Source organism: Sciurus carolinensis, chromosome 13, assembly GCF_902686445.1.
Source record: "Sciurus carolinensis chromosome 13, mSciCar1.2, whole genome shotgun sequence".
In the NCBI taxonomy this organism is placed as follows: domain Eukaryota; kingdom Metazoa; phylum Chordata; class Mammalia; order Rodentia; family Sciuridae; genus Sciurus; species Sciurus carolinensis.
The window spans coordinates 15,226,559-15,298,647 of NC_062225.1; the positions used below are offsets into that span (position 1 = coordinate 15,226,559).

The window sequence follows — 72,089 nt, forward strand, 5'->3', positions numbered from 1 at the left end:
ATTCAAATAATCCAATACAAGAATTGCATGGTTGCCAGAGGGTCAGGAGGATACCAAAAATCAGGTGCCAGGGGAGGGAACAGGGGTCGTAAGAGAGTTGAGATGAATGTAAGAAGACTATGCAAAGATAATGAATAAGTATAAATAAATCCCAACTTGTTCTAGAGCAGAGGGAGTAAGAATAAGATTATTTCCCATAAACTTCTATTGTGGACTATTTTAGAGGTGGTGAATCTTATTTTTTATTTTTACAGACTGCATTTTGATTCATTGTACACAAATGGGGTACATCTTTTCATTTCTATGGTTGTGCATGAAGTAGATTCACACCATTCATGTAATCAGACATGTACATAAGGTAATGATGTCTGTCTCATTCCACCATTTTTCATACCACCCCCTCCTCCCTCTCATTTCCCTCTATGTAATCTAAAGTTCCTCCATTCTTCTCTCACCCCTACCTCCCACTCCCATTATATGTCATCATCCACTTATCAGGGAAAACATTCAACCTTTGGTGTTTTGGGATTGGCTTATTTCACTTAGCATGATATTCTCCAATTCCATCCATTTATCTGCAAATACCATAATATCATTCTTATTTATGGCGGAATAATATTCCATTGTGTATGTATACCACAATTGGACACACCTTTTGATCCAGTTATCTCACTCCTCAGTTTATAACCAAAGGACTTAAAATTAGCATACAACAGTGATGTAGCCACATCAATGTTTATAGCTGCTCAATTCACAATAGCTAGATTGTGGAACCAACCTAGGTGCCCTTCAACAGATGAATGGATAAAGAAACTGTGGTATATATACACAATGGAATAAAATTCAGCCATAAAGAATAAAAAATAGCATTTGCATGTAAATGAATGGAGATATTTAATGGGGATGGGGGTGAGAGTCTAGAGAAGAATGAAGGCACTTTAGATTACATAGAGGGAAATAAGAGGGAGGAGGGGTGGGGTTTTGAAAGATGGTGGAATGAGACAGACATCATTACCCTATATGCATGTATGATTGCATAAATAGTATGAATCTACATCATGCTCAACCATGGAAAGGAAAAGATGTACCCCATTTGTGTACAATGAATCAAAATGCAGTCTGTAAAAATAAAAAAAATTTTAAAAAGGTTATGTAAAAAAAGACAATGAAAAGATATTGAATAAGTATCAATAAATCACAACATGTTCTAGAGCAGAGGGAGTAAGAATGGGGTTATTTCCCATAAGCTTCTATTGTGGGCTATTTTAGAGGCAGTGAATCTTCAGAAGATTCTTTAAAGATGTACCTTGCTCACCATAGAGAATGTGAGGAGAGTGTTCCAGAGGCAAGACCAGGGGTGAGGCAGGGGAATGTTGCTGACTGATTACTTACTGCAAGGAACTCTTCAAAGTTAGGGAACCATATCTTATTCTTTAGCCAATGCCTGACACATGGTAAGTGCCCAATATGAAATTTTCAGTAGAAACAAACCGCATAATCTGAAGTGTCATCCTCACCAAGCAGATGAAATTATGCTTAAAAATACATTCCTTTAGGCCAAGACGTTGGGGACTTCAAGACTCCCTTCTAAAATGAAGGCAGGTCATCCTTTTGATCCCTACCAGCTATTCATGTTTGGTTAGGAATTAATCTGATTGCATATGGGAGTGCAGAGGAGAAAAGGAATGGACTTGCAGTCTGATAATTTGTTATACTCTTACTCTCACAAAAATCTTGCAATCCAGGCACTTATATCTCTATGAGTCAGGAATCAGTAACTCAGAAATATTAAACAAGATCCTCTGACCATGGGCTTACAAATGATAAACTCGGGAAGTGAACAGAGATCTATTTTCATAGTTCCTATTCTTTATTATGCTCCTTGCTGTCTTGCACAGAACTGCCTGAAGAGACATCTGGGCATATGAAAATCTTGGCCACCTGCAGAATATATATGTTGGTTAAGAATAGTGCAGAAAATAGTGGAAAGTCATCTTATGCAGCTTCCACCATGTTAGGAAGCTCTCAATATCCACATTTTTACTGGATTAGCAGCCGTTGACACAGAAATAATTAACAAGGGAAGGTTGAAAGGCATGGTCAGCTTCCTCTTCATTTGTTTCAGATTGAAATTACTTGATCCTCAAATTGCACATGGATAAAAAACAAATTTCACCAGGAAAAACTATCACATAGACTCCTTAGATCCCATTATGCTTCAGATGAGGTGTTGGCTTCACACTTACCACCTGTTTTATGTTGCACAGTAAACTTCAATTCTAAACCTTTTCTTTCCCCTCATGTATCAAATGGATTATAAAACATCAAAGAGTCTAGTAAGAATCTATTATGATAATGTATGTTGCATAGCTTTGTAAAAGAACTGTTCCAGAAAGGCAGGGTGACAGTAATTATAACAAGAAATTTATCTGGACAAAATGACATCAAACCCGTGAAGCATGTTACTATATCGGTGGTTTACTCCCAAAGGGATGGCCCAGCTTTGATTGTCCTCTAGATGGCCAAATCATTTTGAAAATGAATAAGGGTTTTTATGCAGAAAATGTCTTTTATCTTGGGGAGCCCGACAATACATATTGATTTGATATGTGTGTGACTGATAATACATGCACATGCTCTTACGGTATATGTAGGATATTTCATAGATCCAACAACCAGACCATGAGAACATTTCTGGCTTGAAACTAAACTGTTAGGGTTTGGATGAAAAGTGTTCCCCTAAAAGCTCATGTGTGAGACAATGCAAGAAGGTTCAGAGTAGAAATGATTGGGTTGTAAGAATCTTAATCCAAGCAGTGATTTAATCCCCTGATAGGGGTTAACTGAGTGGTAACTCAAGTGCTAGGGTGTAGCTGGAGGAGATTGGAATTGGGGCATGCCTTTGGGTATGTTTTTGTATCTGGTGAGTGGAATCTCTCTCTGTGCTTTCTGATCACCATGTGAGCTGCTTCCCTCCACCACATTCTTCTGCCAAGATATTCTACCTCACCTGGAGCCCTAAAGAATGGAGCCGGCCTTCTATGGACTAAGACCTCTGAATCCATGAGGCCTCAAATAAACTCTTCCTCCTCTACAGTTGGGCTGGTTGGGTCATTTAGTCACAGCAGTGAAAACTGACTAAAACACTAACATTTCACCAGGGTGTAAGGATTTCATTACCTTTGTTTTGGTTTGCCTTTTCTATCCATACCTCACACATGCCTGGTGTCTAAGGACTCAGGCGTGTCCTGTAGTGGTCAATGACCACCTCCTGAGCCTTCATTTAGTAACTTGCATTTTAACTGAGAATTCATGGTCCTTATAGTCCTTAGCAATCTTCTGGCAAGTGGATGCAAAGTGCATTCAGATTGCTGTTCTGCTGTTGGTTAGCCATTCATACGAGATGCAGTCATTGTGTTTATTTCTTCACGCAAGGAAAACCATTGATGGCAGAATCCAGTCGTTCAGGAAGAGTACTATGCAAAGTCCAAGGTGATTTTTTTCCCCCAAGTGGCTGTTTTCTACTCAGGTTTTGTGCACACAGAGGACAATGGAGCTGCATTATTGATCCTCTCTACTGCAGGAATTAGAATAGGCAAGTTACAATTTCAATTTATCAGTATGCCTATCAATATTAAGATTTTCCTGGACCAGATTCTTCCAATAAAATCATCCATTCGTTTTTTTCTCTGAAAGGAAGGCCTTAAATTATTTATCACACTATTAACTCCTTTTCAGGGTAATAGAAGATACTATTTGTTGGCAAAATGCAACTCAATATCAGAACTTGGTAGAACAAGTTAAAGGGGAAAATTTAATCTATATTAGGTAGGAGATTCAGTTTCTTATGTAGCTTTACCAAAGACAGTTTCTCACATTCTGGTTGGCAAGTGAGGCTAAAAATGACTATAGATAAAAATGATAGCTTTCCTTTTTGCACAGTGAGATTTTTATCTCATCTGCCCAAATATGCTCTTGAGGACAAGAAGATTTGATGTTTCACTACCCAAGGTGGATTATAGTGGGAACCATGCCATAACATAATAAAATCTTCGATTTATTGAGGTACTTATTTTACACTGCATATTGGCTCACATATTGTGGGAAGTACACAAAGATTCTCATAGCTTCATGGTATTTTATAGTGCTTAACTTGTTGATTAAATTATACATGCAGTCAACAAGTATTTATTGAGAGATTATTTTAAGCAACTATTTACAAGGGCAGATACGATGTGAAGAAGGCATTCCTTGTCTTCATATCTAGTTGGGAAATCATAATCTAGTTGGGTGATTGGCATGTATACCCATAACCACAATTTTGTGTTACAGTGATTGGATAAATTATGACCCTGGTGGTAATGAATCATCACTTCCTTAAAAGCAAAGTGAGCATTCCTTTTGTCCTATATATGGTAAACCGGACAAAATTCCTTCTTATCAGCCATTTGTCTGACCTAAGTTGTCAGGGCCCTTGCCATACATTGTTAAATATGTTAATGCCTGTGGTAATGTGATAGAGTTTCTCATGGGAAGAGATGCGTTTTTCAGTAGCTATGCACTGAGCACCTATTATTTAGAGTTATGGGGCAGTTGAGCCAGTTATGGGGCAGGTTTTAGAACCTAGTCACACACAACTAAAAAACAATCAAGTTCTTGCCTCCATGGATTCTAAATTGTATTGGGAGAGAAGAGACAACATTGAAAATGCTTGACATAGTGTTGACAGCGGTAAGTGCTTAAAGAAAGATGAAGCAGGAGAGGGCATAGAGAGTGACAGGGGAGTAATTTTAGGTGGGCTGGTAGGACAGGCCTCTGAAAGGGTGACCAAGGAACCGAAATCTAAATGTATCGAGGAAGCAGGCTCCTGTTATGTTATTCACTATACTCATACTATGATCAGTAAATACATGTTGTACCAGGGATCAAAGATAAATAAAACCCATCTCTGAGCTTCAGAAGGCTCATTGAGCAATTATGAAGGCAGGATTCCATAAATAATACACAAACAAACCTAAAGGTAAACATAACAAAACCCACAAGCTAAGAATAGTCACCCTTGGTTTCCAGGCAGTTCACTCCCGGAATATGGATAACCAAATCTGCAGATGCTCAAGTCCCTTACAGAAATGGTGTAGTGTTTGCACATGATCCGTGCACATTCTGCTATATGCATTGTCATTTCTAGGTAATTTGTAATACCTAAGGTTATGTAAATATAAAACAGTATAAATTGTTATACTGCATTGTCTGGGAAGAAATAACAAAGAAAGATGTTTGTGCAAGATGCAGCCATTCTGATTTCAATTCACAGTGGGACAACCCAGAGTTGCAGTCACTGTGGACACGGAACACAGACGATACTATAGCAAACGTGCACAGTGGGCTGCAGATGCAAGAATGGGGAAGCCCTCAGTTCTAGAAAGTGGCCTCCTGCTCCAGGAACTTTGTAGTCCAGGACAAGAACCTTGGATTTAATTCCAGGGGTTAAAGAAAACCATGTGAATTTTATCTTTTTTTTAGATTGTAGTGAATTTATTCTCCTTTATACTTTTTTTTTGATTAACATGTATTAACTGTACATATTTGTGGGATTTAGTGTGATTTTTCTTTTTTTAATTTTTTTTTTTTTTACAGACTGCATTTTGATTCATTGTACACAAAGGGGGTACACATTTTCATTTATAGGGTTGTGCATGATATAGATTCATACCATTTGTGTATTCATATATGTACACAGGGTAATTGTCGGGGTCTTAAGCCCCCCTGCTCTTCTTGACCAGCGACAAGGGAAGGGGACACTCCCCAACAAGGTCAGACCGGGATAGGTAGGACCTACTGACCGCCCGCTCCCAGCCCTCCCGGCGGAGGACAATCAGACTCGTCAGACCAGTCACAGCAGGAACTGTTTATTGAGGAAATCACACAGCTTTTATGTAGGGTGGGGGCTAGGCGGGAACCAATCAGCTTAAAGGTCAGCAAGGCATGGGGTGTTCACTCAGGCAAGAGTCCCATAGGACTATATGGCAAGCACGAGCTGATCACGTTCGCGGAACTGTTGTTAACCAATCCCTGGCGGTGGTCCGATTTATCATCATTAACTATTGAAACCGCCTTTGAGCCCTTGATCTTGCTCACTCGCCAGGGAGTAAGGAGTCAGCCTGAGTTAGTTAACATGTCATTAGTCCCAATAGGTAATAATGTCTGTTTCATTCCACCATCTTTTATACCCCTGCCCCCTCCTCCCTCTCATTTCCCTTTACATAACCTAAAGTTCCTCCATTCTTCTCTCACCCCCATTATATATCATCACCCACTTAGCAGGGAAAACATTTGACCTTTGGTGTTTGGGGATTGACTTATTTCACCATGGGAATTTTATGAGCAAAGATGGAATATGTTTTGTGTTTCTTAAAAATCTTTGTCTTCTTAAGAATACCCTGGTGAAGGTAAAGATAGAATCAGAGCTACCAGTTTGAAAGCAGTGATCTCAACAAAAGGGGCTGGTGACTTAGACCAACGACAGAAGCAACAGTACACTGGATGTGCCTGGCAGGTGGAGGCAACAGGGTTAGTCCAAACACTGGAGGTGATAAAGGGTGATTCAGGTGTGTGGGTTCAGGTTTTGAGCAACCAAGCTAGTGGACATCTACCTTTATCTAACTTTTCACATCATTAATTTTATATTTATTCCAATGTCTAGAAGGTTAGTTAACATACTGGAGAAACTGGGGAAAGGGGTTTCTCTAAATTGGAGCAATTTTACAACACTTACCCCATAGATGAAGGCATTATTCCCTTTTTATGACTGAGTGATCTACAGCCTCACAAATGTCTGCTTTGATATGAAAATGGAGAATATTCACTTGAGGAGTTACTTATTTTTTAGGAATATTTTATAGAAGGCAGTGAAGGAAGTCACTTTAGCCCTTTCAGGCCATTAACATATTCACCACTTTTGTTTCCAAAAGGAATTGCAAATATACATCATAAAAATTTATATCATGACCCAGATAAGTTGATCAGAACCCAGCAACTCCTCTTCAGTGAGTAATTTTTCTTCCCAGCCTGTCCCTCTGTCTTTCTCTTCATAATTCAATGAGCTATTCAAGGATATGTGTAAAAACTGTGGCCCATTTTCCCATTTGCCAATTCTTATTTTCCAATACATAAACTACTAATTATTTTACAGATTTTATGGAGTATATTTTTTCTCTCAAGTTCTTTTTTTATACCTAATGCTTATATTCCCTGCTTCAATTACATATTATCCCTTATTCTTTTTGATTGGCAATGAAAAATTTGGACTTGTCATGTATAGTGTCTGTGTTAGCTTTCTGTCACTATGATAAAATACCTAAGATGGTCAACTTATAAGGGAGAAAAGTTGATTTGGACTCAGGGCTTCAGAGGTTCTAGTCCATGGTTAGTGGTACCATAACCTCTAGGCCTATGGAGAGACAGAATGTCATGGTGGCAACAGGTGATACAGCAAGGTTGCTCACCTCATCGTGGCTGGGAAGCAAAGAGAGAGGAAGTAAGAAAGTGAGGTCAAAATATCTCTTTCCAGGGCATGCACAACCTAACTCCCTTCTGCTAAGCCTTACCTCTTTAAGTACCACCATCTCCCAGTAATGCTGAGCTGAGGACTAACCCTGCAACAAATGGGCCTTTAGGGGAAATTTCATATCAAAACTACAGCAATATCCTTTCTAAAGTGCAGGAGAAAAAACTATTGTTCTGTGTCTGTTCAAAGACTTTCATTAAAACAGACCCTCAGTCACCTTAGGTATTCTGTATAATTCCTCCTTCTCAGTGTTGTCTTTTGACTGCACATCAAGGTCTCCATCTAGTTCATAAATTCTAAAATAAGGAAAAGATAGCTTTTGAACAATCAATTCCATTCCAAGAGAACAATGTACATGATCTCAATTGATTGTGCTCATTTTGCTTATGGGAAAACTTAGAATAAATTACTTGTCTAAAGCCACACAGCTAAAAGTTTTAGGGCCAGATCAGGGATCAAAGCTTACTTTTTAGACTTTGGAGACAAGTTCTTAATTAGTACCTAAGTAAATATCTCATGGAGCCTATTTGACTTATGGGCTGGTTGGTTGGTTTCTTTTATCCTTCTCTAGTATCTCTCTGATCATATACCCCAGTGGCCATGTCTAACTACCAGAACTCTCCTTCAATCCACCCTTGACTATACCACCTTCATTTCATAAAATGAATTTCTTTCTGATGTTACAGGGAAAATGTGAACTTCTGTAGCTTGCCAGTTTTTAGAGTTGGGCTCTACGACCTACTTATTCTTAACCACCCTTTCATCTTGGCTGGAACTTCTTGTAAAAGATTAATGCAATACATTCCTTCCAGGGCCCCACCATGTCAGTACCTCTCTCTCTCTCTCTGCTTTCCCTTTCTACTGACTTCTTTGGCAAGTCTTAAAAATATATTCAAATGATCCCAGATCAAATTTCTCCTGTAAAATCTTATCACTTAAAGAATCACCTTTATTCATCTTTCTTTCATCAACAAATTCTTGAATATGCATCAGTCAGCTTTTCATTGCTTTGATTCAAATATTTGAGAAGCACAACTTAGAGGAGGAAAGGTGATTTTGGACTCATGGTTTCAGAGGTTCTGCCCATGACCAACGGATTACATTTCTCTGGGCCCAAGATAAAGCTGAATATCATGGTGAAAGGGTGTGGTGGAGGGAAGATTCTCATCTTATATCAAACATGAAGCAAAGAGAAAATGAGAGGAGCCAGGGACTAGATATATAATCCCCAAGGGCCCATTCCCGGTGACCTGCTTACCCCCGTCATACTCCACCTGCCTACAGTTACCACCCAGTAATCCATTCAGATTATTAGTCTGTCAAATGGAGTAATCCACTGATTATCTTAGAGTTCTTATTAATTTAGTCATTTTATTTCTGAACATTTCTGTCCTGTCCAGCATGAGTTTTGGGGCAAGATCTCATATTCCACAGCAGTAGATTCAACCCACTACAGATGGAACATATTTTAAAATTTTCATCTGTCCTGAGCACGTGCAGAGATTTTTGCCAATATTCCTTGAAGAATATGGTATGGCAACTATTTATGTAGCATTTACATAGGTTAAATGCAAGTACTGTGCCATTTTTTAATAAGGGAGAGAAGCACTTCAGGCTGTTGAATCTGATATCCTTTCCTGCTTATCTAGTGCAAGTGATTTTTCTAGAGTGGTTTTTGACTAGCTGCAAATCAGTTGTTCATCCAACCCCTCAACTCTCTCCTCTTTGACTATTCCTGTAACTATTCCTTTCAGTGTCTTCCTATGATCTGTGCTTTTCCAGCATTCTCTTACCCTATGTTTACATATTTGCCTTGTTTGATTTCAGATTTTCCTGTGACCATCATTTGTGTGTTGCAGACCCTTGAATCAACATCGTCACTTTCCTCTTTCTCCCGAACCCCAGACTCACATACCTAGATAGCATTGCTTGAAGTTCTTGTGGGATTTCACTTTATCATACCCCAAATGTAGCAGAGAACCCTCTTTCCCTTATTCCAAATCTTGGCTATAAATGTCATATTTCACTCTTGTTTTTAAGAATACTCCCTGGGCCTAATTTTTCACTGTGTCCATTCTGACTGGAAAATAACTTATTGCTCCCCATTATTCACTTTCATGCTTTTACATTTGAAAACTCCTCTTTGACCTGGACCATTCAAATCTTCTCTTCTCTACTACTTCCCAGACTTTGCAGAGCAATCAGTGGTTCTGACTTCAGTTTCTCAGAACTCCAAGAAGCAATTTGCCAAGTCCTACTGTTATAATCATTTACATGTCTAGCTTTTTCCCACCAGGCTGTGGATTTCTTAAAGGAAACACTCTTGTTAAGCTCATTTTTTATCCTCTACATCTAGCAGACAGGAGCTGTTCAATATTCATAAAATAACTACTCAACTTCTATTGGTGTTTCACATTACGGGGCTCTATGGGCCCAAACACTTATTACTCCATCTCTTTTCCTTGGCCATCACTTCCCTATTAAATCAGAACTTACCAGATTCAGTGTTTCAGAATCCTTTAGTGACTCTCTTTTGCATTCAAAACAAGATACAAATCCTTCAACATGGTTACTAATAATCTTCCCTGGATTATGCCTAATTCATAGTCACATCTTATACTCCTTCCTAGTAATAACCACTGCCTGACATGGGCATGCCATTTTGTCTGAATGATGCCCAACTTGGTCCGTGCATCTACTGACTATTTCCTCTACCTGTACACCCCTCTCTTACAACCAAGCTGAATATCATATTCCAAAAGCAAGCCTTTTCTCATGACCATAATAGAACACATGGCTTCATCCTCCTTGCCTCAGAAGCACAGGTTTTGTAATTTGGTCTTGTGTTTCCACTGTTGCTTGTTTATATGCTGCTGATGAAATTCTTCTTCATTGCTGGTCAATGAGTCCTCTGAAGTAAGGAGCTAGGTCTCACTTGTCTTTGAAGTTGATATATGTATTTACTAAAAAAAAAAAAAAAAAAGCATTTACTTTACTTTAAACATTCCCACCATTAAATTGATTAGCAAGTATTTGTAGTTTTAGATATGATATTAAAGCTGCAAATTAATATTTGCCTTATGAAATAAATCACTCTTCTTTGTTAGGTTCTCAGCTTTATTAAAAAAAAAAAGACATCAGAAATATTCTGGCAGGTTCTTTCCTCTGTGATTGAAAAGCACTTTTCCAATTTCCCTAGATGGAAGGAAAATAAAAATGAAAGCTGAGTGGTTGCAGCACACCTGTGTTGGCAAGCTGTCAAATCCTCTGTCCCTGACATTAATTGGATCATGCACTGAATGGGGGAACGGATGGAGGAAGCAAGGAGCAGAGACGACTGGGGAAGAATAACTGCCATCCTGCCTCTCGATAGTGATGAAAGTGACACCTGAAGAGTTATCTTTTATCCCATCCAAACAGATGGCTTCAAACCACACATGCCTCATAGAGCCAGATTTCTTATGCTCACCTCTGAGCACTAAGGCCAGCTTGAGAAATCAAAAATTAAAATCTCAACAACAAAGAGTACTTCCTGGGGGGTGAGCCATGAAGCCAAAAGCAATTATAAACTGATTTTAGGTCTTTGCCTGCTGTTTTTCTAGATGTCCTGCTACATGAGAGGAGCCCAACATTAGAAAGAAGCATTCCTGACTTTTGCTTTCACTATTTACAAAGAAAAGATAAATAAAATAAAGAGAAAGTCACATTCATTGATTATATCCACCTCCTTACTGCAAAAGAAATTAAATGGTCAAAGAAAATTCTATTCATAGTTATGCGGTTTAATTAGAAAAAATAACGAAAAGTTTGCACACAATTGTTCATATGAAATGATGTAGATAAAGAAAAAGGAAGAGTTGGCTTAATGATTAAAAAAAGATGCTGTTCAAGTCTCACAAAGCAATCCAAGTTGACACATGTTTATGTGTTTTATCTTTGTTCTATTCAGAACCTTAGCTAATTCCATTAAAAAATTATATTTAGCCAAACACCCATGGTAATTTACAATGCTTAAGGAATTTATGAGTTGGACAAGTTGTTTACGTGTGAGTTCTTCTCACTCTCGTAAAGGAAAGTTGTTGCTGGATTGGTTTGCAGATTGCATGTCATTTAGAAACAGAATCAGGAGGAGATAAGAGGGAGGGTGGGCAAGGTGGGAGGAAGAAGGATGGATGGAAGGTATTAAAAAGGTGAAGCTTCATTCCATGAAGTCCTGAAGAGAGGAGGCAGGTGTACAGAGGAAATTTAAACATCTTGATGGTTAGAAATGGGTTGAATACATGGAAGACTGGGTGTGTATATACAAGAAAGAGAAACATGGGATTTGACAAAGGTGACTTTACTTTGAATTAAATTCCTTTCATTTTTCTTTGAGATATACAGCTAGAGATGAGTACAATTGCCATTTTGTTATTACGTTTCTCTTCTGTGATCCTTTCTAGCCAATGCTTTGAGTTGACTGAGTCAGACAAAGTATCAGAATTTACTAGTGTTATAATAAAAGAGACACAGTATATTTTTCTAGTTCTTTGACTGGAGCTATTTTTCTTCTTACATGTATTTCTAATATTACTGCATCTTTGTATCATTTTCATAGTGGTACAGGGAAAAGAATTTCTTCTGCAAAATCATTTTAGAGGGGATTTTCCAATGACTGTATGCTTTCTAAAATATAATCCTATATTATTAATTGAGTGAATATATATTAAGTTCATATTAGGTGCTGCATAAAATATAAATGTATGTCATCACTGTTCCCCAAGTCTACATGGAAAAGTCTCAGGCAAGAACAGAGTGTTGACAAATAAACTAGAAACCAAGAATAGCTGAGGGAGCAATGGCATTTTAATAAAGATCAGTGGAGAGGTCAAAGCAGACTTCACCGTGGCAGAAACATGTCATCCGGGTCTTCAAGGAAGAATAGAAACCCACCTGGCAGGGAGGTAAGGCAGCTCATTGAAACAGAAGAGGTTATATGGACAGAGACAATGTGATGTTAAAGGACGTGAGATATGCACGGGCCATAGAGAAGTACATCATGAGTGAATGTGAAGGATGCCCTTGGGAGAGGGGACGATGCTGGGAAAACCCATCAGAAGACTTGTGAGGCACTCGCGAGTCCTTCCAAGGAGTGACCTTATGCAGAAACCTGGTGCCATCAGATTTCCCTGGTGCTATGAGCAGGGCAATAGCTTAAGGTGACAGCCTGGAACCCAGACAGTACAAGTGCAGGCGGAGGAAAAGGTGTCATATCCCTAAGGTGTGCAGGGATGAAGAGTAAAGCTGAGAGAGTTAATGTCAGGAAGAACTGAAGTATCTAGTTTGGATTCTTTTTTATTTCTGGCAGGAGTGCCTCTCAGTAAAAGTCTACTCAGGGGAGAGTGGTTTAAGAGGGGAAGATAGTGGCCCCATGTCTGGGCAGGGCTGGGTGTGGACATTCAGATGAAGATATGAAACACGAGCCCAGAGATGGCCAGGGCTGTAAATGTATATACATGTCTACCATCTTTGTTTAGAAGTAGATGCAAGACAACAAGGGAAAAGTTGATGTTTCTTTGTAACTTCCTTCTCTAGTTTTACCATCAAGCTATGGTTCATTATACACAGTCTCAGATTATTCTCCAGGTCAACCATCAGGAGGTGCACCATGGACACATGGTCAGGCCAGGGATTATCCCTGTGTTGTCCGCTGTTGCAATTCCTAGATTGTGAACAGTACCTTACACATAGAGGCCATTGACTAAAATAAGTTGAACAAATGCATCTTTGACATTTCTTAAAAGGATCACTCCTAATCTGTGTCAATAAGCTCTTTCCGTGTTACAAATTATGAACGAAAGTTTCTCTACTGTACAAAATTATGTACAAAAAAGGATCACTCCTAATCTGTGTCAATAAGCTCTTTCCGTGTTACAAATTATGAACGAAAGTTTCTCTACTGTACAAAATTATGTAGGGCGTTACTGTATCCATAGCTATATAATTAGGCAAGATTACCAAAAATAGTTACCGCAAATGTTAAAAAAATTTTTCTGAGTCTTAAAGTATTCCAATCTGATCCCCACTGTGCTGAAGGCCCATGTTTATATGCAAGCGGTCTCTGCAGGAGCTCATGTGTTTCCCCATAGCTTTGGTCCAATCCCAGGGAGGGGTGCAGGCTCAGTCAATTTTCACATTGTATTATGTACATTCCAGAAAATGACAGGAAGGAGACTGAACAAAGACGACAGCCTTGCAATCAGGTTTTATGCAGACAATAGCAAGCATATTTAGAGATAATGAGATTGAAATAATGAAGCCTTCCAGTAAACACACCGTTCAGCAAAATCCCAGGTGTGCAACACAAAGGAGGCCAGGATACACACACTGGTTCCTGCAGATCTGGGAGATAGCAGAGTTTCTTGCAGTGTGAGAGCTATCCCGGAGGCTCTCTGGGAAGACAGGAAAGATCAGCCTCTCCACAGTGGAATCAGCAATAGTCTTTAAGCGTGAGTGTAGCTTTGTGTGGTTATGTTAAGTTGAAAAGAAAATTATCCATTCACTCCCAGGACTATTAATTCTATGTGTGGGGTGATGGGTGAAGGGTGGGATGTGCTAGCATGGAAACGGGCAGAGTTGTAGCCAGAGAGGGCATCTCCATCCCTGCTCTTTCTGGCCACAACCTTGCCCATTCCCAGGTAGTTTCTGGAAAGTGCAGATAGCTCTTGCTGGGAACAGTCATCAGCTGCCTTAGAAACACTGAGATATTCAATGTGCTGCCAAATTACCTGAGGGACATAGAGAGATGGATGCACTGCCACTCAGAGTATGTGCACCAAATCATGAGTGGGGAGGAGTTTATTAAAAAGCATATCCTGATTAAGCAAGTGTGACAGTCTGCTTGTGACAGTATTGCCAGTGATGCCAGCATGCCAGCTCTGCCCACCCTCTGAGACTCAGAGCAAGAGGGTGATCCCATCTTCCGTCAACAGAACAGGAAGGAGCATTGGTTGCCTCTGTCATTACTTGAAATATGAGCACAGACATGTTAACTTGAATTGCTTGACACTGATTCCTCACCTCAAATGTGGAAACAGGAATGACTAATGTATGTTCATTAGGATTAAAATTAATAAATTAAGCAAAGCAATGGTCCTTGAAAATTATAGGTGACCTACTGAATCTTTCTTTAGTTGCAAAATAAGCATGTTGTCATTGAGGCATGTGTGTCCAGGAAGGACATCAAGAACCTCGCACAGCACATAGTGGGTGCTGAAGAGATTCATAGCTCTTCAATTGTCAAATGCAAGCTGTCCTTTGGTACTGATCTGAGAATCTAACTTGAAATTTAAAAGTACACCTGCTTCAGGGATGACATGCTGAGACACAGCTCACAGACCACCGAGTTTAAAGAAAAGCCATTGCATTTCTTTTCTTTCCTCCTTTTCTTTTCCAAAGTGTTTACTGTGCCTTGGGAGAATGCCCTTTATTTTACCTGGAGGAAAAATACTGTTTTTAAAATCAGCAGCAAAAATATCCCCATGCTCTACGAGAAATGCTCCGTCTGTCACTCAACTTGCTCCATTTCAGTGTTCTATATTTTCTGCTTATTTTCACAGGTGATAATATGCACCAATAAAAACTAGTAGCAGAAGGCCCAACTGCAGTTGCCCTAAATACTCTGAGATAAAATTGAAGTTTTCTTAAAGGAAATAAAAAGCAAAAGCCCTGTGAAGGAGAAGATAACTGACATTCAGAAACACATTTTGTTCTTTCTTTGAAAACTACTGAACAATTATTTTTATCTAAAAAGTTGATTCTGAAATGATAATATGAATATTTTTTATCTTGCCATCAGTGTTATCAGAACAGAGTGACATAAAGGAACCACTTGAATGCTCAGATTCTATGTCTCCTAATCTGGAAAAGAGGATCTGTAATAACTCACTTGCTCCTTTGAAGATCCACTGTATGAATCATATAAAAAATGTTGGGTTTCCCAGTAGATGGTAAAGAACCAACATAGTGTTACCATAAAATGACTGCTTTTTTGCATGATCTTTCTATCAGATGACAAAATTAGCACTAAGAAACTAGGTAAACAAAGGCTGACTTTAAGAGGATTATCACTTGGAGTCTTTTGGGTGGGAAAATTCTCAGTCAGGTGTGGTGTATGCCAGCTCTGGTCAGTTTGTGTCATGTTTTTAAATGCACCTCCCTACTGTGGTCATGTCTAGGATACCCCGGACACTCTGGAAAGCTTACTCACCAGCTGGAGCCTATTGGCATAAGAGCCTGAAGGTTACTGAAGAGGGTCCTGTTAGAGAGAAAAGAAGTGTATTAAATCTACTTTATTCTAGTTGAAATCAGTGTGGTCCCCTAGCAGACCAGACAGAAGAGAGCAATGTATGAGGAGAGAGCTATCTAAAGTATAGCCTAGGGTCTTTTACCACATTGGTACTGACCCAGCCAGCATGGAATGGTTATGTGAATGGCTTGTGTTTGTGATTGTAAACTACATTTGAATGATGACATAAAACTATCAATAGTACATTAGCAAAACTTATAAACAACTTGATACTTTGGGCGATGTGAAGATTCTCATAATCCTTCAAGGCAGAACGTGGAAAAAAATAATTCTGGAAAGTGTATGAACACATCAATTATCAAAACATGTTGAATGACAAATTCCCATTTGCCCACTACTGACACAAGCAATGATCCTGATTTTGAAACTGGGAACATAAATTTCATCTGCAGAACCATCTGTTTCTTTTTAAACACCCTGGTCTTCAAAATACTGCCATTTCATCATTAAGGAAATTATTTGGTGGTATTATCCCCATTAGCTAGTTTCTCAGAGTTGTCATTACAAATCATAAGCAACTGCTTCCGAGAAGGGTCGGGGCCCATAGAACTGGGCAGAAAGAATGGCCCCACTCTGTGCAGAGCTGAAGGCTGCACCTGTCTTGGTGGTCTGCCCCATCTGAAGTGCTTTCACCATGACAGATTTGACTTTTACAACCAAGGAGAAAATTGGGCATTTTCAAACTAGAAAGTACATTTTTCTATCCAGCAGTCAACTCTTGCCTGACACTATTAATATTGATTGTTTTTTAATATCTGTGGAGAATAGTGACTTACACACTAGTGAGTGACTTTCAATCCTACAGGATATATATCTAAAGCAAAACCCAGCTGAATCTTACTTTATGCCATAGATAAGATTCCAAAAACTTGCCATATAAATAAGATTTTGAGGGCATAGAAACACATAGTTTTTAAATGAAAGATATTTTTTTAAAGGAATGTGACAATAGGTTATTTTGTAACTAGGGTAAATGCATCTTGTTTATTTTATAAGAGAAGTAGGCAATATTTATGCTGGGTATTTTTTAGTTAAGTATACAGAATTATTATCAATCTGTCACTCTCCTCCTGTATATTTCTTCTTTATTAAGTCATGTTAGTTCTTAAAAACATGATAGTTAAAAGTAAAAATATGTACAATATGTTGAAAATTTTTTATTCCTAAGTTGGGTAGGAGCCCACCTGCCCATCACCCACCTCTCTTCAAAGACTAAAAATGGGGAGAGGTGGCGTTCTCAGAGGGGGAAGTTAGTCTACTTTCCATGATTATAACAGAATTCCAAAGATGATTAAATGAAAAAGAGGGCAGGTTTATTTTGGTCCACAATTTTGAAGGTCCGTGTTCAATTGGCTGTGAGTTTCTTGGGCCTCTGGAGGGGCAGCACATCAGAGTAGGAGCATATGGTGGAGCAAAGTCACTCAACTCACGGCTGGAAGCAAAAGAGAGAAAGAGGAGGGGCAAGGCCCTAGCATTTCATCTCAGGACACACTCCCAAACACCCAGAGAAAAGTTCGTTAGTTTTCTTGAATGTGTAGATTATTATTTTTAATGAATGTAGGAAGTTTTCTGTCATTATTTCTGTAAGTATTTATTTAATTATTTTGTACCAGGGATTGACCACCTGGGTGCTTAACCACTGAACTACATCCCCAACCCTTTTTATTTTTTGTTTTCAGACAGGGTCTTGCTAAGTTGCTTAGGGCCTCCCTAAGTTGTGGAGGCTGACTCTAAATCCTCCTGCATCAGCTTTCCAAGTCTCTAGGATTATAATCATGAACCACCTCATCAGTTCTAAGTATTCTTTATTCCATTTTTTCTTTCTCTTTTTCTTCTCTTCTCTTCTGATCTTGATGGTGTCCTCTGAATGCTACTTCTTTGTTTTTTAATTTATTTTCCCCTGTTTTTCAGATTGCATGATCTTTATCAATCTGTATTCTAATTAGCTAATTCTTTCATCTGTTCACTTAAATCCCTCAACTATTTTTTTTAATTTGTTATTGTAAATTTGAACTCAAAAATTTTCATTTGGTTCTTTTTTTATAATTTCTATCTCTTCATTAATACTTTCTATTTGATAAAACATTGCCATCATGCCAGTTTTTACTATTTTAAGTATGACTTTCTTTAGTTCCATGAACATATTTATTTATTTTGAAGTATTATTCTGTTAAAGCTGACATCTGCTCGACTGAAATCAGCTTACGCTCATAGTTTGTGGTGGTTATTTTCCCTTATTAAGTGCATTAGACCTTCTTTGTTTTCATGCTTCAAACTAACTTGTTGGAAATGGGACATTTCAGATAATATGCTGTAGTACCTCTGGTCATTGCACTCTTCTTCAGAGCTTGTTATAATTTGATTATTGTTGTTGTTTAGTGACTGACTGGGTTACTTTAGTGAAGTCTATCCCTTACCATTCCGGTCTTAAACTCCCGGTGTTATTCCTCAGGGAGATAGATGTATTTTTCAGTATGTCCAGCCAGAATAGCCCTGTGATGACAGTGACATTGGTAGGACTGATATGCTCTTTTTCCTGACCACATCCAGCAGTTAAACTCATTGATTGCTGATTAATTGTTCTATTGTCTGCAAAAATATTCCAGTAAACAAATTGCTCTGTGGTCTATTTCAATCAAGTTATGGTTTCTTAAAAAGAATAGCTTCTAAGACCAGTTTGATATTTGTTGTGACCCCAGGATGACTATTCCTAGCTGTTTTATTCCCCGATTATCTCCTCCCAGTTACCCGTCTACTGTCTAGGCTTTATCTTCATTAGGTCCACAAATGTCTCCCTACTTGCCTTTTGACACAGACTCCATTATTCTTGAGAGTACCCTCAGTGTTGAATTTCTCCATGCCCTCTTGCAAATGAAGTCACTTCCTTTGGGGAAAGAGTAGGAGGGTCTGTTTTACAATTGGTTCTCCCTCCCCTTCCTGTACCTCACGCCAAGAAAAACTTATGAGACAAGACTCTGGAACTGGTGGCCACAGTGTCAAGCTACCTCTGAAAGCTGCCTTGCTTTAGGAGCTGTGCAGTAAGTGGAGGGCAGGGGAAGACAGCCTGAGAGTTCAGTTTGTCTGCCCTGGCATGGAACTACCTACCACCTCACAGACAGGGCAGGTTCAATCTGGACTCCATATTCTCAAAGTGATCTGCCCAAGGTAGATCCTCTGTCTGAGGAGGGGAGTCCACGCCTCTTAACTACCCTGCTCCTGTTCTTAGTCTCTGCAACAGACAGCAGGCACAAGATGAGAAACAAATCTGCCTCCTCAATCAGAAAGCCTCTGCCTGGTATCTGGCATGAAAACGAAGGCTGTGCTCCTGGTTGCTCAAGTCTGGGGTGGATTCTCTGCCTCACTGAGCTAGGAGGGAGAGAAAAGGAGTATTAGCCTTGCTTTGAATATGGCACATTATGCCTTTCTTAGTAAATTCTGATGGATTTTTCTGGGAAAAAAATGTTTCTTCATTTTTCTGTTTGCCTTTAAAAACCACTCCCAAAAACATTAAATAGTTAGCGGGGTTTTTTAAAAATGATTTTTAACAATTTCACTGCAGAGTGGGTCAGTGGAGTATCTTACAGTGTCATGATATTTTTTCAATTGTAGGATCCAACTTCACTAAATGTCTTACTCCCCAACATCCCTTGCAAGCACTCCCTTCCAACCTATTTAAGAGCAGAAGGTTGAACAAAGTAAATGCATTGTAATATAATAAACTATTATTGATTAGTATCTGATAAATAGCCACATACTTAATTCCTGGTAGGATAGTAGAAAGAACACTAGAATATAAATATAAATATAAATATAAATATAAAGAAAAAGAAGATAAACCTTGGTCTCTTTATAAAATAATGGACTTAAAAATCTGCATCATTCTTTCGATACTTTTAATTTACATATTCTTGAGCAACTTGGTTGGTGTTTTCCATTTCTAATAAAAATAATATCTCAATCCTGAAAGAAATATTAATGGGTTGTAAGGACACCCTTATGAGAATTGGTACAGCAAGATAATATAGAACTTTAGCATGTGAAGTTAGAAAATAATGAGATTGTGCAAGAGGACAAGTTACAAGAAAGGCCACAGAACAAGATGTATTGGTCTTGCAGGCTGGAACATATTTCATGGTCTGTTTTGAAAATTAGTTTGCTAAGACTGAAAACAATCATCTTGTCATCGGTTGTGTGAGCCTAGAAAAAAAAATCATCAAAGATACTTGGCATTGCATCAGCATAGAGATTTTACACATTTCTCCATGCTTGTTAAGAATAGAAGGACATTTTAAAAGTCTCATGAGCACACTGAATGTAAGAAGACTCATTTTATAAAATGATAACCAAATCTCTCAAGGTCCATACAAAATTAAGTATAATTAAAGCCAAATTAATGTTAATACTTAATGACAGCAAGTAATTAATTTTCTACCAGCTTCTCCATAGAACTAAATAGTAGTGCCTTTCATTTAAATATAAACTTGTTTAAGAATAAGGTTTAAAATCTTTCACCATAGGGAAATGAAAGTCTATGTCTATATTTGTTATCCATAAGAAGCTGAATTTTGTCTATACAAAGAATTCAATCTCACTGAAAATGTGGGTTTTGCACTCAGTCTCCTTTGAGTTTGAAAATAAAATCAGTAAGTCATTTTTAATAGAATTATTCAGAAAATTCTTTATTTTTAATTTTTTTATTTTTACAGACTGCATTTTGATTCATTGTACACATAAATTTAATGCATTTCTATTAATAAGTGATGAATTCTCTGAAACAGAAATTAGGAAAATCACTCCATTCACAATAGCCTCAAAAAAATAAAATAAAATACTGGTTAATCAATCTGACAAAAGAGGTGAAAGTCCTCTACAATAAAAACTACATAACACTAAAGAAAGAAATTGAAGAAAACCTTCAAAGATGGAAAGATCACCCATGTTCTTGGATAGGCAGAAATAACATTGTTAAAATGGCCATTCTACCAAAGGCGCTATACAGATTCATGCAATTCCAATTAAAATCTCAATGACATTCCTCATAGAAACAGAGAAAGCAATCATGAACTTCATCTGGAAGAACAAGAGACTTCGAATAGCCAAAACAATCCTGAGTAGAAAAAGTCAAACAGGAGGTATCACAATACCAGACATTAAACTATACTATAGAGCAATAGTAACAAAAAGAACTTGGTATTGGCACCAAAATAGACAGATCAATGGCACAGACTAGAAGACACAGAGACAAATCCACATAAATACAGTTACCTCATACTTGACAAAGGAGCCAAAAACACACAATGGAGAAAAGATAGCCTGTTCAACAAATGGTGATGGCAAAACTAGAAATCCATATGCAGTAAAATGAAATTAAACCCTTATCTCTCACCCTGCACAGAACTCAACTCAAAATGGATCAAGGACCTTAGAATTAGACTAGAGACCCTGCACCAAATAGAAGACAAAGTAGGCTCGAATCTTCATCATGTTGACTTAGGACCAGAAAATTCTTTTAGCCACGTTTCCTAGGCAGAAACTTAGGGTTTGGCATATAAAAAATGAACAACGTCAGGATATAAACAAATCATCACCGTGAACCTTAAATACTATATATTATTTTATATTCAATGACTCAAATGTTTAAACTTTTAATATGCAACACTTTTCCCTTACTGATTCTCCCAATTCTGGTAAACAGTCATTTTTTAAAAAGAATTTTACATTAGAAGCCAAAAGAGACATTTATTTAGTAATAGCATTTACCGAGCTTACTACTTCTTAGTAAAAAATCCAGTTTTATATTGTTTTCCAATATTGGATGTGGATGTTTGCCAGGAAAATGACAGCAATTATGGAAGTGTGTAAGTGCCTGGCTGAAGAAAAACTTCAGTGATTATTCCCAATATAGTACTTCAAGTAGCTCAGAAATGCTTTTAATTTGAAAGCCCAAGGAAGAAATTCAGATATGTCTGTTTCTATCTTAATGGAACCGTTAAATCTCTGATAATAATCACATTTGTATTCCCATAGCCCATTTCTTCAAAGGAGTATGAAGATGTAAATGAACTCATTAACCCTGTGTAGAAATGATTTTCCAAGGCCACATTCAGCAAGTCCTATTCTGAGATCAGCAATCTCTGGCACAGAGAAGTTAAGTGATCTACATAGCATCAACAGTAAATCTAGGGAAGATCAGAGCTGCAGGACAATTAACTTTGGTATTTCAGAATACCAAAGCACCTTATCTTAACAATAAACAGTTTACCATTACTTTCCCCCAGAAATTTGCATGGTTTTCACAAAGGAATCATCTCTTTAAAAATACAAAGTGCATTTCTTTAAAGTCTGATAGAAGTCACTGTGATTGATAATGATATTTATCAACTTGGCTATGGTATCCAAATATTTGAGCAAATACCAACACAGAGTTTGCTGTGACGGTATTGTTTAGATTTTGAATTTATCTGCTTTCATGATCACATACACCAACTGCTTAATCCCATCTCTTTCTCTTTACATACATAAAAACTCTTATAGTTGTTTCTCTGGATAACCCAGTGTGTCAATTAGATTCCCAACACTGAAACAAGCACCTGAATTTTAAAAGAGAAAAGGTATATTGAGGCTCACAGTTTTGAAGATCTCTGTCTATGGTTGATGGAGCCTGTGGCTCTGGGCTTGTGATAGTAGGGGACATCATAATGGAATCATGTTGTGGAGTAGGTCAACTCACCACCTGACTGGTTTAAAGAGAGAGAAAGGAGGAGACCATGACCTCACAGGGAAGTGCTCCCAGTGACTTAAATCCTTCCGCAAGGCTTTACCTATTAAAATTTCTACCACTTCCCAGTAACAAAGCCCTTAGCACATGAACCATTGGGGAACATTCAGGTTCCACATTATAGCACCTCAACAAATATAGGTATCACTCCCCAAACTGGAGCAGAAGTCACTTAAAATGACCCAGGAATGTTGCAAATTTGTGAGGACAATGTTCTGAGAATAGATAGCATATTGCTTTCTCATGTGTTTGGAACTTTGATTTTTGCTTCCTTTTAGATGTATAAAGTCTGAAGAGAAAGACCATAGGAGATTAAGAGAGATCAAAAGGCAAGATAGTCACCTGGATAAAATTGAGAAGAGTGAAAACAAAATCACAGAGAAAAGACTGTCAGAGAGGGAGTGAGAGACATTTACAAGGGAATTTTGTGGTTTCAAGAAATCCGATTTATAAAATGCTCTCCCTGTGATATGGTTCTTGAGTTAGAGGAGAAAGCCGAGTGCAGCCTGTTGTGTACTGGCAAACCACTTATGGAAGAGAATATATGGGTCTGGCATCTGCCCATTTCTTCAGTGTAAACACTGTCACTGTTGCCAATTTAAGTAACTAATTGGAAGTCAGAGAACACAGAGCTTGGAGGAGGTACCCAAAAGCAATTGTCATTGAAGCCAGCTCCAGAACCTCACCAGATGCAACTCAATTTCTGAACTGATGTTATGTGATTAAGTAGGAGATAATGCTCACATTTTAGACATTGACTTATTTCCAATTCTCTAAAGCACATGACTAAATGAGCTTAAAATCATAACTGACAAAGAAGAAAACTATTCCTTCTTTTTTTCTGGGACTAGATTCAAATAGGAAGTAGAGGCAAAGTCATTAGTTATGCAGTGCCAGAAACAGAACAGATCAAGTTTAACAAAATGAAAGTCTTTTGTGTTTTTTCAAACCAGAGATGAAAATACACGTGTCAAGGACTTCTCTGTACTCCAATAAAAAATATTTAAAAAAGCAAATAATATTATTCTTCTTTATGACCGAATAATATTCCATTGTGTATATATACCACAGTTTCTTTATCCATTCATCTGTTGAAGGGCATCTAGGTTGGTTCCACAATCCAGCTATTGTGAATTGAGCTGCTATAAACACTGATGTGGCTACATTACTGTAGTATGCTAATTTTACATCCTTTGGGTATAAACTGAGGAGTGGGATAATTGGGTCAAAAGGTAGATCCATTCCAAGTTTTCTGAGAATTCTCCACACTGCTTTCCAGAGTGGCTGCACCAATTTGCAACTCCACCAGCAATGTAAAAGTGTGCCTTTTTCCCCACATCCATGCCAACATCTATTATTGTTGTGTTGTTGATAATAGCCATTCCAATTGGAGTAAGATGAAATCTTAAGAGTTGTTTTAATTTGCATTTCTCTAATCACCTGTATGTCTTCTTATATAAAGTGTCTGTCTAAATCTACATCATGCACAACCATAGAAACAAAATGATGTACCCCACTTGTGTACAATGAATCAAAATGCAGTCTGCAAAAAATTTAAAAAACAAAATAAAAGTAAATAAGATTCAATGTGAGACTACCAAGTACTGGAGCAGATATTAGCATTTCCTACAGGATGCTTTAAGTCAGTTGGGAGTTACCAAAGAACCCTATATCATAATTTGCTATCACTTTTAGCTTCAAGAATTTATCTGTATATGTTTAATATATCAAATTCCTAATGGAAAATTTCCTCATACTATATGACCTATTTTTTCCAAGGAAATGGTCTATAGTTGCATTAGTCATCTTTCTATTATTGTAATATATACCTGAGATAATGAACCTGTGAAGAAGAAAGGTTTATCTTGGCTCACAGTTATGGAAGTTCCATCCCATGTTTGGTTGACCCATTGGTTCTAGGGCTGTGGGGAGAAGTTCCATCCTGATAGGAGCAGCTGTCGTGCAAAACCACTCAACTCACCCCAGCCAAGGACCAGAAGAGAAAAAAAGGAAGAGACTATTCTCTAAGAACAATCCTCTGAATGGTCACACTCCCAGTGAAGGGAAGACCTCTCACTAGGCCCCACCTCCTGAAATAAAGGTTTCACCACCTCCCTATAGTGCTACATGTGGAGACCAAGCCTGTAACACATAGGCCTTTGAGGGATATTCCAGACACAAGTTATAGCAATATTGAATACTTGATGAATTTACTCTGTTAAATACACTGATCATAAAATGGAGGTTATTATTTTTTCTCATTGCTACAAAACTGGCTGGTAGAGAACAGATTATTTGTGCAACAGAACAAATTAAGCCTTTTTCATGAAATATGGTCATAGACTTTATGTCTTTGTATTAGCTTTCCTTTAAAAAAATCGAATCTTTACAGTTTTTTCCAGAAATGGAAGTGTCATTTCATAGTGCTTTTTGGAACAGAAAAACACCTTCTTTTGTATTTACACTGGAGACGTACAGGTGAGCTTGTTTACAGTAAACATCCTTCCTCTCTCATACTTTGGCCTCATCCCTCCTTCCGTCTTCAGCCTCCCCTGGTCCCGTCAGTTTTCTTCACTCTTTAACTGCTGTTTTCTCACCTGTTACCCTGATCCATGAACCATTTCTCACGTTTGCAGAGGAAAAGCCAAAGTCACAGATATCTCCTGGATATCTTAGACACCAACTTTAGAGTTGTTAAAAAAAATAACAGAGATAAGAGAGGAGATGTCTTTTAATTCAGAGAAAGGAAGACTAGTCTCCAGCACCCTGTGTACTTTAAAGCAGAAAGTTTTCAGCCTAAATAGAGCATTTAGTCAATTAGCCTGGTTTTATGAACTTCTCAGAAAAAGGAATGATGGTATAAAAGGTAAGAATAGCTTCTTATGCTCTAGGCTCTTACATCAATAGGAACACTAAATTTCCTATTGGCACGTCTGACAAAAAAAAAAAAAAAAAATGAAACCAATCAGCCATGAAAATACATCTCACCATTTCTTCTTGGCTCAAAGCCTGGAGGTATTAAAGGCTATTTCTGTAGAGTTCTTGCTTCATTAAGAAACTTTTCTATATATTTTCTTTAAATCTGATATAACCTTTTCTGTTCACAGAGAGACAAAGTGGGGACAAGAGGGCTAAAGAAAGCTTAAAAGATTCTTTTGTGCAATTGAGGAGGAACAAAAGTGGGAACTATTTGCATCCCCTTAAAAGCATCAGGGATTTACCAGAAAAAGAAAGTAGTTCTAACTAATACACCTACAGGTGCTTCTCCGGTAATTGATGAGCGTAAACTGGTGGAACTACAGGAAGGATTGAAATTCATTGTTTTCCTAAAATTCCATTTTTTCCTTAACTACCTTCAGCTCCTTTGTAGAAAGGAGACCGCGAACATTTCTCTCCTTATTTCATTTGTTCAGTTGGACTTTGATGGAAATCAGTTTATGTCATTTCCCATCCTATTAACAAAGACGTATTATCTGAATTTTTAAAAATTAGACTCTAAATTTTCCTCCTCTTCTCAGAGTTTCCTATGTTGTTCAACTCACATAAATCACACTCCTGGATTTAGCAGAGTTTCTCAAGGTCTTCCACACACTAGTGTGTCTCTTAAGGGACAATATGCAAGTTTAAATATTCAAAACCTGAGTAATTAAGTTTCCTTTAGTATAAATAAGTAGAACATGGATTCTGCTAACAAAAAGAGACCAAGCCCCAAATGGGGTCTCCTATGCTAGAGTTCCCCGACACCAACCCAAAACCTAAGTAGTTTACTCAGATGATCAGACTTTCAGAGAAGTCAGGAGAGAGATAATGGCCAAATCCCATTAAACCAAGACATCGCTTACATCTCCAGTAACACTGAAACAATTCATCCATTATTTGTTCCTTCTTCCTACTTTTCTTGGCGTTTTTCTGCCTATAAAACTCACTTCCTGTATCTAGTTCATCAGAGTTCCTTCCTACTTTGTAGCTTAAATGCTCCTGGTTCATGAATTTCTTTTAAAAGCCACTCAGATCTTTGAAATACTCTTTGACAAGTCCAACTCCCTACCTCAGAGTAAATTCAAAAAGTTCTTCCCTCCAAGTAAATAAAAGATACTTGTCAAAAAATTCATAGTTTCATTCAAAAGAGAGACGAGGAGACCTCGTGGGAAGAATGGGAAGGGCTATGGGAAGCTGGGGGACAGAAGCCAGATGGACTGGGGAGGAAACAAGAGGAGAAGTTGGAGGAAGGAAACAGAAATGGAGGAAAGGACCTGATAAACTATCCTTTCAGATTACATAGCTTAGATTTTGTTTATTCAAGCATAATTTTCAAATAAAAGAAACCATAGCTCACACAAAATGAATACAGACTAAGGATTGTATTTAATTCAGCAAGGAGGGAACTTGTAAGATGTAGGAGTTTCGGAAATGTTAGATCAAAAGGCAACGTGAGGAGGGTGCAGTGTGGGGAAGATTGTCAGGAGTAGAATGGGATTGGGGGCATATTGGAGTAAAAGTAATTTTTCCTCCACCCTTGGAAGTTCTGGGCTAGTAACCCCTATAATAAAAGACAAGGAAAAAAGCATAAGTATTTTTTAACATGTATATTTAATATCCACAAGGGAGAAAACTCAGGGAAAATGTATCTCCAAGATGTGGCTGAGAACTCTACTTTATGTAGCATCTTTAACAAATAATACATTTTTGGAGAAGTGAGAAGACAGAGGAAACCACCTTGAGACTCCAGGGGCCACAGGCATATCTATGGGAAACCCTTGCTGAATTAAGGATACTTAGTAAAGCTTATTAAATTGACTCCTTTGGTGCCATCTCCAGACTGGCAAAGGTCTGAAGGTGTCTCCAAGGATCAATCTTGGTTCCTCCTGGTAGGAACACCTTTGTACATTCATGTCCTGCTTCAGTCTTATAGCGAAAGGGCAGAGAGTTTCCCTAGTACCTGCTTCTTTTCAATTGCTTTTGGTTAAAAATAATTCTTATCTCAAAGTGGCATAGCTCACAGTGACATATTCTGCCACCATTTAGGGCTCAAAGAGACTTGGTATTAAATTCCATCTCAAGACTGGGAGAGAAGACTCCAAGCCACATGTGGCTTTCCCATAAAACATAAAAAATGTGCCAAAGGACCAAGAAATAACTATCATATAGTAAAAATCCCAGAAACATGCAGTGACAGATGTACTCTAAAATAATAGTGATTACCAGTTGTGTAAGTAAAATTAATCAAAGTAGATAATTTAAAGAAAAAAAAGATGACTTCTCATTCATGCAAAAAAAAAAAAAAAAAAATCCTGCACCCTGAACTTCCAGTATTTTTGTTTCATGAGAAGATACTACTTTATATTCATTTACCGATTTCTGGATAGGGTCAAGGCTTGTTCTCTATGTGTCACTGTTGATCAAAATTTTATGAACCAGAAGTGGAATGAGAATGAGAATTTAAAAATACGTACAAAGTATACTGAAAATAGATGCCTTCCACAGTTCTCTCCAAACGAACCATCTTGTTCATAAAGGGCATGTAACTTTTGTCTTAACTATCTGATAAAAATAATACAAATTTGTGAATACAAAGTTAAGGGCCAAAGTATTGACTCAGAATGAGAAAAGTAAGCCCAACAAATTTTAAAATTTCAAAGAGCTGAGAAATACCATGAAATTGTTAAATTTGATATTTTAATAATCATCTGTTTGATGTAACTAATAATAGCCATTCCTGGATGTTACTGGTTGCCTAGTTTTGATTGCTTCTTCCTATGACATTATTTTTGTAACATCATTGGTTATAAAGAGAACAAAACAATCATTTAAAATTTTCTGGAGATGAACTGAGTTTTTCTTCTATTATTAAGTTTTTGACTTTACAACTCAAATGAGTAGCATACTTAGGATTAGTATCAAATTCATAAAGGACATGTTGAGTTTGTAAAAGAGTGATTGATGTCCTCTGAGTTGACAACACACCTTAAGCAGCTCCCAAGTATGTTCCTGTGAGGTCTGAGGATTTGCACCTTCCAGAGGCGGGTTCCTGGCCTTATACTTTCCAAATCTACTCACATACTCTGGCACCAGTACAGCACCGTGGAACATATTTTCATCCTGGTGCCATCTTTTCTTTACAGGGTCTAATGAGAGAATGTGGGGGACCTCTGTTCTCCACCTGGAAGTGACTCTCACAGGAGGAGAGTTAACCTCACACTCACACAAAATATGACCGTGAACTACAAAATTTCATGGTACCAATCCAAGGCTAATGTATCCCCACCTTCACAGCCCCTCAGCAACAACTCAACATCTGCCTCTTTTCCCAAACCACGCCATTGCAGGTGAAGCATAATGGCAGCCAAGTTGGAGTGGAACCCTCAGAGACCTTGACCAAACGCAGTTGAGATAATGTGGGCAGTTTACAAAAGCCCACTGCTAGGGCCATCCCCCAGACTTTGAAAGAAACTGTGCCATAAAACATCAGTTGCTTACTTTCAGGCTAAATCTGCTGCTACCCATTCCCAACAAAGAAGGAATATTTTAAAGTATTTCTTAAAAGGTACCTTTTCTACTAAGTTGTGATAATTTGTTTGCATAGAAGAATATTGTTATTTTATAAAATTCCTCTGCAAACATAATGCATAGTGAAATTATCTATAAATAGTGGCATATTAAGATAAAATGTAGTTCAGGGACAAATACAACTAATTCTCTCTCTCTCTGTGTGTGTGTGTGTGTGTGTGTGTGTGTGTGTGTGTGTGTGTGTGTAGGACCAGTTATGGTATAATATAGTCCCTGACTTGCAGGTTTGACAAGATATTTCTACTTTGTGAAACTGTAGATATTTAGTAGAAAGTATGCTTTGAATTTTTGTCTTTTTCTAGGCTAAAACTGTGTGGTACAGTAGTCCCTCATGATGCTGGGCAGTGGCAGTGAGACATGGCCTCTAATCAGCCACGTGACCAAGGGCACAAAATCCTCCAGCGTGTGTAGTGTTGTTAAACTACGAAACTTGGATGGTTAGGATATTAATTGCAGTTCACCTTATACTGTTTTCAACTTAGGATGGGTTTATTGGGATGTAACCCTGTCATCACTTAAGGAGCATCTATCCATGTGCAATAGTGCTCACTACTTAACAAAATGGAAGGAAGAGTTGCTAAATGCAAAAATATGGATGATTCTTAAGATAATTATGCTGAGCGAAAGAAGTCAGGCCAAAGCTTTGCACGTTTTGACTCTTTTATGTGAAACTGTGGAACAGACAAATCACCATCACAGAAAGCAGATTAGCAGTTGCCTGGGAACCTGCGGAGGGTTTACAAATGAGCAAAATGATAAGCCAGATGCTAAAACGATTACTTTTGGGTGTGACAGTATATATTCACTATCCTCCCCGGGGTAATGGTTTCTCAGATTTATGTATGTGTCAAAATTGACTAAATTGACCACTTTGAATATATGCAGTTTTTATATGTCAATTGTTCCTCCATAAATCCACTTAAAAAGTGATAGACCAGCTTGCTAAGGCAGGAGAGCATTTTACACCATGCATACTGCAGTACCTGGGTGCCAACTACCAGAAGGAACCAGGATCATGCTGGGAGGGCATGTCAAGGTGCTGCTTCAGGGGGACTGAATACCAACCTAGATAAGTGAAGGTGTGTTGGTACAGCGTGCTCTACTATGACACGGGATCTAACATCCTGGCAAGTGCGCCAGGGAAAAGATCTGAGACACCACTCTTGGAAGCTCGGCAGAAGCAATAGCCCAAGTGAAATAGAGACCATGGCAGTATGTGAAGGAAAGATTGGAAATACTCTGTGAAATTGGTGTGCTACCAAGGATACATCCTATTGATCCAAAAAAACTTCCAGATGACTTCCTTCTTCCGGGTTATCTCAGAAGAGAGAAAGAACATGCAGGTGAATGAGGATCAACGTTGACACTCCATGGAGCTGCAGGGCCAGGGTGGCCATGGGAGATGCTGGTACAGAACTTGATTCCTAGGAGCAACAGAGATGATAAGGTTCTCTGCATCTCCTTATCCTGTTGTATCTGTCAATGGCAAATACTAGAGCCTGGTGATAAGGATGTGGATGCCCAACCTCAGATTTTAGGAGTGAAGGATTGATTCATTCCACAGGGTAAGACATCTTTTTTTTATTCTCTTTCTTTTTAAATTTTTTAAAATTTTATTTGTTTTAATTAGTAGTACATGACTGTAGAATGCACTTATACATTTTGATAGATCATACATAAATAGAGTGTAATCTCATTTTTCAGATTATACATATTATAGGATCACATTGGTCTTGCGGTCATACACGCACATGAGGTAATAATGTCTGTTCCACTCTACATCATTACTTCCCCCATACCCCTTCCCCTCCCTTCACTCCATTCTACCTAATATAAAGTAATTATATTCTTCCTTATCCCCCAACTCTTATTGTGAATTAGCTTCCGCGTATCAGAGAAAATATTTGGCCTTTGGTTTTTTGGGTTTGGCTTATTTCACTTAGCATGATATTCTCTAACTCCATCCACTTACCAGCAAATGCCATAATTTCATTTCTTCTTTAAAGCTGAGTAGTAGTCCATTGTACTCATATGATGTCACATTTTCTTTATCTGTTCATCTGTTGGAGTGTATCTATGTTGGTTCCATAGCTTATCTATTGTGAATTGAGCTTCTATAAATATTGATGTGGCTGTGTCACTGTATGTAGTATGTTGGTTTTAAGTTCTTTGGGTATAAACCAAGGAGTGGGATACCTGGATCAAATGGTGTTTCCATTCCAAGTTTTCTTAGGAATCTCCATACTGCTTTCCATAGTGGTTGCACTAATTTGCATTCCCACCAGCAATGTATGAATGTACCTTTTTCCTCACATCCGCACCAACATTTATTGTTGCATGTATTCTTGATAACTGCCATTCTGATTGGGGCAAGACATCTGACAACTTCTGGAATGGGAGCTAGAAGAGTCTGATTTAGAAATATATGTACACGTAAGAATAGCAGAATTAACTTCAAGCACTTGAAAGGAACCATGGATCTAGCAGGAAGAGTTGCTGAACTTGAAGTTTCATTAGATGGGAAAGAGAGATGCTGAAGCAACAACCTGCAGGGACATATAGAACCAGAGAAGCCACACCAAGTCTGTGGCTCTTCAATACACATTTTAGAGGGTCCTCGGTTGTCTGTTGTTTCTTCCTGCATAGACTGGGAGCAAAGTGGTTTCTTAAAACCTTTCTGTACTCTTCAAAGTACCAAGATTATTGATAGGAACATGTAGATGCTAGTTGGGGGCTTATTGGTGTAGTAATGCACTGATCTTTAGAAGTACTTATGTGGCATATATCTATTTTAAATGCTTTGGATGAGATTAATTCTGAGAAGAAAGTAACAAGTAATGGCCACTCATTTGTCAGCAGAATCCATCATTTATTCATTCCTTGCTTTTAATGAGTACCCTTAAACTAGACAATTGTTCAGGAACAGCTCTTGTTCCTGAAGAGCCTGTATTTCATTTTACCAATGTGACTGTTGACCTAGAGAGCCACAGCAACTTGTTTAAGGTCACTCCAGGAAAGAAGTGACCGAAAACCAAATTTTTCATCTTTGAAAATTCTGTGGTAAAATGGTTGGTTTTTATACTTCCATGTTACTTATTAGTTACTTTAGGAATTGATGGTTTTCTTTTAAAAGATAAAAGAAATGGTATTTTCAGTGTTCTCTTCCTTTTCAAGAGAGAAACAAGTTTATGCCTAGAACTTGAAGCTTTAAGTATAACTTTTGTCTAATATGTCTCTATTTTGCTGGTTGCTTGTGATTCTACAAGATCCAATAAAAATGTCATTGGCAGATGATGACCTAATGCAACACAAATTTAGTATATACGTGTGTGTGTGTGTGTGTGTACATGTGTGCACAGAACTGTGATGACCTCAGGAACAACTGCAGTGAACTCAGACTTTATCACAAAACACACTTTCTATAGCTTTTCCAAGAAATAATGGCCACGTAGAATTCTGCGTAGATAGAATTTGGGTAAAATAAACTCAATAGAAGAATAGAACGAATCTCAATGATGCCAGGTTTTCATTATCGTGATTGCGGTTGGCGCTCTGCTCAGAAGTGCTGTGGGTGTTGCTGCTGCCAGCTCTGAGACACCCCCTTCTCCAGGGAACTGTCTTCGGCTAAGGGCGTTACTCTCCCTGTCCTCAATTCTGAGGGAACCAATGAGGGATTGACTGGCAAAGGGATTTAAAGGTTCCTTTCCTTAAAGTTGGGTCAGTTTTGTGATGCCATTTATAAAATCAGATGGAAATTCATCTCCAGCTCAGAGTGTCTGCTGACCACTCTTCCTCCTATCCTGGTTCCCTCGGTCTCCTCTGAAAACCATGCTACGAAACCCTGGCTTAGGCTCTGTTTCTAGAAAGTGTGATATGAGACAAGTGACATTTTAGCTGTGTGCTGGCTCTGCCCATCAGTGTGAAGAAGGATTGCTTATAGGATCACATGTGTGTGATAAAATGCTAAACATCAAATAGTAAATTCTGAAGCACCAAGCCGAAAAAGTAATCGTTTTTATACTTTATTCAGCACCAAAACTTCCATACTGTGATAAATAGGAGAACAATAATCTATTATAAGAAAACACTGTGTTCATTAGTGGTAATGTGGTTTCACAAAAATGTGGGTTTTCATTAGTGTTTAAAAATCCATTCACAGACCAAAATTGTTTTGCAGATGTTAAGTTTCCTAGTTCATTTTCTCTTTCTATAACAAAACACCTGAAGCTGGGTGATATATAAAGAAAAAGGTTTAGCTCATGGTTTTAGAGGTTAAAAGTTCAAGAATGGAGCCTCTCAATTCAGCCGCTAGTGAGAACATCATGGTGTATGGCATCACAGTAGAAGTGAATATGAGAGAGAAAGATCATCTGACATGCAGGACATCAGAGCGATTGAGTTTTACTCTTTTATAACAACTTGCTCTCCAAAAAGCTATAACTTTGCGAAACCAGAGTCAATTCTTCCAAGGCAGTGACCTACAATGATTTAATTCCTATGCACTAAGCTCTACCTTTTAAATGTTCTTCCTAAAATCTCCATGTTGAGGTCCAGATTTCATACACATGAACACTTGGGGGACACACTTAACCACATCCAAACCAGAGCAGTAAGTGAGTCTAAAATAACAACAATAAATCTTCCATCTCTGGCGATCAGTTCCTCCCAAGGGAACAAAAAGACTATTGACTTGTCACATGGAGTGTTCTGCTAGTGTCCCTTAATCAGTCAAATGTGCATAAAATCTGGCGTGTCTCCAGGGAGCCAGGTCTCACAGAGCCTGTCATTTCTGTTATTCAAAGGATTCTTTATTTTTCAAACAACTTATTTTTGAAAAATCAATAAGAAGACATGGAAAATTCCCAACTGTGATACACGTGGACAAAGTAGTTTGAAAATGGTTCTATACACTTTATAGCAACTACACTGAAGGCATAATGATCTCTAAAAAGTCGATCCATTTTCAACTTTCCTAAAAAGGTAAAATTTAGTCATGGACTTGATGAAAACTCTGGAGAAACTAAGGATTAAAGAAACGTACCTCCACATTGTAAAAACCATTTATGAAAAACCCAAACCCATATCATACTGAATGGAGAAAAACTAAAATCATTTCCTCTAAAATCAGGAATAAGACAAAATTGTCTACTTTCAATACTTGTATTTGACAGAATCCTTGAAACTTTAAGAGTGATCAGGCAAGAAAAGGAAATCAAAGGGGTACAATAAGGAAAAGAAGTCAGACTATTTCTGTTTGCTGATGACATGATCCTATATCCAGAAAACCCCCAAAACCTACACCAGAAGACTTCTAGAGCTTATAAATGAGTTCTGCAAAGTAGAAGAATACAAGATCAATACCAATAAATCAACACCTTTTCTAGACTTCAACAGGGATTCAACTGAGGAAGAAATCAGAAAAACCACCCCATTCACAATAACCTCAAATGAAAAAAAAATTGAGAATTAATTTAATCAAGGAGGTAAAAGAGCTGTACAATGAAAATTATGGAAAACTGAAGAATGAAAATTGATGAGTTCTACTCAGCCATTAAAAAAATAAAAAAGACTGAAATGATGACATTTGCCAGTACATAGATGGGAAAGTAGAAAATATCATGCTAACTGAAATGAATCCAACCCAGAAACTTGAAGGTCAAAGGTAGAGTGAAATAGAGGAAAGGGGAAGAGAAAGGTAGGTTATACTAAGGACACAGGGACAATCAGGAATGAAGAAGCTGATTGAGAGGCAGATTGTGGAGGAATGGGAAAAGGGGAGGCAATGAAGAATAAATTCACTTTTTATTGTTGTTCTTTATAGGTATACAAGGTAGTAGATTGTGTTTAGACATATTATAAATACAGGGGTTATAATGTATTCTAATTAGAATCCTATTGTTGTACATAATGTGGAGTTTCACTGGTTGTGTGTTCATGTATGAAGGTAGGAAAGTTAATTCAGATTCATTCTACTGTCTTCCTATTCCCATCCTCTTTCCCTTCACTTTATTCCCCCTTGTCTAACCTAAAGAACTTCTATTCTTCCCTCCCTGCCTTATTGTGTGTCAATATCCACTATCAGAGAGAACATTTGACTTTTGACTTTTGTTTTGAGGAAACTGACTTATTTCACTAAACGTGATATTTTCCAGTTCCACCCAATTATTGGCAAATACCATAAAGTCATTTTTTTGTGGCTGAGTAATATTCCATATGCATTTTCTTTATTTATTCATCCATTGAAGGGTACCTAGCTTAGTTTCAGACTTTAGTTATTGTGAATAGAGCTGCTATAAACCTTGATGTGGCTGAGCCACTATAATATGCTTATTTTAAATCCTTTGGGTATACATTGAGGAGCATGATGACTGGGTCAAATGGTTCCACTCCAAGTTTTCTGAGGAACCTCCCTACTGCTTTCCAGAGTGGTTGCACCAATTTGCAGTCCCACCAGCAATGTTTGAGTGTACCTTTTCCCCACATGCTCCTCAACATTTATTTGCTTGTATTCTTGATAATTGTCATTCTGATTGGAGTAGGATAAAACCTCAGTGTAGTTTTAATTTGAATTTCTCTAATTGGTAGAGAAGTTCAGCATTTCTTTACATATATGCTGACCATTTGTATTTCTTCTGTGGCTGTTCAGATCCTTTGCCCATTTATTGATTAGTTCATTTGTTTTTTTGGAGTCAAGATTTTGAGCTCTAGGGTGGGGGATATAGCTCAGTTGGTAGAGTGCTTGCCTCATAACCACAGGGCTGTTCATGTTCTTGATTGTTTCTTGGGATTGTGAAGAATCTTTTTAGTATGATACCAACACATTTATTGATTCTTGATTTTACTTCATGTGCTTTAGGAATCTTGTTAAGGAATTTGGTTCCTAAATTGACATGATAGAGATTTGGAATATTTTCTTCTAGTAGGTGTAAAGTCTCTATTCTATTGCCTATGTCCTTGATCCATTTTGAGTTGAGTTTTGGCCAGGGAGAGAGATAGTAATTTTATTTTATTTTGCTACCTGTGAATTTCTGATTTTTTCCAGCACCATTTGTTGAAGAAGCTATCTTTCCTCCAATGCATGTTTTTGGCACCTTTGTCTAGCAGAGATAACTGTATTTATGTGGGTTTGTCTATGGATCTTATGTTGCATTGGTTTTCAGGCCAGTTTTTATGACAATACCATGCCATTTTTGTTACTATAGCTCTGTACTATAATTTAAAGTCTGATACTGTGATGCCTCCTGCTTCACTTTCCTTGCTAAGGATTGCCTTGGTTATTCTGGGCCTCTATTTTTCCAAACAAATTTTATGACTACCTTTTCTATTTCCATAAAGAACATCATTGGAAATTTAATAGGAATTGCATTAAATTTGTACACCACTTTTGGTAATATGTCTATTTTGACAATATTAAATCTACCTATTCAAGCCTGTAATCCCAGCAGCTCTGGAGTCTGAGGCAGGAGGATCATGAGTTCAAGACCAGCCTCAGCAAAAGCAAGGTGCTAAGCAACTCAGTGAGACCCTGTCTCTAAATATAATACAAAATAGGGCTGGGGATGTGACTCAGTGGTTGAGTGCCCCCAAGTTCAATCTAAGAAGAAGAAGGAGAAGGAGAAGGAGAAGGAGAAGGAGAAGGAGAAGGAGAAGGAGAAGAAGAAGAAGAAGAAGAAGAAGAAGAAGAAGAAGAAGAAGAAGAGATTTATCCATCTTCTAATGTTTTCTTCAGTTTCTTTCTGTAGTGTTTAGTAGTTCATTGTAGAGGTCTTTCCCATCTTTTCTTAGATTGATTTCCAAGTATTTTACTTATTTATTATTGTGAATGGAAGTTTTCCTAACTTCTCTTTCAGTTGATTCATCATTGGTGTATAGAAATGAAGTTGGTTTATGGGTGTTAGTTTTATGCCCTACTACTTTGCTGAATTTGTTTATGAGTGAGTTCTAGAAGTTTTCTGGTAGAGTTTTTTGGGTCTTCTAAATATAGAATCATGTCATCAGCAAATAGAGATAGTTTGAGCTCTTCTTTAATTTTTTTTCCTAATTGCTCTGGATAGGTTTGCAAGGACTATGTTGAATAGACAACATGAAAAGAGGGTATCCCTGTCTTGTTGCAGTTTTTAGAGGGAATGTTTTCAGTTTAGAATGATGTTGGCCTTGAGTTTAAGGTATACAGTTTTTACAATGTTAAGGTATTTTCCTATAATCTCCCGTTTTTTAGTGTTTTGAGCATGCATAAAAGCTTAATTTTGTCAAATGCTTTTTCTGCATCTATTGAGATAATCCTGTGATTTTTGTCTTTCAATCCTTGATGTGATGAATTACATTTATTGTTTCCATATGTTGGACCAAATTTCATCCCTGGGATAAACCCCACTTGATCATGGTGCACTATATTTTTAAATGTTTTTGTATACAATTTGCCAGTATTTTCTTAAGAATTTTTGCATCTATGCTTAACAGGGATATTGGTCTGAAGTTTTCTTTCCTCCATGTGTCTTAGTGCGACTTAGGAATAAGGGTGGTACTAGCTTCAAAGAATAAGTTTCGAAGGGTTCCCTCCTTTACCATTTCGTGAAATAATTTGAGGAGTACTGGTGTTAGTTCTTCTTTGAAGGTCTGGTAGAACTCTGCTGAGAATCCATCTGGTCCTGGGCTTTTCTTTGTTGGTAGGTTGCTGATGGCAACTTCAACTTCATTGCTTGAAACTGATCTGTTTAAATTTTCTATTTCCTCCTGATTCAATTCAGGTAGGTCAAATGTCTCTAGAAATTTGTCAATGTCTTCATGATTTTCTATTTTATTGGAGTCTAGATTTTCAGAATAGTTTCTGATGATTGACTATTGCAGTAGTGTCTGTGGTGATATTTCCTTTTTCACCATGAATTTTAGTAATTTGACTTCTCTCTTTCTCTCTCTATCTATTATCTTGACTAAGGGTTTATCAATTTTATTGAATTTTTCAAAGAACCAAATTTTTGTTTCATTGATTTTTTTTAAATGCTTATTTTTTGTTTCACCACCGAAGGGAGGTGAGGGGGCATGGGAGTAGGAAGGATAACATCATGAATTGGACATTATTACCCTATGTATATATATATATGATTACACAACTGGTGTGATTCTACATCACATACAATAGAAGAATGAGAAGTTTTACTCCATTTATGTATGATGTGTTACAGTGCATTCTGTCATGTATAATTAGTTAGAACAAATTAAAAATTTTAAAAAAGAATCAAATAGACCACAACCCAATAATACTGGATGATTTTACATGGCTCTGTCATCACTGGATAGATCATCTAAAGAAAAATTAAACACAGAAGCTGTAAAACTAAAAAATATAATTAATAATTTAGACTTAGTAGACTAAAATATTATCAGTGACTAGGTACTTTCTTCTCAGTAGTACATGAATCATTTTCTAAAAGAGATCACCTCTTAGACCCAAACAACACTAAGCAAATACAAAAAAATAGAGAGAAAACCTTACATCCTATCAGATCATAATGGAATAAAATTAGAAGTCAATGATATAAAAAAACAAAACTATTGTAACACCTGGAGACTACATAATATTCTACTGAATGTAAGGGGATAGCAGAAGAGATTAGAGATGAAATTCAAAAAATACTTAAAAGTACATGAAAATAGTGATACAACATATATGAAGGCAGTGCTGAGAAGGAAAGTTCATAGCACTGAGCTCATTTATTAAAAGAATAGAAAGTCACCAAATAAGTAATCTAACATTACATCTCAAGACCCTGGAAAAAGAAGAACAAATCAACATAAAATCAGTAGAAAACAAGAAATAATGAAAATCAGAGCTGCAATCAATGAAATCCAAAGAAAAAAAGCAAAAACCAAAAACCTGTTCTTTGAAAACAAAAAACAAAACAAAACAAAAAAAAATGGTAAACCTTTAGCCAAGCTAACCAAGAGAAAGAAAAAACTCAAATTTCTAAAATTCATGATGGAAAAGGAAATATCACTACAGAGACTACTGAAATACAATGAATAATAAGAAACTATTTTGAAAATCTATACTCCAATAAATTAGAAAATCATGAAGATATCAACAAATGTCTAGATACATGTGACATACCTAATTGAAAAATGAGGACACAGAAAATATAAACAGATCAATTTCAAGCAATGAAATTGAAGATGCCATCAAAAGCCTACCAACAAAAAAAAAAATCCCTGGACCAGATGAATTCTCAGCTGATTTCTTCCTGACCTTTAAAGAAGCACTAACACCAATACCCCTCAAATTATTCCATGAAATAAAAAAAATTGAGGGAACCCTTTCAAACTCTTCTATGAAGCTGGTGTCACCCTGATTCCACACTAGTCAGAGATAGAACAAGGAAAGAAAACTTCAGGCCAATATCCCTGATGTACTCAGATGCAAAAATTCTTGAGGAAATACTGAGAAATCGCTTACAAAAGTCAACTTCATTTCCACAATGTTGTTTCAACATACAGAAATCAATACATATAATCAAACACATCAATAGGTGTAAAGACAAGAATCATATGATTATCTTACTAGATGCAGAAAAAACATTTGATAAAATTCAGCTTTCATGAATGCTCAAAACATTAGAAAAACTGGAGATTATAGGAAAATACCTTAATATTGTAAAAGCTATATATCTTAAACCCAAGCCAACATTATTCTAAATGGAAACAAAAAAAAAACTGAAAGAATTCCCTCTAAAATCTGGAACAAGAAAAGGATACCTTCTTTCACCACTTCTATTCAACTTAGTTCTTGAAACTCTAGCCAGAGCAATTAGACAAAAGAAAAAAAATTAAAGGAATACAAATTGAAAAAGAAGAACTTGGTAACATGGTTTTTTATTTAGACAACCCAAAAAACTCTACTAGAAATTTCTAGAACTCATAAACAAACAGCAAAGTAGTAGAATATAAAATTAACACTCATAAATCAATTGCATTCCTACACACCAATGATGAATCAACTGAAGAGAAATTAGAATAAGTGTCCCATTCACAATAGCCTCAAAAACAAAACAAAACAAAACAATAAAGAAACTTGAGAATCAATCTAACAAAAGAGGTTAAAGACCCCATACGATGAAAACTACAGAACACTAACGAATGAAATTGAAGATGACCTTAGAAGATGGAAATATCTCCCATGTTCTTGGATACACAAGATTAATATTATCCAAATGGCAATACTACCAAAAGTGCTATACAGATTTAATGCAATTCCTATTAAAATTCCAATGTCATTCTTCTTAGAAAAAGCAGTCATAAAATTCATTTGGAAAAATAAGAGACCCAGAATAGTCAAGGCCATCCTTTTCAAGGAAACCGAAGCAGGAGGCATCACAATACTGGAGCTTAAAATAGACTACAGAGCTATAATAACAAAATATCATCATATTGGTACCAAAATAAACATGAAGACCAATGCAACAGAATAGAAGACACAGAGACCAACCCATATAAATGTAGTCATGTCATACTAGACAAAGGCACCCTTAATGCACATTAGTGGAGAAAAGATAGCCTCAACAAGGGTGCTGGGAAAACAGGAATTCATATGTAGCAGAATGTAATTTAACCCTTATCTCTCACCCTACACAAAACTTAACTCAAATCAAAGACTTAGGCATTAGACCAGAGCCCTTTCAGTTCTAGAAGAGGATGTTGGTCCAACACCCATCATGTTGACTTAGGAACTGACTTCTTCAACAAGACTCCCAAAATGTAAGAAGTAAAATCAAGAATCAATTCATGGCTACTGTGAATGGGGTAGTTTTCTTAATTTCTTTCAGCTAATCATTACAGATGTATATGAATACCTTTGATTTATGGGTATTGATATTTTATCCTGCTACTTTGCTGAATTCATTTATTAGTTCTAGAAGAGCTTTGGTGGAATATTTTGGATCTTCCAAATATAGAATCATATCATTGGCAAATAGTGATAGTTTGAGTTCTTCTTTACCTATTTGCATACTTTTAATTTCTTTCTTCTGTCTAATGCTCTGGCTAGAGTTTCAAGGACAATGTTGAATAAAAGCGGTAAAGTGGGCATCCTTGTCTTGTTCTAGTTTTTACAGAGAATGCTTTCAGTTTTTCTCCATTTAGAATTATGTTGGCCTTGGGTTTAGCATATATGACTTTTGTGATGTTGAGGTATGTTCCTACTATCCCTAGTTTTTCTAGTGTTTTGAACATGAAGGAATGCTATATTTTGTCAAATGCTTTTTCTGCATCTTTTGAGATGATCATATGATTCTTGCTTTTAAGTGTATTGACATGATGAATTACGTTTATTGATTTTCATATGTTGAACCAACCCTGCATCCCTGGGATGAACTCCATTTGATCATGGTACACTACCTTTTTAATATGTTTTTGTATGCAATTAAGATGTAATATTACTCAACTTTAAAGAAGAATGACATTATGGCATGTGTTGGTAAATAGATGGAGCTGGGGAATATCATGCTAAGCAAAATAAGTCAAACCCAAAAATCAAAAGGCTGAATGTTTTCCCTGATATGCAGATGCTAATTCACAATGTTTGGGGATGAGCTAGGGAAGAATAACACACTTTATTAAGTAGAGGAGAGTGAAGGTGGGGAGGGGTATGGGGGTAAGAAGGATAGTAGAGTGAAATAGACATTATTACCTCATGTACATATATGACTGCATGAACAATATAATTCTACAACATGTACAATTAGAAAAATGAGAAATTATACTCCAGTTATTTCTCAAAATGTATTAATGCATTCTACTGTCATGTATAACTAATTAGAACAAATTAAAAATTTTTAAAAATGAAAATAAATAAAAAAGAATCAATTAATGGGAGCAAATCAAACTAAAAACTTCCAGCAAAGGAAAAAATCAAGAATGTGATCAGAGAGCCTACACAATGGGAGAAAATCTTTACATCTCAAACAGAACATTAATCTCCAGGCTATAAAAATTTCTCAAAAAGCTTAACTCCAAGAAAAAAAGCCCACAAATAATCCAATCAATAAATGGGCAAAGGAACTGAACAGGTACTTCCGAGAAGAAGAAATGTGAATGGTCAATAAATATATGAAAATGTTCAACATCTCTAGCAATTGGAGAAATGCAAACTAAAACTACATTGTAATTCTATCTTACTCCAGTCAAAATGGCAATTATAAAGAATACAAACAAAAATACATGTCAGTGAGGATGTAGGGGAAAAGGTTAACACATACATTTCTGGTGTCTGCAAATTGGTGCAACCTCTGTGAAAGCAGTATGGAGATTCCTCAGAAAACTTGGAATGGAACCATCATTTCACTGAGTTATCCCACTCCTAGGTGTATACCCAAAGTACTTAAAAACAGCATACTACAGTGATGCAGTCACATCAACTTTTATAGCCACTCACTTCACAATAGCCAAGTTATGAATCCAACCTAGGTGCCCTTCTACAGATGGATGGATAAAGAAAATGTGGTACATATACACAATGGAATATTACTCAGCCTCAAAGAAGAATGACTTTATGATGTTTACCAAAGAATGAATGGATCTGAAGATTGTTATGCTAAGCAAAATAAGTCAATCCCCCAAAATCAAAGGTTGAACGTTCTCTCTTAAATGGGGATGATAACACACAACACGATGGGTGGAGAAGAAGAATAGAAGTTCAGTAGATTAGACAAAGGGGAATGAAGGGAAGGGAGAGGGGAGGGGAATAGGAAAGACAGTGGAATGAATCTAATTTAACCTTCCTATGTACTCATATGATTGTACCACAGTGCATCTCCACATTGTGTTCAACCACAAGACTGGATCCTAATTAAAGTAAGATGTACTCCGTGTTTGTATAAATACAATAAATATGTCAAAATATACTCTACTGTCATGTATATCTAAAAAGAACAACTGAAGAAACATTTTAAAACAGAAATACAAAACTTTCTTTAAATATTATCAGATATTCAACCTTGAAAACATCTTTTCAGCTAAAAGTCCTTCTTTCCTTCAATATGTCCAAATAATTATTCTTTCTGTAGTTGAACTAAAACTTAATGTTGTATTTAAAAACATGTTAAAATAAAGAATATAAAGTAACTGCCTGGGGAATTGTTAGGAAGTCATTCCCTAAATGTTTCCCTTGATAACAAACCTAGACTGGCATCAAAGCAGTAGAAAACAGCAGAAGGAGAAAACAAAACTTTATGGGACCTAAAACCTATTGGTAATTTTGGTAATAAAAGAATTATTAATGGTTGATACTTGAAAGAGTGTTATATTTAGAGGGAAACTTTCAAACTAGTTTAATAGAACACCTCAAATTATTGTACTGGTCAGCATTCCAAGACCTGCCCTTTTTAGCCTAAATAAAAGGAAGTGTTTGAGGGGAATTCTACTTTGGTGTAGGATATAGTTTGTTCCTGAGGACAAATCTCACATCTCTGCTTAGCAACCTTTATAAATAAGTCAGAGAGCTTAATAGAAACTATCAGATTTTAAAGTCATCTGAGAGTTATGGAATCAGTCACACAAGGCTCTGAAACTAGGTGAAACCATTCCGGAGTGGGGAGGACACTTCCCAGGGAAACTCTGAGAGAGGTTGGGAGCTGTGTACTCAACCAGAGATATTCCCAAATCACCACCAGGAGCTATGAACTGAGTTTGACTCTAAAATACCTCAGTGACTTTTAGTAAAAAAAATTCAGCAGTCAAATGGAACTGGAGGAAAAATGGAGAAAGTTGACCAACATCAAAATATTCGTTGCCTTTGATTCACAGGACATTTTCTGAATTCTGTGTCTGGGAAGGACTTTAGATCAGTAGGGCGAAGGCTTCTCATGGTAGGCAGATGCCAGAGACTCCCTCAGTGTGAAAATCCCAGCCCATCGCTCTTGGTGCCACCATGAAAGGGCTTTGCCCATGGAATTAGGGAGAACAGGTAAAGTGACCTTAAAGTAAGGAGACAATCCAGGAGTGCCCAAATGAGTCCTAAGTTGTTACATAAACTTCTAAAAGTATAAGTCAAAGACGCATCACAAAAGAGGAAGACAGAGGGGAAATGAGGCGAAGGGAGAGATTTCCAAACATGAAAAGACTTGACCTGGTTTGCCAGGGTTGAATTTGAAGATGAAGGAAGGGACCACAGTCAAGGAAGTCAGGAGGCTTCTCAAAGCTGAAACCAATCCCCGCTGACAGCCAGCCAGGACACGGTGACCTCATGCCTGCAATCACAAGGACTTGTGTTCTGCCACCATCTTCAGTTTGGCGTTTGGAAGCAGATTCTTTTTTCTTCCAGAAAAGAACAAGTTCCTGTCAACACCTTGATTTTTGACCTTGTGAAACCAAAGAAGAGAACTGGCCAGGTAGGTCACCCTGAGCCTGAACTTGTGGCTACCCTGTGAGCACAGCACAGTGAATTTCACTTTTATGTATATGACCACAAAGCATCAAATAAAAATCACTACCACACAGTCATGAAACAAAGTTCCAAGTTCAAGAGGTTGGCTGGGGCATCTTCGTTCATTTGTGTTCTTTAGCTTCCTATGGTGTACTAAGTTATTTGTGCTCAGGTAAGTGGATTTATACATACCTTGTAGCATCTAAACAATTCCTCACAAAATGGAAAGGGAAAATACTTTTGTAGGACTTACATTGTGTGTGTACATTTTATTACTTAAGGTGAGTGGTGGGCAAATGGTTATTTCTTATGCTATCTTTCTGTACTTTTTTATGACTAATTAGAAATCCCTTCTTATAAAAGATTAAGGATAACAATAATAATGCAAGGATAAATAAATAAGAAAATGGCAGAACTGATGTATCTTTTATTATAAATTCCTTTCCACGTAATGATAGTGATGGTATAATTGTTATCTGTTACAAAGATAGTGTCATAAATTTAAAAGTATTCAAAAATTATAACAGAGAATCTTACTTTAAATATAGTTTGTGCCCTGAATTATTGGTTTATGGTATTATGTGGAATAAAGTACCCACAATTGATAAGATATTAGAAAGCCAGGCATTCAGAACATTATTAATAACGTGAAAGCAAGAATATTTTATATACTGTTAACACATAAAATTTTTACAACTAGTATTTTAAAATGTTATAAAACACAAAATTTAAAAGTTAGAAAAATAAGTATCATTTCTGTGTTAAATAAATTAGTGGAAAAGATGTACAAAACGGTAAGAGTTTTTGATAGCTATGATGCCACCAGAGAGCCTTTCTACTTTTTTAATAAGCATATTAGGCAATGGTATAATCATTTTAAACCCAATAAAAATCATAAAAAATTGGAGAGCTTTAGACTTGGCCATCTCTGATACATCTGTTTGAAGGACCTTGAGCTCTGTCTGAGACCCTGGTAGATCTCTGTCTATTAAGCCCTGGAAGACCATGGGAGATCCAGCACTTCCCTTTAGATGTTCCAGCCCAGATCTCAGGCCCCACTCCATACAACTTCTGAAACTGGAAAACACTTTAAAAGACAGAATTGTGTGTTTAAAGCAAATTTTTTCCTCTCTTTTGTCTTTTTTTTTTTTTTCTAAGCCTCCACATTTGTGGAAGACATATTCCGCTTTTCAGACTTGTATTAGTTTTCCATTGAATCTCTAACAAATTACTATAAATTTAGGAGCTAAATACCACACACATTTTCTTCCCGTCCCATGGTGCTGAAATCTGGCAGTTTGTCCTGTTTCTCTCTTTCATATCCCATAAAACAAAAATCGAGGTCTGCCTGGCCTGGGAGTCAATTCACTTCCAAACTCATTCAGGTTGTCAGAATTCAATGTGAATCTAGGTCTCAGTAGGGGGCTGTTTCCTGGGGGTCATTTGGAGACACTATGGATCACCCACATCCCCTAGCTCAGTCTTCTTTCTCCATCTCCAGAACCAACAGTGAAAGTTCTAGGTCTGCTCACTCCTCCAATCTCACCTCAACCTTATTGTCTCATCTGTCATGCCTCTTCCTTGGCAGTCCTCTGGATTTTGATCTTTCTGAAGTTTCAGAGGATTAAAGAGTCAAATCTTCAGGCTTTTCTTTAAAGCACCCTTTCCAAACAGCAAATCTCTTAATTTTAGCTTTTTGGCTGCTTGCATAGGCTAAAGATTGCCCAAATTATTAAGTCCTATTTTCATTGTTTTAAACCAGTCTTCCCTAGTTTGTCTCCTTCCTCTTACATTTTATTATCGCCAATAAGAAGAAAAATAAATGGCTCCCCTGCAGCACTGTGGAAATCTCCTCAGCTTAAATATCAACGTTCATCATTTACAAGTTCTGCTTTCCACAGTCCTGTAAGATGCTCTTCCTCTGGACTTCCAGCCAGTCCATAGGGAGGACCCTCTTTCTGGCTTCTAATAGTATACCCCTCACTTATTTTTCAGCTCTCCTCAGCAACATTTTAATACCGCTATTTCTATAACAGTCTATTAAGGCAATAAAGGCTTTTTCACACCATTCCTCAATTTTCCCCAATTCCTAACTCCAAAGTCACTTCCACATCTTTAGGTAATGATTACAGCAACACCTCAGTGTCAGAAGCAAAATAAGTTTTAGTTTTCCATTACCGTAAAAAGTAAATTACCACAAATTTAGTGACTTCAAACTATATTTATTATATATCTACATCTACACCTATATCTATATCTATCTGTATCTACAGATGTGTGTCTACCTATATATAAGATACACATATATAAATATAGAGATATCTATCTATATATCACTATACTATATATATCTATATAAATGTCCATATATAATATAGTATAGATACATATAGTATAGTATAGATATATACACTATACCTCTCTACATCTATAAGAGTATCTTATATATATGTAAATCATATATATGTAGACACACATAGGTATATATATAGATATATCTCATCTTCAAACAGATGGAGCTCATCACGGTAACTCTAAAGTGTGGGCTGTGTACAGTGACCTCTTTCCAAAGAGTGCAGCATGGAAAGAGGGGAAAGAGTAACTTTAGTTACCTGACAAACAGTACCTCCACCAAATGGTAGATATGCATATATAGATTCAGATAAATATAGATTCATTTAATTATTCCATAAGTATTTATATAAACTTAGACTCATAAATTTTGATTTTGTTGGAGAAAAAAAGAGCATGAGCCAGGGGATGTGGGTGACCCCTAGAATCTCAGCATGACCCCTAGGCAACAGTGATTTTATAAACTGGGTCATAATTCAGCATAACAGTATATACTTTGTGCAAAATTGCTTGTTTTGGTCATTGGGAGCTATTTGGGTTGAATCCCATCTTATTGACATAAACCTATCATTGTTTATTTTTATTGACTGGTTGATTTTTAATTAAAATGTCTTTATTAATTTTAAAACCTAGTTACATGAGAAGAAAATCTTTCACTTTTTAAATGAGTATTTTCCTTTACAAAGCATATTTTTATTTTATTAATTATACATAATAGTTATACAGATTTATGAGGTACTGTGTACTCTTTTGAAACATGCATACAATGTTTAATGATAAAAATCAGTATAATTAGCAATTTTTTAGAAACTCCTCTTTACTACAAACTGCTTAGAACTCATTTTGTATATTTTCTGTACCTCTTATAGAAGGAGTCATTTCTCTGAGGATTCCTGGTTGTTATTGATAGTATTGTTATAAAATTGTATTGGAAATCAAGATATGGATGGCAAATATGCTCATTATTGCAGGGATATTGATTCTTCTCAAAGAACTCTAATACACAGGATATCTGTAATTATTTCCACTTGTTTCATCTTCACATATATTATGCTAATTGTGGGCTTGCACTAGTTTCTACAACTCCATCCCTCCATCAGAAGGATCATCTGAGACCCCATCTTTTTTTATTTGTAACCTCCTCCAACAACCAGGTACAAAACTTGGCCTTTTCAACTCTTTGCCATTTATTTATTTATTTGTTCAATTCTAAAACACAGGTGTAGAGGTATCAGAATTTTTAGCCCTTAGCCTGGGGGTACTGCTTCACCTACTAGAGTACAGTACTTATGTACAGTTTATTTTACTTTTAGTTTTACAGAGTCCTTTTGGTTTTAGAGTTCTCAGGACAGAATTTTCTCACTTATCCCCTTCCCTGAGGTTGTTTCATGTATCTGAAATACAGTCAGATTATTTTATCATATTCTGCATTCAATCCTACATCTACTAAACCTCCTAAATAGTTCAAAAATTTGCATACATGAAGGTTCACCCTTTATGCCCTAAATTACTGTGGGCTTTGAAACATGCATAGTGTCATGTATGCAACAATACAGCATCAAACATATTGTTCCAAGGTCAGATACAACCACATGTGCTTCTTTTGAGTTCTCTCCTGCTTCCCCCAAACCCATGACAGCCACTGATACATTTACTCTTTCTACAGTATCACTGTTTCCAGAGTGTCATTTAGTTGGAGTCAGACAGTATGCAGTGTCTTTGTACAAATTTTGTAGATTTTTAAAATTCTTATTTATTTATGTTTTTATTTTGTGGTGCCAGGTATTTAACACTGGAGTTCTCAATCACTGAGACACATCCCCAGCCCTTTTTTATATTTTATATATAGAGAGGGTCTCACTAAGTTGCTTAGGGCCTCACTTAGTTGCTGAGGCTGGCTTTGAACTCCCAATCCTTCTGCTTCAGCCTCCCTAGCTGCTGAGATTACAGGTATGTGCCACCACCTGGTATTCATACTGATTTTTATACAGCAATATGCACTTAAGACTCATTCTCTTTTTGTGCCTTGGTATCTCAAGCTTCTTTAAATCACTGAAAGAAATGCTCAATTAGATTCATCTAACTTTATCTATAACCTATTGAAGAAAATCTTAGTTGCTTTCATTATGGGAGTTATAGATAAACTTGATACAAATATTCTTCTTAGATTCTGTACAGACATGCATTTTTGAATCAAATGAGTAAATATCTAGGAGCGTACTCACAGACCGAATCAATAAGATTGTTTTTAGGTTTGTAAGAAACTGTCTTCCAAAGTGACTGCACTGTTTTGCATTCCTAATAATTTTTTTTTATTAAGCAAAGAATGAGAATTCCAGTTGCTTTGTATCTTTCCCAATAATTTAAATTATTACTTTTTCAGGTTTTATCCATACTAATAAGCATGCTGTAATATCATAATTTTTGTCCTAATTTCCCACTGCCTACTGAAAAATGATGCACACCATTCTCATACATTTGTGTTTCATCTGCATGTCTTGTTTAGGGAAGTGTCTGTTCAGATCTTTAATTCATTTTCTAATTGGACAGTTTGTCTCCTTATTGCTGAGTTTTAAGAGTTCTTTGTATATGATGAATATAAATCTTTATTGTCAAATATATGCTTTGCAAATGTTTTATGCCATCTGTACCTTACCTTTCCATTTTCTTAGCAGCATCTTTCACTGCTCTGTTTTTAAAGACCAACATACCAAACATTTAAATGGGCTTTACTTTTTATGTTTTTCCTAAAATCTCATCAACAAGCCCAGAGTAATATAGATATTTCTCCTGTGTTTCCTTCCAGAAGCTGTATGGTTTTGCATTTCACATTTGGGTCTATGATTCATTTCAAGTTGAAATTTATTAAAAATGTAAAATCTGTGTCTGTTTACTATTTCTATTTTGCTTTCTTTTACTTAGGCACATCCAGTTATGCCATCACAATTCCTTTGAAAGCTTCCCTTTTTCTGTTGAATTGTCTTTGTTCTTCTGTCAAGGAGCAGTTGACTATATCTGTATGGCTCTATTTTGGGATTATTGTGTTCCATTGGTCTTTGTACCTAACATTTTACTCATATCATGTTGGTTTGATTCCATAAGGCTATAGTCATCTAGATTCTATAGTATCTAGAAAATAGGATGTTAGTCTTACAAATTTATTCTTCAGTTTGTCTCAGTTTGCTACATCTTTGCTTTTACATATGACCTTTTGGAATTATTCTTTATTTCCTCTGGGAGATGGTACAACACCTGTAATCCCAGCAGCTCCAGAGGCTAAGACAGGAGGATCATGAGTTTCAAGTCAGCCTCAGCAACAATGAAGCATTAAACAACTAAGTGAGACCATTTCTCTAAATAAAATATAAGATAGGGTTGGGGATGTGACTTAGTGATCCAAGTTCAATCCCAGTACCCTCTGCCATCAAAAGAGAATTATCTATTCTTTTCATTTCTTGTTTTATTGCATTAGCTGGTACTCCCAGTAGTATTCTGAATTTAAGAATATGAGTGGTGCAAAAGGACATCCTTTTCTTGTTCCTGATCTTAGGGGGAAAGTGCCTGGTTTCCTACCAAAAAATATGATGCTAGTTATGAGTTTTGTTATTGATGTTATCAAATTTAGGAAGTTTCTCCTCTTTTCCTAGTTTTTACAGATTTTTAAATATCCATAGGTATTGGATTTAGGCATTTGTGTTGGTAAATAGATGGAGTTAGAGAATATCATGCTAAGTGAAATAAGCCAAACCCCCAAAACCAAAGGCTGAATGTTTTCTCTGATATATGAATACTAATTCACAATAATGGAAGGGGGAGGATAGGGAAAAATAGAGTTGCTTTATATTAGATAGAGGGGAGTGAAGGGAGGAAAAAGGGTATGTGGGTAGGAATGCGAGTAGAGTGAAACAGACATTATTACCTCATGTGCATGTATGACTGTATGACAGATGTGATCCTGCAATATGTATAATAAAAAAATGAAAAATTACATTCCATGTATATGATCTGTCAAGATGTATAAATGAATTCATCATTTACAACAAATTAAGAAATTAATTTAAAAATTTATATTATACCCACCTATGTGATCATATGATAGATAAAGTAGATTGATAATCAAATGCTGAACCAGCCCTGATACCTGTAATAATCTACTAGATGGTGGTACATAATTCTTTTTATACATTGTCAGATAAAATTTACCAATAATTTGCTGAGGAATTATACATGTATTTCAGAAGAGATGTTAATCTGAGTATCCTTTTTAATAAAGTTTTTATATATTGTTATATTAGATCAATGACAGAAATACAGAATGTATTAAATAGTGTACTCTTTGCTTATGTTTTCTGAAAGAAATTGTGGAGATTTGGATCATCTCTTTCTAAATTTTTTAATAGAATTTAGAATTAAACGGGTCAGCTGCTTTCATTTGGGGAAAGTTAATAGTTGGCAATTAAATTTAAAACAGATATATACTTGCCTTAGCTTCCTAGGGTTGTCATAGTAAAGTACCACAAACTGAATACTTACAACAGCAGAAATTTATTCAGTTATAATTCTAGAGACTAGAATTGTTAATTGAGCGGCTGACAGGGTGATGTTCTCCTAAACTTCTAGAGGAGGGTCCTTTATGGTGCAGGACAAGGGAAACTTTCTATAATCACACAATAAATCTCAATCTTCTGGAGATGCTTTCCTAGGCTGTGACCTTCATAAGTATTTCTCCAGAGAGGTATCATTTCCCTTCCTTACGTACCTGAGATAGAAAGGGTAAAGACTAGAGCGAGTTGAATTGGAGAGAACATCCTTCCCTGAGGTGTAAGACTGGTGGGGTCTTCTTACTTGTAAATTTATCTTTTGTGATGAGGAATGCGCTGGGTATTTTTGAGATTACATTTATCCTTCTTCTATCACAGTTGCAAGGGGATCTTTCTTGGCTCTTCACCATAAGAACCTAATAGAATTTCTGGAGGTAACATACAAGAGTCTGAGGATCCTCTTAGACTGTTGCCCCAAGGAGTTTTTCAGTCTCAGGTTGGTCACATTCAGCCTCCAGAAATGCACCTGAATTACCATTTAAGAGTTTCTATCAGTTTATAGCATTAATGGCTTCAATCACATGCAGTTAGATCTGAACTCTCTGGATTCACTTCTGTAATATTTGGGTGCCAGTTTGCCCTACAACCACATTGCTCTAGTGGGCTAAATAAAAGCCTTTGATTTTCAGATGTTTTTATTTATTTATATATATATTTTTTTTCCTTTTTGGTATAGACAGGAGATCGGTGACTTCCAATCTGTGATAGTTACTTTTTGTGTCAACTTGACGGGGCCATAAGATGACCATATAGATTGTTAATTATTCTGAGCGTATCAGTGAGGGTGTTTCTAGAAGAGAATAACATTTGACTCAGTAGACAGTAAAACAGATGGACCTCCCCAAAGTGGTACAAATCATCCAATCCCCTTAGGGTTTGAATAAAACCAAAAGTCAGAGAAAGTTTAAATTCATGCTCCTGACTGAGCGTAGACATCAATTTCTCCTGCCCTTAGTATTCCTCACTCTCAGGTTTTCAGACTTGGACGAGAATCTACACCATCATCTCTCTGGCTCTCAGGCCTCCAAACAGCAATGCTGGCTTTCCTGGGACTCTAGTTTATAGACAGCAGATTGTGGAGATCTAAGCCTCCATAACCATGTGAGCCAATTTGTTGTCATCAGTCTCAAGAAATGCCATTGTTTCTCTGGGGAACACTGACTGGCACACAATCTCTACAAAGATGTCAGAACTGAAATGAAAGTTGCCTTTGCCCAAACTAAAGTTTTGTAGCATATAGAATACAAATTCTTTCACTGGGAGTAAACTAAAAGATGAGCTATTCCTGCTTCTCTCTCTTGGTCCTTGGACACATATATACTAGCTTTCTATCATGTAATTGTAATTGGTTAATTACAGTACCTCATCCTGGAGCAGAGTGTCCCTTTACCATGTGTTGCTATTAAACTGAAGATTCCATTGTCCTTCCACCATTCCATAAGGCCAGCTGCTTCTGGGTATATGCTAAGCTCAGTGGATCAGTTAGTATGCAACTGCATTTGCAAATTCTTTTCAACAAAGATTTCATTTTTTCCCAAGCAATATGCAATAGATTAAGTCAGTGTATTTGTCGTCTTCTGAGTCCTCAGATTGTTGTGCTGTTTGAGGCATGCATGAAGAAGAGCAAATTCATGTCTGCAACATGCTGACTCTAAGAAACAAAGCTCTATCCTCTCCTTCATAATAGAGATGTGATGTCATGACCTGCTATAGGAGAGCTAGCTTGTCTTCTCATGGCTTCCTATTCAGGAAGATAGGAAGACCGTCTGTGAGGATATACATTCAGCAGGGGAAGCAACTAGAATAACTTTGATTAGGAGAGCTGTTGATCCCATTGATATCTTCAATTCCACTCAATTTGTGCCCCTCTCAGGGATAGTGGGTAGAACCTTTTTCAGATAACATTTTATCTTATGATTATCCTCCATTGGGTATTAATTTGATACATAAAAATCCTCAGGTTTTATCTTTTTTAATAGGTTCATGTTATGGTTTGGATGTGAGGTGTCTCCCAAAAGCTCACATGTGAGACAATATAAGAAAGTTCAGAGGAGAAATGATTAGGTTGTGAGAGTCTTAACCCAATCAGTGAATTAATCCCCTGATAGGATTAACTGAATGGTAACTGAAGTGGTGGGGTGTGGCTGGAAGAGGTGGGATTGGGGACATGGTTTTGGGGTATATATTTGTATCTGGCAAGTGGAGACCACTTCTCTGATCATCATATGAGCTGCTTCCCTCTGCCACTCTCTTCTGCCATGATGTTCACATCACCCTGAGCCCAAGGAATGGAGCTGGCCTTTTTTGGACTAAGACCTCTGAAACCCTGAGCCCTTAAATAAATTCTTTCTTCCTTACAATTGTGCTGGTTGGGTCCTTTAGTAACAGCTGTGAAAACACTGACTAAAACAGTCCATTCACATCTTTCTTCTCTATTCTTGCTTCTTCCCAATCTGTCAGCATTATTTTCTCCAGGTCTCTTATTCACCATCAAAACTCTTTGTCACTGTAGAACATGGCATATAGCCATACCTTAGAACACCTCTCACCTCCTGCAAAGGTGAAGAACCCCTGGAAGATTTTTCTTCACCACTCTTCTTTAGAACTACCACTAAGTAGGACTCTGGTTCAACCTAAGTCCATATTTTAGATTAGTGTCAACACAGAATGTCTACTTCATCTGTGAACCATGCCCGAATTCTTCCACACCCCACTGATGGTTTTGAGGGAAGTCCTCATGATGTTAATGTGATTTAAGATCGAAGAATTAGTGTGGCAATGACAGACAAGATGATAATCAAACCGACCTCAGAATCTGGGCCTGCTTTTCTCTGAGAGGCTTGCCCCTTATTGCAGGGAGTATACCCTCCTTAACACCTGCCGTGTAGAATTCCTGACTTTCATAGCATGATGAAGCTTGGCGACTGGCTCTTCTGAAGCCATCCTTTTATTTTTAAAAAAGCTTCAAATATTGTCAATGAAAGCCATCCTACTCGTGACCGCTCCAGGGGCTGCAGCAGCGGTAAACAGTTCAGGATGGTGCTGGAGACCACGGCTGCGGTGGTGGCCTTGTTGTTGGTGGCAGCAGAAGGGACAGCGGTGGCGGGGTGGTATAAAACAGCAGATTTGGAAGAGCTGAGGGTCCTTACCTACTTCCTACAAATTATTCAAAAGAAAATCTCATATTTTGTATTATGTGACTGCAAGGATAGAGATGACCCTGCCCAACTGGCTCTTGCTAGAATGTGGTTTCTAGTTTTAGGGTTTCTGAACTCAAGTGCTACTAGCCTTGGCAAACACGACCTCCTAAGGAGGGCTCTGCATGTACTGAGTGGCTGCAGCCCTGGATTCAGATTAAAATCCAAGAACTGTATAGCTGTCCCTGTCCATGGACTCTCGAAGGACTTTCTGACTTATACATGATCGAATCATGGGTTTTTAATTTGGATGGTAGCTCCTCACTAGAACCTGACTTGATGTGACTGGAATCCAATCATTGCCTTCCGCTTCAGTGACACCTCATTCCCCGCCTCTCTTGTTGCTTCTGTGCTGCTTTAAGATACCAAGCCCACATTTGAGATCTCCTCCAATTCCTCCTGTCCTTCCTGATGTGCAGTTAAAAAACCTGCCCTTTGATGATGTCATCGGTGTTCCCACCAAGACCACGAGTTTAGTTCAAAGCAGTATTCAACAATTTCAAAAGAAGGTTTTTTGTTGTTGTTGTTGCTGTTTTTAGTTTTTGGGTTTTTTTTTTTTTTTTTCCTTTTTTCTTTGTTTGTTTGTTTATTTTTGCTTTGACACCCCAACAAGTTAGAGAGATACACATATCAAGGGATGCTTTTGCCAGATGGTAGGAGAGATTATATAGTCCAAGTTCAGGTGAGACTTTGCCTGGCAGAGACAAGTTGTCCCCAAGAAGACAACTATCTCAATAGTCTATGTATAAAAGTAAATGGAAAACAGTTTCCTTTGGCTCTGCACCACTGCCTAAAAGTGGGATATAACAGAAACACCCTGGACACCCCTCGAATATTACATCTTGAGTTAGGTTTTCTTCAGCTGTGCCAAACCAGATTTCTATTTCTTGGGCATCTGAAATTGGAAAGAATTACTCCATGTCTGTGTATCTATCTTATAGCACAGCTCACAACAGTTATGTTACTACAGAGATTAAAAATGAAAGGTTTAGAAACCCTGATCATTCCAGAGCACTAATTAAAGAAAACTTACTGCAGATCCAGATGATGAATTTGCTACAACTAGTCTTCAGATATCCTTGATGTGCCTTTTAGGAAAAACGAGACTAACAATTGTATGCCGTGCAGTGACTTGTACACATCTACAGCTTCGATGCCGCCCTTTACCTATAAATGAATGAGAAGAAGCCCACCTGGATTTGCCCTGTGTGTGACAAAAAAAGCTGCCTATGAAAGTCTAATATTAGAAGGATTTTTTATGGAAGTTCTTATGATTCTTATGATGTGGATGAAATTGAATTCCAAGAAGGTGGTTCTTGGTGTCCAATGAGACCAAAGAAAGAAGTTATGAAAGTATCCAGCTGATCACAAACAAAGAGAGAAACTTCAAGGGTACTCAGTAAGCCTTGTTCAGTGACTGTAGCCAGTGAGGCAAGCAAGGAGGAAGTGGATGTTATTAACCTAACAAAGGAAAGTTCTGATGAAGAGGAAGACCCCCACCACCACCAAGACGAAATGCACCTTTATGTCAGAAACACAAAGAAGCCCAACCAAAGGGGTTCTCTTGTATCAGTCGTCTTCTATAAGGGTGCCTAGTGTGACTTTAGTTGATCCTGCTGCTCTTCTGCCTTCAAATACTACTCTGTACCATTCCAACACAGATTTCAAGCATGTCGTCAGACTTGCCAGGTTTGGATTTTCTTTCCCTTATTTCAGTTGATCCCCAGTACTGTCCTCCTATGTTTTTGGACAGTCTCATTTCATCCTTAAAAGCAAGCAATATGTCTGTCACCTCCACCATCCCCACCTCTGCCCGCATGAAAGCAGGCACATGGTAGTTCATCCAGTAGCAGAGGTGAGACAAGGGTCATAACCCGCAGTGGAAGTAACATTCCTGTTGTCATCTCATTGGACTAAAGGTAGGCTCATTTGATTCTGGGAATCATTCATCAGAATTGCTTTTTCTTGGATCTCTGGTCCATGGATACTAGTTTTTTTTTTTTTTTTTTTTTTTTGGCAATTTGATATTTATTGAAATGTCAAATGGATTCTTTTTCTTTCTGAGAGATGAACACAGATGACTGAAGCAAGAACCAAATGACACACAACACTTTTCTTACTCATGCTGAATGCTGAGCATCAGATACAATTCAGCCATACCGTGTCTTCTTGAGCAGTGGATTTCAATTTCATGCATTACTGGATGAATTCTACAAGGCAGTTTAAAGTTTATTTGTTATAATAAACAGCAATAAAAATTATGTAAATATTTAACAGGAAAAGAACACCATCTTACTCCACCATTATAAATATTATCATTTCTTTCATATTTCTCCATAACCACCTGCATATTCCAACACTGTACATCCCAACTACTTTATAATTCATCACTTAAATTTCTACCTGTACCCTTCAGTGGTACTTCCAGGTGCAAATCTTTATAACTACGATGCCATTCTCACTAGCAATGGGCTTCCACTTGCATCAGAATGTGGAAAAGCCTAATCCAAATATTATCTTGAACTTCGACTTTCTAGGACAAATACTAGTCTAGTATTAACTCTTTTGGCCTGTTTTCTCAAAAAGCACAAAAGTTTATATACTACTAATGTATAGAGTAATGAAATTATAGGGAAGTAGGAGTGTCAAAAACGTTGACTGAGACAGAAAAGAGAGCAAAGATGAGGTAGTCTACTGAGCTGACCACTGCTTGACATGAGGAATAACTGATAAATCTTGTGGGATAGTCATAACAAGGGAACTTATGCACTTCTGCATCTGGGAACAGTCAGTCTGGTGAGAACTTGTAAGAACATTCATTTCCTGGTCCAGGCTTACATTTATCAAAGTCTTGACCTGATCTTTGGCAGCATCTTCTACTGGAAAAAGGTAAGTAAGTTATTATTTTTTATGATGTGAATGACACAATATCTTCCCAACTAAAATAAAATTTGTAGACTATGGTAGTCAATGACAGTTTTCATTAATGAAAAATCAATAAAATGAAAGAAAATTCCACATGAAAAATGCAATAAGAATATGAAACAAATTTGCAATTAACCTGTCATAATCATTACTAATATGAATAAAACTTTATGCAAAATAATTAAAAAGTTAAATAGAAAAAAATTTACAAATTTACAGAGTGATCATACAGTTCCATCCAAGTACAAATGAAATAATTAATATTGTTTTGACAGACTATAGTCACTGAACTAAAAAATGTACTTTGTGCAAATTAAAACCAATTGAAGAAATACATGCAACAAAAATTATTTAGCAGAATTAGAATTATTAGGCTTAGAAACTCAAGTATTTAAAATAATTTGCAAAGTGTTTCTAGTTGCAATAATGCAAATCAACACAAACATCTTTGTAAACTTGCTTTTCATTCAATAATATGTTCATGTTGGCAAATATTATCTTCATTAAGTAGCTGTGTCTGTCTTAAGAGTTGTCTGAAGAGTAACTCCAGTCCCCTCCTTAGCTCTACTCTACTCTACTTTTTATGAGTTTAACCAGGTTATGTGTCTCATATAAATGAAATTATGTAGCATTTGTCCTTCTCTGACTGGATTATTTCTCTTAGCATAATGTTCTTCAGGTTCACTGGTTTTGCAACAAATATCAGGATTTCTACCTTTAAAAGTATGCACATTCCAAGCCCAGTGTGGTGGCACATGCCTATAATTACAGTGCTTCAGGATCCTGAGGCAGGAGGATCACAAGCTGGAGGCCAGCCCAGCTACTTAGAGAGACCCTGTCTCTAAATGAAATAAAAAGGGTTGGAGATATAGCTCAGTGGTAAAATGACCCGAGTTTAATTTCCAGTAAAACACACACACACACACACGATTTAAATATTCCATTTAATGTATAAATCACATATTTTCTTTATTCGTTCATCTGTCAATGAACATTTAGGTTGTTTCCTTATCTTGGCTATTGTATATAAGGCTTCAGTGAACCTAGGAGTGCAGATATCTTTTCAAGATACTAATTTTAATTTTAATTCTTTTGGATATATATATATATATATCTGCAAAATAACTACAAAGTTAAATAGAAAAAAATAATTTAGAAATTTACAGAGTAATCATACAGTTCCATCCAAGTACAAATGAAATAATTAATATTATTTTGACAGACTATAGTCACTGAACCAAAAAATGTACTTTGTGCAAATTAAAACCAATTGAAGAAATACACGCAACAAAAATTATTTAGCAGAATTAGACTTATTATCCAAAGTAGGATAACTGGATCATGAGGTAGTTTTGTTGACAAATTTTTTGAGGAACCTCCATACTCTTTTCCATAATGACTGTACTAACTCACATTTCAACTAATAATGTGAAGATGTTCCCTTTTCTCTGTGTTCTCACAATACAAGCTTTCATTCTTTTCCTCTCCCTCTCTTCCTTTCTCCCTTTTCCTGCCTCTGTTGTCCTCTCTACTTTTTTCTCTTTTCCCCTGTCTCAGTCTCTCTAAATAATTTTAACAGATGTGACATGATATTGTGGTTTCGATTTGTGTTTCCCCAGTGATTAGTGATGGTGAGCATCTTTTCATATACCCCTTGGTCACTGTGTATATTCTTTGGAAAAAAAATAATTTATGATTTTTTTCCCATTTTTAGTTGGGAATTTGTTTTTGTTTTACTATGGAATTGTATGAAATCCTTATATGTTTTGAAAACTAAGCTCTCATCAGCTATATGGTTATTTTCTTTCAATTTCATTCATTAGAGATGTGCAATTTTCAGTGCACAAGATTTTTCACCTCTTTTGTCAAGTTTATTCCTAAGTATTTTATTTATGTGACACTATCATAAATGTGATATTTTAAAATTTCTTCCAGATAGCTCATTATGAGAGTATAAAATGCAAGTGATTTTTGCATATTAATTCTGTCATGAATTTTTAGTGTGTTCATTTACTTGTTTTTACTTATTTATTTTTGTGTGTGTGCAGTCTGAGATTTTTTGTATGTGTAAGATTGTGTTATCTATAAACAAAGATTAATTTTACTTCTTCCATTCTAGTTTGGATAACTCCTTATTTCTTTTTCTTGTCTTATCTCTTTGACTAGTATTGACAGTACTATGGTAAATAGTAATGACAAGAATGAGAATTGTTAGATGTTATAGTCCTTCAAGGAAAAGTTTTTTTTTGTATTTCTACTACGGAGTATGTTATTTGTTCTGGAATTTTCATAGATGGCCTATATTATAAGATAAATTTATATTTATATATAGTTTGTTGAATGTTTCTTTTTTAAATTAAAAAAGGATAATGATTTATGTCAAATTCTTTTTCCACATCTACTGAGATTATCATGTGATTTTTATGCTTTGACTTATTAATGAGTTACATCACGTTAATTCACTTTGTATGTTAAACCATACTTGCATCCCAGGGAAAAATTATGCTTGTTCTTGGTGTATGATCATTTTAATGTGCTATTGGATTCAGTTTTCTAGTATGCTGAGGATTTTTGCACTCACATTCATCAGGGATATTGACCTATAGTTTTCTTTTCTTGTGTTGTCTTTGTATGGCTTGGTATTACAGTAATGCTAGGCTTATATATGAGTTTATAAGTATTTCTTCTCAAAAAATTTGGAAGAGGCTATAAAGGATTTGTGTGGATTTTTCTTTAAATATCTTTTAGTTCCTAGCAAAATCATCTGGCGCTGGGCATTTCTATTTCTGGGAGGTTTTTAATTATTGATTCAACCTCCTTTTTCTTATTTCTTTATCAATGAGTTTATTCCTCATGATTGTCTTGATAGGTTATATATTCCTAGACATTTATACATTTCTTCTAGTTTATCTAATTTATTGATGTATAATTGTTCTTCATAGACACTCATAATCTTTTCTTTCTCTGACACTAGTCGTAATGTCTCTTTTTATGTATGTTTTATTTATTTGAGTCTTCTTTTTTCTTAGTCCAATTAAGGGTTGTTCAATTTTACTGAACTTTTAAAATAAAACACAACTCAATTGTTTATTGTTCTTCACTTTAAAATGAGTTTTTAATTTCCTATTTTATTTCTGCTCCCATCTTTTTATTTGTTCTTTCTGCTAACTTTGGCCTAAGTTTATTCTTCTTTCTTATTATATGCAATCTAAGTTAGGTTGTTAATTTGAGATTTTTTTTTTCTTTTTATGTAATTATTTATTCTTTCAGCATTTTGAATACATCATACTACTTTCCTCTATCCTAAAACATTTCTATTAAGAAATGCACTGATAGTCTACTGGGATTTCACTTGTACATAAGAAGTCACTTTTCTCTTGCTGATTTCAAAACTCTCTTTGTCCCTGGTGTTTGACAATGTGATATAATGTGTCATGGAGTAAAGTTCTCAGAGTTCTTCCTTTAAAACTTCATAAATGTGGGTGTCTATCTCCCTCCTGAGATTTGGAAAGTTTTCAATCATATTTTGTTAGATATACTTTTCTCCACTTTTTCTGGGTCTTCTCTTTCTTGGGCATCTAGAATGTGTATATAAGTGTACTCCCTGTTGTGTCACAATCCTATTAGACTTTCTTCACTTCTTTCTTTCTTTCTTTTTGTTTGCTCCTCTAAAAATAATTGCAAACAGCTGGGTGTGGTGGCACATGCCTGTAATCCCAGGCTCAGGAGGCCGAGACAGGAGGATTACAAGTTCAAAGCCAGCCTTAGCAACATCGAGGTGTTAAGCAATTCAGTGAGACCCTGTCTCTAAATGAAGTACAAAAAGGACTGGGAATGTGGCTCAGTGGTTGCGTGCCCCTGAGTTCAATCCCTGGTACCCAAAAGAAAAAAAGAAAAAAATTGCAAATGACCTATCTTCATATTCACTGATTATTTCTTCTGCTTGATCAGGTCTGCAGGTAAACATTCTAGTGAAAGTTTGAAGTCCACTTATTGTTTAATTCAACTCCAAAATTGCTCTCAGGTTCTCCTTTATTATTTCTATCTCTGTTAATATTCTTGTTTTGCTAACATATAATTTCCATTTGGCTGTCTGTGTTCTCTTATAACTTGCTGAACTGAAGACTATGATCTTTAAGCTTTTGTCCAGTAATTCATAGATATCCATTTTGATTTCTCAATTCTCCTTATTGATTGCAGCTTTGCTTTGGAATCTTCAAATTTGAAGAAACAGTCTCCTCTCCTAATCTTCTTAAGCACTGGCTTTGACTTGGAAAGACCTTTACTTGTCAGCCTAACTACAGGTTCTAGGACTCTTTCCCTAGCTACCCAAGATATTTAGTCTCTTGTCTTCCCTCCCCCACAGGAGGCTGAAACTTTATGCTCTCTTTGATGTCCATGTTAGTTCCATCAATCCTCCATGACAGGTGCATTTATCTTATCATATTGTCAGTTTTATTTGTCCTGCTATCCCCTTGGTCAATGTATTGAAACTCTGAGGATGCTGGCAGCACTTTCTGCTTTTCTGCCTCCTCCTGGGAAGAAATCTCAATTATTCACATTTGCCCAATCTTGCAGAATCATGCTGGGTACAGCTGTCCCAGGCATCCAAACTGCTGGTTTCTTCAGTGTTGTGAATGAGGCAGGGCAGAGATCAGCCTCTCAGAGAGTACACTGAAAGCCCATGGACACTGGATATTTGCCCCATTCTATTTCACCTAGTCCCTGAAGAAAGACTTATGATCCCTCTTGAGCCTGAGATGATGGGCCAACTTAGTGAAGGTGTTAATGCAGGCAAAATGAAATTTTTCTTCTTCTCTCTTTCAGTGCAGCTGATCTCAATTTGCTTATCTGGGCTAATACAGTTTCTTAACTGGACTTTGATATCATTTTATGATCTAATTTTAGTCTTGCATAGAGTTTTTTAAATCATACTAGGAATAATTTACAGATTCATTTTTATCTTGAAAGTTAGTGAAAGTTTTTTTTTCTTAATTATTCTTAGTCTAGGAAGAAAAAATGGTTATGTTTTATGGACTCAGTTATATTTATCCTGCTATCTTTCTCCCAAATTCCACAATATATAAAATACTGGAAGCATCTATCTAATATCACCATATATCTTTCTTAAATATTCATGTACGGCCTACTATGTGATGAACATTTTTCTGCTTGTCATTACTTGTAGTGTCTCAGTATTTCAGCCTTCATAAATACTTCTCTATTTTACAGGGGAAAATAAAGAAGAGCAACATAAAGATTTTTATATTCTCTGTATAAACTTTGTTTTCCCCCTATAGGTAACAACATGTTTTTATAAAGTGTTTTAATCAAGGAAATATCTACTATTTTAACTTCCCATTGATGAAAACTGTTTAAGTCATGTGTGATATCAATAGTACTGTCATACTATAGGACTTTCACTAGACTTCACCCAGACTTTAAAGAAGTTCTCAAGAATCAGAACTTTAAATTGTGGCTCTTGTCTAGTGACATATGAAGTGAATGTTCTCAGGAAGAACTTGTGAAATAAGATAGAAAAGCTGGAGTGAACAGCAATTGGGATTAACTGGAGTCGGCCCATATCTGGAATCTACAGAAAGCTCTGGTGCCTAAATAAGACCTTACAGTAGTCCTGCCTTGTGTGGCAAGGAATCTAGAGATTCATTCTTTTATTTTGGTCATTTTTGGATATAAGAAGGCAGATACTCAGAGAAGAGTTTAATTGTTTGCCATTGCCATCCAAATTCTCAATATTTAGTGATGGGTGGAGCAGCTCAATAACAGGTAGCTGGCAGGGCACCAAGAGTCTCCACTGTTAAACCAAATAACACGCTATCAGCAGGCTTCACACAGCTTAAGGCTGAAAAATGATGATTTGTCAGACAGGTGTTAAATAAAATTGTAGTAGGCCATTGATTTGGACCGGACACCTCCATTGGGCCTGACAGACCAAGTCGATAAGTATTTAATCATGGTAACTTAACTTTGGTTAGTTGCAAGAGGTATTGTTGCTAGTTAACCAGGCTATAACTAGTTGACTTGATGATTAAATGCTAGAAAATTAAGTTGCTTTCTTTGCCTCACTTTCATTTCCTTATAAATACCATCTAATTGTGCAGTTGGCTGGAGTTCTCAGAACCTGCTCTGGTTCAGAGAGCTGCCTGATTTGTGAGTCATTTAATTGTTTAGCTTGGTTTTTCTTTTTCTTTATTCAGATAAACTCTACAAAATTAATTAGTCCAAGGAATTTTCCTTTTAACACAAGAACGCTAGATTATGCAAATGGCAGGAAATCTGTCCACACAATTCCATGCTCAGAGCAGAGGAAATCTGCAATAACAGAACCAACCGCAGTTATCATGATGTCCTTTTCACTTAATAAAATGTTACTTTTCAGTCAACACGTACCATTTCCCCATCATAGCTGAGGATTATATTATGAGAGAAGTACTGTGAACTGTTTAAAGTATGGACAAGCTAGGCAAAAGAGAAAACCCTGCTAATATACTTGCTATTCCTTCTGCTGTTTGCTGGGGCACTGGGAGAGATTAAGTACCTACTGAAATTATTGATGCATTAGATTCTTCCATGGCAATGTTTTCATTTAATATATTTGCATTCCCTTCCTTGATTCCCATTTTAATGTAGCAATTAAACTGTGTGCACTGCCTTTCTCTGTCCTGTCAGGGAAACAATAACTAGTATGGATTTGAAAGATAATCCAAATAGACAGCTGGCTGAATTTGTGAAGAAGACCTGAGCAGCTAAAGAGGGGAAAGAAGGGGATCTGAGATTTATTGCAGTAAAAGGCTTCTGCTTACCTCTAGCTGAGGGGATAAAAGAAAGTGGCTCATCAGATCCTGCATGTGGCATTGCAGTGAGGGAGCTAATACCACAGAGGGGAGGGTGTCAAGAACAAGCTGCAGCTACAAAGCTACCAATTAAAGGTTGCAGACACCAGCCAACCAGCAGAAGAGAGGGACAAATAGCCAGGTGTCTCCAAGAAAAATAGTTAAAGGTAGATGGATATACCAGAATGATGTTAAGGGCTTTAATAACTTATATAAGAATTACAAAATAAATAGTATCTGTGGCAGAACATAATTTAGTAACATTAACCCACTTGACCCCACTATTTTTTTGCTATAATAATGATCTTCCAATTCTGTCATAGAGTCAAAAACCCTCAGCATCTCAGGAATCATTTATTTTCCAAAGGAAAAAATGCAGAAGAAATAAGAGAAAGCAATTATGTCAAATAAATTTAAATATAATTTTAAAAAATCCTACCAGGAAGAAAATGTTGAAAACCCTATTACTTAAGAGGGAATAAGTGTTTTTGAGTTCCAATCTTGTCTTCAAATATCAAGAATAAAAACCCTAAAGATTGTGTACATGAAGTTTCTTGTAAAGGATTTTTGGAAGACAATTATCAGTGTAGCTCCAACTCCATCTCCTCAAACATCCCCCAAACATACATAGACACATACACATGTATGTATCTTACCAGGAAGAGACAAAGCCTTTGAGGGAAGTGAATGTGTCTTCCACCATAGTGAATATATAAAACCTCTGCTGATAAAATTTAGAGAACTTGGACACAAACTGGATGAAAATTGACTAAAGAGTCCAAAGGTCAGGGAAAAAAAAATCTTATTGAAATGTTACTTTTGATTATAACTCTTATGGATAAAATTAGCAAATTTTTATCATTTTTACCTGAGGGCATTCTATAATCCCTAGTACTGTGATTGCAGAAAACTATACTGTTATCAGCTTCAGGTGGTCAAGAACAGGTTCAAGGTTGGGAAAAAAATTGTAATTTTCATAGAATGTTTAGAAAACAAGCATGCCACACAAGTAATGAAATCCAAAAAATGGGTATGAATTCCATCCAAATCCCCATCTTCCTGCCAAAATGTGCATGTGTAGGAAAACCTCAGGGAATCAAATTAAAAGCAGGAAGAAACAATAGAAATATCAGTCTTTAAAATATAGATTTGCGATTGTTTTTCAACTGAGTTCAATAAATCTATGCACAATATAAATGTGTCAGTTTTCCATTGCTGTAATGGAAGATCTGAGATAGGCAATTTTATAAAGAGGAGAAGAGAGAAATAGAATGATTGAGGGACCAGGCTCAGTCTTTGATAACAAGCCTCTTATGAGAACTAAACACAAACTCATAGGAAATAAAATCCCTCTGAAGGCAGAGCCCAAACTGACCTAAGGACCTTCCACTGGGTCTCAATTTTTAATGGTTCCACCATCTCTGAATATCAGTACCCTGTGCACCAAGCTCCTGTGCACAAATCTTGTTAACCACAGCACTAAATGTACAGGACACACTTCGTGGAGTGGGCTAGCATAGACAGCCTCTAGGCACTGGAGGAACTGAGCATAGATTCGAGTTGCTATATACTAAAGGAAAGATAGAGATTCAAATTTGAGACTAGGCAAGCTAACTGGTTACCAGAGCAATAAAACAATTGTCAAATAAATATAATCTAGAGTAACTCAAATGTGTTAACTACAGTCTGCTTGTCAAGAGATCATCACTTGATATCACAAATATACAAAAACTTGGTCTGTACTTGAGAATAGACTATAGTCAATAAATCTGTGATGCTTAGTTAGATTTAATGAGAATTTGTCAGCCAAATTTTTCAAATCATCAATTACAAATATGTCCAAACAATTACAAAATAATTGACTTTAATGAGTGAACACAGTGAAACTGAACTGAAAAAAAAATAGGAGGAAAAGAGCTGGACATTCTAACTGCAAAAAATTGTCTCAAAAAGGTCAACAAGAGAGCAGATAAGAAAGAAGATAATACTCAGAAAACTTGAAAATAAAGCAATAGAAATAACCTAATCCAAAGAGCAGAGGGAAAAAAAAACTTATTAAAAAATCAAAAGGGTAAAAATGAAGGTAAAAGGGCCTGTGGGATGATTTCAGGTGGTCCAACATAAATATAATGAGTCATAAAGCAGAGAGGAGGATGGAGGAGGGAATGGAAGGAGAACACAATAGCAGAAAAAATGCCATGAAGAAACAATGGTGGTTCTCTCTCCATTTGGTTGAAAAATTACTTGATAATTTAAAAGCTTGAGATAGGCCAACTAAGAGAAATACAAAGACTTTCACCCTAGGCAATAACAATTGAACAGACTTAACAACACAATATTAAAAGCACTGTTTTAGCTGGCACATCTCTGTAATCCTGGTGACTCAGGAGGCTGAGGAAGGAGTATCTCAAGTTCAAAGCCAGCCTCAGCGATTTAGGGAGACCTTAATCAACTCAGTGAAATCCTATCTCTAAATAAAATATTTTAAAAGGGCTGGGGCTCAGTGGTTAAGTACTACTGGGTTCAATCTCTGGTACAAAAAAAAAAAAAAAAAGCACTGATTTAAAAAATTCAAGACAATTTTGTGATTCGTGGCTAATATTTCATTATTTCATCAAAAAGACAAAAATGGACACAAGGAAACACATAGAAGATATATCCAAAGTGCTAAAAGAAAATTAAGAACTTTACAATGAATGATTCTGTATTTATATTCAGTAAATTATCCTTCAGAAATGAGGACAAAATAAATACATTTTCGCATAACCAAGGACTAAGGAAAAATGTTCGCATTTATCTGTGTTACAAATCATGCTGCAGAGAGATTTTTCAGGCCGAAGGAAAACATCAGAGAGCAAAGACATCAAAGAGCCGAAAGACAAATTAACCCCATAAAAACATGAAAAGAAATTATTAATTTTATGTTAGGTGTGTGTTTGGCTAATAACCATGTGAAAATGTACTCGACATGTTTGACACATGAGGAAAAGTAACTGAAACCACAGTGGGATAGCAGTGTGCTGTGATGGGCTGAGAGATCTGGCTCCATGAGAACATTCTAGGCCAGACTCTAAGGAAAATGACTAAACAGACTCCATTTTGCTCTGAGACTCCATGTTGTGTAGGAAATAAGCTTCTCCCATGGGAACACCCTGCCTCTGTGCCCATCATCAGTTACTTAGTGTGACATGTTTAACAATTCAAAATGATAATTCCTATGTAAAGAAAAATTGCTCTCTTTTGATCCCTATTGTTCCTAAACAATGTACAATGTGAACAGTGATTGTGTGGATGTTAGTAACCATTCTTTAGTTTGTACCTAGGTAAGGGTCATTTTGACCCACATCCCCCTCTGTCGAAGATCTCATGATGTTAATGTGTAATTTCGAATCATCGCAACAGACACTTATGATTAATGTTATTTTTGGTAGAAGAACCCCTACAACCCTGTGGTCGGGGCTGTTCTACCAATAGCCATTTTTTGGGGGCATTGTGTGAGACAGTCAGTCGGGCGGCTTAATAAAGACTCTCAAATTTGGACTTCTCAGTGGTGATGGGTCTGTTCTTAAGTTGTGCCCCATAACAGTGCCTTCTGTGATGGCTGTGTAGGTGCCCCCACAGAGATGGCGCCTTCACACCCCTGCATGGTGTTCATAAGGTTACTTGGAGCTATTGATCACCCCTCAGGGACAGAAATGCTGAGAGAGATATACACAAAAAGTATGCTGGAAGACCTGGACACTGAGGCCACAATGTGTCCGGGACATGAACAGTACATGTGAGTGAGAAGATGCCAATTACGGCAAAGAAGAGACAGAAGGAACACAGCTTAGTGGGAACCAGTAGAGGGCGAGAGAACAATTATCATCCTGAAACACCAGTTTTCTTTTCCAAGCCTGAATTTCCTGAGTTCAAATCCTAAAATATCTAGGTCAACTGTGAGGGTCTGTATTAAGTTTCATACCATCTTGCAGTGAAGGGGTTAAGACAGAATTTAATTCATGGAATATAAAATTCAAGTTATATGTTTTAGATATATAACTTCTGTGATTTAAAATTAATGCAGTTTATATCACCTATTTACAGAGAATTGGCCAATCAGGAAATTCAGGGAAAACATCAAAGATACTAGCAAACACAATCACTAGCCCTTAGCACAATGCAGATGAATTATAATCCATAAAGTTCATATGAATAAACTATGTTCGATTAGTTTGTGCAAAAAATAAGTCATTGGATTTGAAAGGCAACCCATCCATGTGTTCTCAGAATAATTGTGCATGGTGAGTATTCCCCTGATTTTATAAATCAAGACACTGCAGCAACAAAATAGGAACATGTATGACAAACTTAGGTGTGAGGATTCCACTACACATTAAATAGTATAAGGTTCTGCCGCTAAAAAGAAAAGATTTATTATGTTATCCATAGAACAAACACATGAGTGATCACTATATACCAAGAAACAGAAGAGGTAAGCAAAGATTATATTCTTAATAAAGCGAATTTTGCAAAAATGAGCAGAAGAATGGAAAATAGCTCATCCAGATGTAGAAAATTGGTAAGAGATTCCAGTTTTCTGCAACTTTTTTTTTTTTGGCAACTTACTATGCATGAATAACATTGCTGAGTCCTAACTCATTCTTCCTCTTATACATCTAATAATAGTTTGGTGGGCAAATTCTGCTTTTGTCTTCAGCCACTTCAAAAACAGTGTTTTCAGGCAAATCCTCATTCAGGTGGTACATTTGTGTCCCCATCAGGCTTCATTATCACCAGGGATGATTCTGGAACTGGCTGCACAAAGGCAGAGGAGAAGAAATCAGCTCAGTTCAATGAAGACTTTCGAGAGCAATTTAGGAGAATGAAACTGTGAAACACTTTGCTTAGAAAGTGTTACCTGTCAAAGAAAAGGAGAGCCAGGTTTTTCTTTTGCTATTTCCTTTGGCTATTTTCTTTAAGCATCCTGAGCCTAGTGATACACAAGCTTCAAGCTGCTGTTAAAAACTGGGGAGCTAGGGTGGTAAGGTCAAAGAAGGATAGCCTTGCTATCTGTGTGCAAATCTTGAGAATGATATCTACCTGTTGATAAACAGAAACAAGTTTGTTTTGTGTTTGATTCATCTGCCACCCCCCAACCCTGCCCCGTAAGCAGGAAATACATCATCTATAGGCAGACAGAAATAGGGACCTCTGAGAATGGGATTGCACAACCCCAGATTCAAACCTTAGGGTAAAACTTGCTTTTTTTGTTTTTGTTTTTGTTTTGTGGGAAACTTCCTGGAAAACTCATGCCCATACATTTTGTTGTTTTCCCCAACTTCCTTGACTATCTTAACATTAGTCAACCCCATAGACTTGCTTTGAATCCAAGTAATTCTTTTCTTTCAAGGAACAAGTACAGGACAAACTCAGGTTAAGAATCACATTAAACCATCCCATTATGGGAATCAGAAATTAAAATTGCACACTGTTAATTGAGTCAGAGAAACAGAACAATCAAAAGGGACTCTCCGATGAAAGCTTAATTCCTCATCAAAATGGTATAAAAACCCCTAAGACAGTCACCAATGGTACCATCTTTGGGCCCCTTCCCATGCTATGGGAACTTTCCTTGCTTTCTTCTAATAAATCTGCTATTGAATTCTCATGCTTCATCCTCTGTGTACTTCACTCTTTGGGTGTGTGAGACAAGAACACTCTGGTGCTCCCAGAGTAACTTGGGTTACACCTACCTGTTTATGCACTGACCACTTTATAAACAGTAAACTAAATCATCAGGTTTTCAGTTAGAATCCAGTGATTAACAAATTGCTTTTGAACCATTTGAAGTACAGAATAAAATGGCATAGTCTCAGTTTCGAGGTGGTCCCACAGCAGGCAGGCCTGCTATTATTCAATGTCCTATGTAAATCAACTCGTGTACCTGATAGAGTACGTTAGTTTCAAGGGGACATATCTTCCATGATGAAGTTACAACATATTCTCATTTACCTCTCACTAGTAGACTGTCTCCCTTCCTGTGTTCTGTGAAGCAAGTCTCCATACTTGGAAAAATAAACACTAAGATACTGGGAGTGTCTTCTAGCCAGACAACAGGCAACTGGGGATTGAGACCCTTCTGCCTACAGCCTAGAAGAAACAAATGGTGCCAGCAACCATTAAAGTGAGCTTGGATTTGGATACTCCCAGAGCTGTGCCTTTAGAAAAACACACCTGTTCTGCCTCCATTGCCACTTGCAATCATACAGAATCATAGCTAACTGTCCCCAGTCCCCATCCACAGAAACACTGGGAGAGTAGGCGGTTTTGTTTTGAAGCCAGTAAACTGGTGGTTGTCAGTTACAAAGCAATAGACAAAATAAATGGTGATTGTTAAAACCAAATCAAGAGAAAAGTTAAATTATATACTTGTATTTATTTTTTTGCGACATTTGCAACATTTTGAACATAGGGAGTCAATGTGTTAATCCAGAGTTAACAGTATAACTAATAATCGTATATTATATTTGAATCAGAATATTCCCCCACCACTCTTTCTTTTGGAACCTCAAGTGGGTTTATTTCTCAAATTGGAATTTGCCCCTCTGAAACATTCCAGAAAGAAAGAATAAAAGATTGAATAGGATATTTTCTTTTTAAAGCAACCAAGTATGATTGATCAAAAAATAAAAAAAGTAGTAGGTAATGTTTCCCAATATCATGGGGTGTTTAAAGATAAAAAGAAGATTAAAGATAATCAAATACAGTTATAGATAAGAAGGAGAGCCCAGAAACTTCTTTTTGTGGTTCACAAGCTACATGGTTCTTTTTACATTTTAAATGTTTCAAACAAATATAAAGAATATGTAATAGAGTTGTATGTGGCCCATAACATTAAAAATACACACTATCTGAATTATTACAAGAAAGTCTGCTGTGTTGGGTTACTCAAGCATAGACATTTTCAAAATTCAGAAGATGTGCACTTAATAGCTTAGCATTTTGTTTTATGAATATTTTATATCAAACAAAAAGATAAACCGCCAAACAAATATAGAATTCTAATTATAATGTGGTTGTTGAAATAAATATTTAGGAGAAATTATTCTAATTTATCTGATTAGCTTCAAAGTGTCTCAAAAATAAGATATATTTGTGGACTGATAGAGGAATGAACAAACTATACATATTTGATAAAACATGATAGGGGAACCTAGTATATTCATGTTCACTGTACAGTTTCTTAAACTTTACTGTGGATGCCTGAAATTTTTTCATAATAAAATACTAGGAGGAAATAAAATTGTACCCAGTGCTTATTATTAAGAAAACTATGTAGTGGGTAAAAATTGTATAGTCATATCAAGCCCAAAATACCTCGGCTTTGAGTTATGATTTTGCCTTTAACTTAATTTAGATCTGGCCTCTATGTCTAAATCTAGACAACTGTCTGTCAAGTCAAATTCAGAATCATCCAGAGTCCATTCCTCAGTCCATGCAAACCTAT

The 72,089-nt window shown here is 36.7% G+C and overlaps 1 pseudogene; it reads left to right on the top strand.

Annotated features, from left to right (window-relative positions):
• Nucleotides 1-54,660: 54,660 nt before the first annotated feature.
• Nucleotides 54,661-56,738, top strand: LOC124963549 (E3 SUMO-protein ligase PIAS2-like; annotated as a pseudogene).
• The last annotated feature ends 15,351 nt before the right edge of the window (nucleotides 56,739-72,089 follow it).